At 44.5% G+C, this 72,089-nt stretch overlaps 1 protein-coding gene across 1 annotated transcript; it reads right to left on the bottom strand.

Annotated features, from left to right (window-relative positions):
- Positions 1–51,298: 51,298 nt before the first annotated feature.
- Positions 51,299–70,212, bottom strand: LOC149859891 (lysosomal acid lipase/cholesteryl ester hydrolase-like). The gene is made up of 8 exons (XM_090058053.1): positions 69,979–70,212; positions 68,397–68,511; positions 67,124–67,322; positions 63,883–63,992; positions 62,861–62,997; positions 58,454–58,525; positions 55,828–55,899; positions 51,299–53,726 (listed from the first exon to the last, which is right to left on the bottom strand). The coding sequence occupies exons 1-8, from the start codon at positions 70,162–70,164 to the stop codon at positions 53,493–53,495; spliced, it is 1,125 nt and encodes a 374-aa protein (XP_089914179.1). The 5' UTR covers positions 70,165–70,212; the 3' UTR covers positions 51,299–53,492.
- Positions 70,213–72,089: the final 1,877 nt, after the last annotated feature.

Below are 72,089 nucleotides of genomic sequence, written 5' to 3'. Positions count from 1 at the left end.
GTTTCGTTTGTTTGTAGCCCTGTTTAATGAGCCGTTGACCAGCCCTGGGACTAGCCAGCGGGCAGCTGCCCCTATCCCTAGCGGGTAGATAGCAAGGGCTCACTGGTGAACCTCATGGGCCAACAGACCCCTTTTGTTGTTTGTCTGTTTATTTGTTCTGTAACATACTGTAACTGAAGAAATCATCTGGGCCTCTGCTGCCAAGCATGAGTAAATAAATCATCCTTGTTTCAACTTTTACATGTGTCCCGTGCAGCTCAAACTCCACCGCCACTAATCCTGCCTGTTCGTTCCAATTGCCACCACCCGGCCGCACCACCGTGACCAATATCATGAGCGTGGCTCGCCAGCTCCGGTACTTTGACAGTTCTGTGTGTGCGTGTGTGTGCACGCGTGCACACGTGTGTTTGGTTTTCTGTGTGTGTGTATCGGGTTCTCTCTCTGCTCTCCTTTTTTTCCCTTCCTTTCTCTCTTTCTCTCCTCTTTCTGTTATTTCTCTCTTTTTTCTTTCTCTCTCTCACTGCAACATGCTTATCAAAAAAGAAATACATAACAACAAAGGCAACATTTATGATTATTAAATATACTAATATGCTGTGCATCCTGCTATGTACCGCCCCACCACCTTCATTTTGTTTTTCTGGCATACCAGCACTCTGGCACCTTCCAAGGTTAGACATTGTGTTTTTTTCAGCATTCCAGCCAAAAGATGTTGCTTACCCCTGCTTTAGAACAAGATCTCACTTGGTGGTTAAGATGTTTGCCTGAGATGTGATGGGGCATGTGTATATGAAACAGGGGCCCTAAATTGAAGCAGTGGGTTTTAAGAAACATGGCTTCAATTTAGGGCTGATTAAACCCCTGTGTTGTGCACACACCCTGCTGACTTACCTGCCTGTCTGGCAGGGAGGGGAGGGCAAACTGCTGGCAGGGAGTGGGGGTGGGGACTGGTGTTTCCCTCCACCGCAGTGACAGCCACCCTGTCAGGTGGCACCTGCCTGCAGGCACCCAGCTTGGGTGGTCCTGGGGGGACCTCAGCTGTGGAGAGAAGCACTGGGTCCCAGAGCAGCTCAGGCAGGCAAGCAGGCAGGCTCCAAGGGGGAAAGAAAAAAATAAAAGACCAGAGGCTCACCACTTTTCTTGGGTGGAGCTGCTTTCCTGGGCTGCTGTCAGGCAAGGCTTCCTGCACAGCCATGGAGCTGCATGGAGCCTTGTGTTTCCCTCCAGGGCTGTAGGGGCAGCGAACTAAAACTCCTCAAAGATATTTTAGTTTGATGCACTCCAAGTCATTTAAGGTGCATTACACTGCTAATTTTCCTACAGTGGCTAGAATTAATGCACAATATATCGCTGAGACATGCAAACACTGACACAATGAAAATAGTGCAAAAGCATTTAGCCCGCTTTAAAGTGTCGTGCACACATGCCTCTCATTTCATCTACACATGGCCATGCAAGTTACTGTGAAACGTGTTGGATTTAGTGAGGGAATTGAAATAAACTAATATTAATTTTTTCCTGATTTTCTACACTGGAGTTCTGTATTATTTGTACTTTTGTACCTTAGATGCTTTTAAGGGTGCCCCACAACACGGTTAGATATGCAATCACCTGCACACAATTCACAAGATAATAAAAATATGTACTTTCAGAACATCACAGAAGAAGACACCATGTATAGTTATTAGTGATCAAAGAAGAGTCCAGTGCACACACGCACACACGCAACACAGATGGAATAACACAGAGAGAATAAAACATACACAGTCACACTCCACATTCAGAATTCATAAGAGGTAAACACATCCCAGCAGAGAAGAAGATGACAGACAGCACACATTTTTACATAGACCTTCATACTTTGAGAACCAAATGTCGAAGTTCCAGGGGATCAGTGTTGCTGGCTGGGGCAGGCCGCTGTCACCAGACATGCAGGCACTGGTGAGGCAGCTGAGGAAGGGCATCAGGAGATGGCTGGATCCTTTGTGGTCCAGGATGGTCCACAAGATGGCGGGCACATGCGACCTGAGAATGAAGGGGAGAAAGTTCACCGGCAGCACCAAAACCCTTGATCACCAGATGCAGGTGCTGGTCAACAAAGTCAGGGAGGCTGAAGTGCAGAGGCGAGGGGATGTGGAAGAGCAGGATCCACTTTCCCATGCCAGAACTTGCAGCACCAGCACTGGCACCAGAACCACCACCAGCCACTGCCAATTTGGGCCATGGGCATGGCTTAAATGCTGGGGTCCAAGTGCACCAGGCCCCAGCTTCAGGCAGGTAGCACCAAGGGTTCAGTGGCTTCCTATCTCACTGAGGATGTGGAGCCACTGGTCTGAGAACCCTTGGCCTACCAGGCAAGCCTGGCCACAGTTGCCCGGCAACACCTGTCCTATCCACCAACCAGTGTTCCAAGCAAGAGGGGATGTTTCAGCATTGCTAGGGATGTTGTGACCCTGCACTATACCTGCTTGGGTCCCAGTTTGGTGGAGCAGTTGGTGTTTTTGAAGGTGAACCTCCCACTGCTGGGGTTCCCCAAGCTCCACCTGCAGATGGACTGAGTGCCACCCTCCTCACTTTGTCTGTACCTATTTCCTTTTTTGATTTTTTTAAAAGCCAGGTAATGCCCCGCTATCAGCTAGAGAGGGCACTAACTGCATCACCGGCCAGCAGGGGAAGAACATGTCCCTGCTGAACTCATTCCCTTGCCAGGTTGAACTTGGAGGTATGGGATTGAGGCTATGGGGAAAGAGGAGGTCCCAGGTCCTGGGAATGACCACTAAAACTGCACCCTGCCAGGGTCGGGAGGCCTGATGGGACTTCTGGCACCATGGCAGCCCCGTAAATGCCAGGGCCAATGATCCCTTGGTGAAAGGTGGGTAGGAGGTGCCATAACATCCAGTTAACACATGCATGCGCATAGCCCTGGCTGGGGAATGCCTAGACCTATCACATCTTTGACAGGCCTGACGCTTGCTGGGTGCAGTGCAGTTGTGAGGCTCCCAGTGTGCTCAGCTTAGCTGCCCAGTATGCTAGCTTTTGCGTTGAAAAACCCTTTGTCAAGCTGAGGAAGTACCTGCAGTTGGTCCTGGATGGAAGGCATAGTAAAGAAGCCAGAGGCTGGCCTGGCTTGCAATGCAGGCAAGAAAGCCAGTCAGTAAAAATGGAAATGGAGGTGTCAGGGTGTGAGGGACAGGCTGGGGTGGGAGGTGGGGGGTGGCAAAGGAGGATATAGCAATGAAGTTAAAAGTGCAGAGGTACCTGGCAAGTCAGATGTCCAGCAGGTTGCAGTGTGTCGGAATTCCACTGTCTAATCTATATTGAGTTCATGAGTTTCTGTACCCAGGAGGCTGATGAAATGAAGTTCATAGGCCCGGCTCTGAAAAGTGTTTTGCGTTGTAATTTGTTCTCTCTCAGGATCAGGCCTGAGAGACTGGAGACAGAGTGGGGTTTTTGTGAGAAATGTGCCCCCACAGGTAGTTGGGTATTATTGTCTTTGATAGATTCTGGTGTGCAGTTTGTGGGGGTACTGGAGATAGTTGGCAGGTTTTGTGTTTTGAGCTGTAGGAAGTTGGCTTCAGTTTTGGTGATGAGGTTAGGTTGCTTGTTTGAATGTTTGTTGTGCAGGTGTGCTAACTCCCTGGAACCCCTGTCATAGTACCTTTTTTGTTTGAGTTTGAATTTTTAAAATGTTTTCACATTTTGCTTTTCGTTCTGATGAGCATCATCCCTAAGATTTGGCAGCCAGGTTTTGAGTTTCCTGTTAAACAGCATTTCTTCTATGACAATCCATGTTTCATGGGTGTTGCCCTGTAATTTATGAGTGACAGGTAAACATTGGTGTGTGAATCTGTACTTCATTTCAACAATTGCTTTGGGCTAGGTATATGTTTTCCAGGCCAACCAGCACAAATAGCTATTATCAGTTTTTGCAACATGGTGTCCTGAGCAGTAGCTTCTGCAATGAGTGCCCACATTTTATCTGTGGCAGGAATCATGTTTTTAAGTAGATTAACATGTACTACATCTGAGTCTGGAATTCTGTCTTTTTTTTCTCATTGTATCATATGCTCTGTATGACATATCTGTAATAAGTAGACGTTTTCCTGGCATTTACTATATGGCTAGGTCATGTATTTGCAGTTGAAAGAAAAATCTCTGTAATCTGGGTAGCATGTCTGATAAACTTTTATTTGCTACAGTTACCAAAGGTTTATGGGGAGTTTTAGCTATCACAGGCATCCTGTAGAGGAATATATGACATTTCTTACAGCCATATACCAGAGCTAAATTTTATTTCTCAATTTGTGCATATAAACACTCTGACTTAGAGAGTGCCTTAGATGTGTATACTACTGGTCTCCAGCTAGCCCCATATTTTTTTAAGTGAAGCTGCTCCAATCCCTTCTTTAGAAGCATCTGTTGAAAATATAATGGGTCTTTTAGTGTCATAGGATTTTAGTATTAGCACTTTTATTATATTTTCTAAGAAAGTTTTTAAATTCAGCTTCATGTTCTCATATCCACTGAGAATTCTCTTGTAGGAGTGATCTAAGGTGTTTGGTCTGATCTGCTAAGTTAGGTAGATATTTCTCTACAAAATTGATCATTCCCAGTAAACTTTACACTCTTTCCTTATCTGTAGGGGTTGGCATGTTTGTAATGGCTTTAACTCTTGCAGAATCAATGTATGGACTACTGGTGCCTCAAGAGTCTGTGGGGCACCAGAGGCCATTGCCAAAAGGGGGTGGGTGTCCCCCACTGGCCAATCGCTGACTGGGGCAAGGTCTTCTTTCCATGCCACCGGTGCTTCTCAGTGCTGGCCGGTGCCAATCTCAGGAGGGCACCAGCTGGCGCTTCAGTCAGCGCCCCCACTCCCTGGCCAGGGGGGCAGATTTCCCCCATGCTGCCCCAACGCCTCACCTAAGGATCAATGTGTACCCCTTTCTCAGAGAGCTTTTCTTCCAGATGTTATATCTTTAACCCTGAGTTTGCATTTACATTTGTTTAGTTTCAAACCTGCTCTGTGAGCTCTTTCTAGTGCCTTTCTAAGCCTCATATCATGTTTTGCATAGTATTTCCCCAACTAATACATCATCAATATAACCATAGTTCCATGAAGACTATGGAAGAAATCAAATTTCGTGTTTTGATTGAATCAGAACTGACAGAGCCAGCTTTTCTTTATTTAGGGCTATACTGTGATCACAGGGAGAAGAGGAATCACCCTCTTGTCCATTTCAAAGGAATCCTCAAAGTCTATAAGTTTACAAGCATATTTTTACTTAAGACAGAGAAAGAGAAAAAAAATACAACCTTGGAGAAACAAAACAATAGTAAATCACACACATACAGGCAGTTTACTTAAAGAAAACATCCGTGCACAGGGTAATATATCAAGAGAAAACAAGGTATGCAGGATTCCTTATCTCAGAAGATGTAACTGAAATAAGCAGTATCAGCACTTCTGGTCTCTGTCTGTTTTCCTAGTCAAGCAGGCCAGAAGCCCGACCAAATCCACTACCACAAGACCTTCAAAAATTTGTTGTACCTTTCTGTGAAATATTTCAGATGCAAAACACAGTCTAAAAGGGAGCCTACAAAGGCAATAGTTTCTGAAGGGCATATTGAAAGTACATAATCTGGTGCTATTCTTTTCTAGGGGAATTTACCAAAACCCAGAAGAGACATCCAAAGTAGACAAGCATTTAGCTTCTGCCACATTGCTAAAATCCTCTTCCCTGGTGGGAATGGGAAAATGCTCCTGTAACAGGACGGCATCCTAGGGGTTGCAGGGATCACCCCGATGCCCCTTACCATGCCCAGTCAGCCTACAAAGCACCCCCAATTCTCGCCTGACACATCTTTGATGTCAAATACATATATAATAGGGAGGCTGCCTCTTCGTCTCCCTGGACACAGTTTTCCTCCTGTACACTGGCCCCATTTCTGTAATGGGTGTTTCTGTACACTCCAGCCTTATGGGCTATGTGTGGCTTCAACCACCCCTTTACCACGCTCCAAGCCTCGCTGATGTAATGGATATTCTTCAGTCTCGCCCTGCACCTCGCAGGTGCTCGGGCTTTCTGCAGCCCTTGTCTTGCCCTGCACCTCGCAGGCACCCGTCAATTGCTGCCCCCTCTCCGGGGCTTCTCGCTGCCCTCTCTCCAGGGCTTCTTGCTGCCCCCTCTCTGGGGCTCGGGGTCAGCGCACCTCTATGCTGTGTCCTCTCTGGTGCTCAGGTCGGCACGCCCTCAATGCAAAGCCTTCTCTCTGATGTTGAGGGTTGGGTCACCCCTAATACTACACCTTCTTTGACACTCAGAATGACATTCCCCCAGTGCAGCAACTTCTTGGACATTCGGGGTTGACGCACCCCCAGTACTGCATCCTCTCTGGCTCCCAGATCCGCATGCTGGCTTGGACCCCCTATGAGGACTCCTCCATCCCCTTATAGCTTCACCCAAGCCACCAGTTACAAAAGCAAACAAAACACAAGCCCCTGGGCTATAACATAAATCTTGGCCATCCGGCTAAAATATCACTCGAGCCACCCCAAGGGTGCTCCATCTCTCACCCATATCGAGCTGCTTGTGCATTCAGGCCTCTTCCCTTTACTTGCTCAGGCAGACCTCCTTCCCCCTTGGCTACCAGCAGGGAACTACATCCCTTACCTCAGCCCTGGGGTTGAAATGGGAGCCAGGCCCTGCCCCTTCCAGTCAGTTGACCGCTAGCAGGTGTGGGTCACTGGCTCCCTCTGGTTGCCATGGTAACCCACAGCTGGGCTCCTTCCTTACTGCTCCAAAAGTAGCATGCACCTTAGTGTCCTGCTACAGATCCCTTTTGATGTACCTGTTCATTTGCCTAGCATCCAGGCAAAATCTCAAGGATCCATCTTTTTTTAAATTATGACCTGTGAATAAACCCAAGCAGTTGGTTGCTCTACTTTTTCTATTATGTCCATGTTAACTAATCTATCTAATTCCTTTTTCAGTTTCTCCCTTAGTACAAGGGGAACATTTCTTGGAGCATGTATGGTGGGAGTATTTGGTTCTCTTATTTGATCTTGTACTTAGTTGACGTGCCTTGAAACACATCATAAAACTCTTCTCCTATGTTCTTGCTTCCTAGTCCCTCAATGGCATCCATTCTCTTAATCAAACCTAGAGTTTTACATGTTTGAAATCCAGTAATTGGCACTAACTTTTCTGGGACTGTTACAAACTGAATTTTTTACTATATTACCCTTGTGTCTAACATGCAATGCACAAACACCCTTGGTTGCAATCATGTTCCCATTATGTGCTTTAAATCTCATTTTCTTATTCTCATAGTACATAGGTTTAGTTTTCTTTTTTGAATAATGTATTCTGATATTACATTGACCTGTGTCCCTGTATCTAATTTAAAAGTTACCATTAGTCCATTGGTATCCAGGGTGATTGTCCAATCCTTAGAAGAATGAATTTCTTGCATTGTGTCAATGAGGAATTCTTCCTTCTTCTTGTTGCGTAGAGCATGCACCTGCTGTTTTTTGTGTGTTGATTCCTGTTTCTTTCTACAAAGTCTTGCAAAGTGACTGAATCATTTACATTCATTCTAGTGCTTACCAAAATCCATTGCATGGGTTTGTGGCATTGCATGGGTTTGTGGAAACCCCCACAACATCTGCAGCCGACCATTGGTTCTTCAAGCAATACTTTTTGGCCTTTGCTTGCCTGCTTCACAGTGAGGTCCTCCTTTCTGTATTGTTTATGCATTTCCTTAGGTTTTTGCAGTCTTGTAATCCTGTCTAGTTTATCATGTTCTCGTTTTTACTCCAGCTTTTGCAGCCTGACATTTGTTATCTCAGCTGTTTGGCACATTCTAACTGCCTTTTATAAATTAAGCTCAGGGTCCACTAGCAGTCTTTTCCTGAGGCTTGTATCCCTTATAGCCAATACTATTTGGTCTCTGATCATGGACTTTTTTAGGTCTCTAAAGTTGCATGTCTGGCTCAGCTGTCTGAGGTCCTTGACAAAGTCCTCTGTCGTCTCACATTCTTTCTGGTGTCTCATGTGGAAATTATACCATTCAAAAGCTTAATTTTGTTTAGCTATAAAATATTCCTCAAACTTTTTTATTACTGTGCCATAGCCTTTCTGTTCTGCTTCTGACAGTTGTAGGCTATCATAAAAACACTGAGCTTCTGGCCTGCTATAGTTAAAAAAAAAAATAGCTACCTTGAGTAGCTACCTTCTCTGTAGCTCTACTGGCCATTATACATATGGTGAAGCACTGCTTAAATTTCTTCCAGTTTTCTGCTGCACTGCTTTAACTCCTCTGGAATTCTGAGATGTGCCATTTTCTTTGTCTTTCTTTGCACTCCACTCCTGGTACCATGTGTTGTTCTCAAAGGACAAAGGAATTAAGCTAAAGAAGCATAAAGCTTATTTAGAGAGTTGTACCTTGCCTACAATTCTGTTGTTGCATCCTGCAATCTCTGGGAAATGTAACAATTTCTCTATAACACTCTTAAAGGTATCCACACATGGGGTGAAGTTGTGCTATGGATACACAATGAGGTCTCTGAACCCTTGGCTGGTCAGCACAGGCTCCTGCTGGAGTTCTGTCAGTACAGGCTGAGTCCATCAGTGGGTTGGCTTGTGCTCTTGCTGGAGCCACTGTTTTCCTCTGGCTCTGGACCCCAGGCAAGGGGTTGCGGGGGAAAGTGGAGCACTGGCACACCCCGGTCAAAATCCCCATCCTTGGCAGCAGCCAACACCCAATACCACTGAAGGAAGCTCAAAAAACCCTGACACATGACACACGTAGCAGCAGGTGAGCAAACTTACCTCCATGCACCATGCAGCAACCAGCAAAGCCTTAAAGCATGGGAAACACCCATAGCAGAACACAGGAATAGCTACATAGCTGGCAGAAGGGGGCCAGCTAATGGGGCTCAGCCCCTCCAAACACTGGGCAGCAGCAGGCATTATCTTAGGGCAATCCAGCTGCAGGGTCCTGCAGCATGGGGGGAGGGGCAGGCACACTGAGATACCCTGTGCACTTGCAACCAGGATCACAGCAGGCCTAGCTGCAGGCAGTTAAGTTTCTTTTAATCTGTTTTTTTAATATCCATGGACCTGGGGGGAGGGCAGATCAAGATCCCCACAGTGCAGGAGAGAGTAGGGTAGGGGAAAGGCAAATCATTCACCCTTGCCCCAGGTCCACTCCCTCCTGCACTGTGGGGATTGTCCCATGATGCGGCCCGGCTAGGACATGGAACAATCAGAGCCCAGTGGCTCCTCCAGAGGCATGGCACTGGACAGTCAAGGTGTGGAGGGCATGTGGCCCCACAATCTTTGCACAGGCAAAGGTGGGCCACAGTTGTACACCTGGGCTCAGCCACTGCTCTGTGTTCCCATGCCTCACTGCCACCTCTTTGAAAGTGGCAGGCTCTGCCATGTGCCTCACTGCTTGGCCCGCTCAGTGGCGAGACACACATGATGGTGCCTGCTGCTTCTGAAGCGACAGTGGTGAGGTGCAGAGACAAGGAGCAGAGGTTGATCCCAGCTTGCAGCTGTGGCCAGCCCTCACCCATGTAAAATTGGAGGGCCGTGTGCCCTCACTGACTTTAGCTGCCTAGCGCTGTGCCTCTGGAGGAGCTGCTGGATCCTTCCTGGGTATAATGTGGGGTGAGACAGGGCAGGTGTGGCCAAGAGGCAGCTGTGGCCAGGACTGGGGGCAGCTGTGGCTGGTGCAGCATCCAGGCCTGGTGTGCTCAGAGTCGGGAAGCAGCTGGAGCTGGGACTGGGAGATGAACAGGGTGATGCAGCATGGCCTCAGGCAATGCCACTCCCCCCGGTCCTTTCCCCACCCCATACTTCCCATGGTGGGAGGGTGTGTATGCATGCGTGTGTATACACTGATCCCCTCCAGTTTTTTTCTTCTTCTGTCTTTGAATAGCTATGTTCACTTAATCCAGAACCAGTGGCTTTTGAACATTTTCTTGAACACCTTCAGTGATTGAGAGTCCACCTTTTTTTAAAAAGGCCCTTTTATATCCACTCTATTTTACTAATGTTTTTATAATATAACTTTAAGAGCTTCTAGCTAGATATTTGTAGTGCACAATGAAACAGTAGAACTGTTAAATGGAAGTTGCATTTCCTTTCATTCATGTCATGCAACATTTTTAAGGATAAGAGCATTTTTCAGACTATGATCAATTAGGTGGATGAGGTCAAAAGTGAGGACTAGAAATACACAAAAAGGTCCCAGGAAAGCCTAGTTTAGAGATCTGATGCAGGCTCAGAAATCAGTCCAAAATCATTAACTAAAACTGAAAGATGTGGAATATGTAGCTACACATACAAAAAAAAGACAGATGATGCTATTAAAAAAGCCACCCAATCAAAACTTTCTTACTTCAGCCAAACAAAACTTATTTCTGGTCCCACTGTCTTTCTCATCAGGAATTCTGTTAACACTCAGGATACATCCATCTTGGGTCACAACTTCATGCTCCTCACTGGGGTATCCATGATACCTGATAATTTTACTCTGCAGGAAGCCAAATGAAGGTTTCTTGTTGACATCTTCTAGAATGTCCTTGTTGATAAGCAGGCATCCCTGTGGAGTCAATATTGTCCCAGTCCACAGGTCCAAGCCACAACTGTTCAGTGAAAAAGGTGAGGAGATTTAGGAACAAGGAGAAAGTCTGGCCTTTTTGTGTTTGTCTGTTTCCCAAGGATGTTGGTGCTGGTTCAGCTACCTGGTGCTGTACCTTACACTGACTGACAATGGCCTTATAGTGATCACTGCAGCTCAGAAATGCCTTGACTACTCACCCTTCCCTCTTTGGTACATATTATACCTCTTTCTAAAAAAATCAGTACCGTCATCTACCACAGGTGATTTAGGAAACAAATCAGATAATAGATTTCACTGTTCCCTCAGGTATGCAAAAGCTATTCACTGCTCTCTTGAGCAAACAGTCAAAGAATAACTCCTCTGAAAAGCACAAACAGGATACAGTTATAATTCCTTTAAGTGTGTTGGAGTTTTGAGAGGAGCATTGAAGCTGTTGCCTTAAAACTGTTGCATAACAATAATTTTGCAAGAAATGCATGAATCAAGATAGCAAAGGGTGGATCATTTAACATGGCAAATTACATTGTGAAACATACACAATGGGCTAGATTTAGTCCATCTATTTGGCAAGTATGGGAATTTAATCATCTGAGTGTTGCTGTATTCCAACCTGCTGAGAAGCTGTTCATGCAGAAGGTGGGTGGGTCCTCCTCCTGCTCCATGTTTCCTGGCTTACTCTTGAGATGATGTTGTGTTAAAAAAGTACAGTAATGGATTCATAGGTACATGGATGGGGAGGCTAGAATCACACTTAGTTACTGAAGTCCACTTATGAATGGACCTAACGAAACTCCAATGCTGCAGAAGCTGACAGCTTCCACTGAAGGGAGGCTGGAGAAGTATCCCTACAGACTGAGATAATTTATTCTCTGCTGGGAATGCGATAGGTGCAGCCTAAAACTAGGCAAAGTTTACACTAGAACAGGGAGTAAAATCCTCCACAAATGGCTTGAGAACCATGGCCCTGAGTCCTGACAAACAAGCATTTTGGACTCTGGGGAGAAGGCTGCTAGTGGGGGGAGGGCAGCGGTGGCTGCTGAAAGGTTTTCTGGGAGAGTGGGAACCCAAGCAAATACATGAGCAGAGCAGGGAAGAAACTCAGGGGAAACCCATGAAATACTGATGGTTCTACTGAAGATGGTACAAAATTAGGGCAACAGGAATAAGGTCCTCCTGCTGTTGAATGCAGAGAACAGTACCACCACTCAGTTGAAACCAGTCACTGGATGTGTCCACGTGGTCCAGGGTGATGATGATGAAAACCCCCAGTTTTTCTTTGTAGAAATACATTCCATTCCCTTCGCCAACCATTTCTGACTTTCTCTTTGCCTCTCTATTCCTTAGAAGTAGTTATGATAAGACATAGTGAAGCTAAGACATAGGATAAGCTCTTGTATTAGTGCAAAATGTCCTGTATGTTCCCATAGTCACTGTTTTGTATTTCAGTGTTTTGTATAGATTGCAGTTATTTTTTTTATGAATTTGTACTGTTTTGTGCCAGTTTTGCATACCTCAGCTCTGTTTTTTATTATTACTATGGTTAACCAAAGTAATGTCAAGCCCCATTTTGTAATGTCAAGCTTCCATTTTGTTATGTTGTAACCCGCTTCTCCAAGTAACCCGCACCGGCCATCCACCAGGGGATCAGCTGGCAACCCCCTCTGGGCCCCAACCTTGGAATGACATTGGCTGGCTGTCAATCATCAAGCCACTGCACCTGGATAGGGATCAACCCACAGTTACCTTTGTGTGTGTGTCTGGGGGGTAGGGGGGATGGGAAGCGAAGAATCAACAGTTTCTTGTACCTATTTTTAGGGGAGGGAGGTTGTATTTGTTTTATTCTTCTGTGTTTGTGTAGTTGCACCCCTGTCTAATAAACCAATATTGCTTGCGAAGTCAATACCCCAGTACATTATGAATACAATCTGGTCCAGATCAGCCTGTATCCAGGATTAAAAAGTAAACTTATTCCTTTAGAGGGCTTTATTATTAGTTTGTGAAAGGTTTCCATGAGGGCTCTTCTCAGTGAAAGAATGTGTAAGATATACAAACCAAAGAGAGTTATTTGGACAGTGTCTGATAATAACAAATTTGGCCAGATTGAGAATAATAGGTAACCATTCAGGGTAGGCCTATGATTTTGATAAAAGACTCTGAGTAGTACATTGATGCAATTAACACTGGCCCGAGGGCAGCGTCGCTGTTTTGAGGAAAGGATAACAAGACACCTCCCATTAACTTCAGGAGCGAAACAGCAGATTGCTCAGTGGCAAAATGGGAGTGTTTTCACATGAGGGGACTTATTAAGAAGTCCAAAAGATGCCTGATCAATCACAAGGTTGACTTCAGACCATTGGCCATCACCCTCTAGTTGGCAGGTTTTGGATTGCTGATTTGGGGCATAGTGCCCCCAAATTTTGGGATGGGAGTTTTCCATGTCAAAGAGTAGGGGAGTGTAATCTGGACTGAATATGTGATTCTTTGAGATGGGAAAATCTCTTCTATTAAGAGCTGGCAAGACATGAAGTGAGGCAGGTGGAGCTGGGTTGCCTTGGGAGAAGGAATTGGCCACTCTGGTACATTTCAGCTTGTTTTCAGTGGTGAAGTAGCAGAGAGAGGTGTGCAGCTAAAGGATCAACTCAACTTTAATAACACGGAACAATATATGGCCCTTGTCTTTAACTTGGAAGTAATTTGAGTCAATGCAGAAAGCAGGGTTATGGGTTCAGGTTGCTATCTAGTTCCTTTTTTGGAAGGATATCTTTAATACTTCTCACACGCCGGTGATTGCTTCTCAAACATCAACCCATCTAAGCTTCCTTACCTCCTACAAAAAAAGCTTATCTCTGGGCTTGCTGTACCCTTTACTTGCTACAAGTGGATTTATTGGCCTGGCAGGTAAGATCCTTTTAAAAAAAGTCTCCAGGTCTCCAGCCTGAAATATCCTACCTTTCTGGTGTAACTAGGATTTTTCCCCAAAACATGAAATTCCTTTCCAGCACCTTCAGTGTCCCAAAATGCTAGGCTATGTCAAAAGAAGCCAACTCTACCAGACTAGACCACTCCTATATTTTCAGAGACTGGACCAAGGCTGATTAGAATCAGATTTATTCCACATGCATCTGAATGGTAGGCCAGAATCTGGTCCTTAGTCAAACTAACCTGTTTGGAAACACAGTGAAAAATGTTAGAATGGGGGATATTTTTAGCCATTTTCCTTGAGCATGTTAATGGAGAGCATTATCAATGATATCAAACTACCAGTTGTGCCAACCATTTTTAAAGAAAAGACAAAAATAACTTAGGACATTCATGAAGCTTTCAGGATTCACAGTCTTCTTTGTTAAGATTTGTTCAAAATCCATAGTAGATGGTTTTCTAAATTCTCCTGAAAATGTAATGGCTTGGAATCAAGCAAACACCATAAGCCACCTCATCTTGGGCCTGTACAAAACAACACGTCTCTGTTAACAGGAATACAGTGAACATTCTGTATATTTTTACCATCATTTTGCAGCAAGAAAGGAAATAAAAATGGAGCTCCTGGACTCAGCCCCTTAGGTCTGAAAGCAAAGTTTTACCCAAGAAATCTGCAAAATTACTTCTTTACTGTGTTACACAACTGCAAAGCACAAAACATGAAAAATGCCCAGAAGCAAAAAATGAAGGAGAAGAGGGCGCTTCTAGTACCCTGCTGTAGCAACAACAGGGAAAAGTCCTTCTGCTCTGGTGTTGTCTATAAATAAAGAAATAAATAGAAGACCTGCATGGGGAACTGCTACCTCAAGCTCAGGACACCTCAAGAATTGCAGAAAGTATTTTGGAAAAGTGTCAGTAACTCTGCCTGTGCCTTCTGCAGAGACCACCTGCAATTAAATTGACAGAGGAATGAGCAGTGGGACTCCTACTGAAACACTCGTAGGAACTCACGTAGGAAAAATGAGCATGAACTTTCCTATTGCTACAAGGCAATACTCATTGTATCCACAGCAATCCAAGCCTTTGTCATGTAGAGGCTAGATTACACCACATGCTCTTCTTGTGGTCAACAGAAGATCACAGAAACGTTTTTCTGTGTATAACTCCGATGAATAAGATCATAGCACCAACGGCCAGATCCAGTTCCATCCAATTTTAATTTGGGTCGCTAAGTGTCTATGTAGTGGTCCCTGCCTGGATTCCTGAAACAAAAAAAACACACTATAAGACTCTGACTCATTATTCACTGCACATACAACAAAAGATTCACTTTAAAGCCTGAATCTCCTCTGTTGGTCTGCCATTCAAATGGGACAGAAATGGAAACATAGGCCAAGAGATCCCACACATGAAATTACAGGATAGATACCCTTGATAATAACATTCAGAGGGAGTCCAAGTGTTGATTATTAGGTACATAGTCCCTAGAAGCATGTGCACACTGTTTCCCTGGCACTCCCACTCAGCCACTCCTGCTTGCATAGACCAAGAGTGAGGCGGTGAAGCAGTGCTTTTGAGATCTCTACATCAGATAAACTTGAGAGACAAGGCAGGTGTGTCCTAAAGCAGCATCACAGGCTGTGCGTAGACAAAACGAGAGGCATGTGTGTACAACACTTTAAAACAAGGCTAAATGCTTTTGCACTGTTTTAATGGTCTCAGTGTTTGCACGCCTTGGTGGCATATTGCACGTTAATTAGAGCTGGTGCAGGAAATCGGGAGATGTAATGTACCTTAAATGACTTGAGGGGCAGCAAACTAAAACTCCAATAAGGAATTTTAATTTGCTGCCCCTACAGCCACGGAGCGAAGCACCGGGATCTGTGCAACTCTGCAGCTCTGCAGGAAGCCCTGCAGCTAGCCTGGCAGCAGCTCGGGAAACCAGCTCTACCCAAGAAAATCAGTGAGTCTGACCGTTTTTCCCACCCCCGGCCTGGGGCATACCTGCCTGCCTGCCTGAGCTGGATACCTGCAGGTGGGTGCCACCTGAGTGGGGGGCACTACAGCCACGGAGGGGAGCACCAGCCCCCCTGCAGCCCAGGGTCTGCTCCACCTGCTGTCAGCTTGCCCTCCCCTCCCCTCCCCACCAGGAAGGCAGGTAAGTCAGAAGGGTGTATGCACAATACGGGGACTTAATCAGCCCTAAATTGAAGGGTTTTTTTTTAAAACCCACCACTTCAATATAGGGCCCCTGTTTTGTCTATACATGTCCAGTGTCATTCTCTAGTTTGACATGTGTGAGTGATATAGGGATGACAAGGCATGCTCCAGAGCAATGTCGGCAGGAGTTCTGGGTATGTAGTGCAGATGTACACTTGATCATTTTTCCAGTTTCCCCACACAAAAGGGAAGTTCCCAAATGGACCACTAGTATTTCTCTTACCTGAATGAGGAATCTCAGAAATGAGTTTTAACAGTGAGGGTGAGAAGCAGCAGCACTTTTGCTTCTAATGCTTCTGACAGATGATGCCTTTAGTAACTACCATATCAGATTGGTTACACCTCAGAAACAAAAATACTGGCAAACTTCATGTCCAGACAAGTATTATAATAATTATGCATCATCATTAGACACTGCTGGTTTAAACTCATCTCATCAAAGCTTATTGTTCTTCCAGGTTGTTCAGGCCTCTTCACTCCTTCCCAGAACACCCACAAGACAAGACGACAGCATCTTTTAGACTTTTCAAATTGTCTGGAAATTGCTTGTCAAAACAGAAATTCTGATCCATGTGATTTTTTTTTTTTTTTGTGCCTCAGTCCCTGCCCAGGGAGCTCTGAGGATAAGTTAGGGGAGCAATTGGACGAATCAAGGTGGAGCACATTCTTTGCCCCCAGTGCACTCACCTGGCTCAGCTAGCTTTGGCAGAGGTGGAGCAGGGCTAAAGCCTTAACACTGCATTTTTAAAAGATTCTGCTCCATAGGGCACAAGGACTCCTATAGAAAAATGCCCTTGCACAACTGAATGAAGGGAGTTTTTGTTCACCCATTTGCATCAGTACAAAGTCAAGTGTCTCACATTTTGCCTTACCAACCATCAATCTCACTCATTTAGAAATCACATCTCATCTTCTGAATTGAGTGACTGGCTTAAAAATAATGAGATAAAAATATTGCTTTCTATTCATCTCAGACCCCTAAGCCCTTCACAGTTTTTACTGTATTTCCCAACCATGTTGACAGCTTTACTTGAATATTGAAACCTGAATGTTTTCATGATCTCTCTTTCTTTATTCAAGAACCTGGAGCTCCATGAAAAGGCCCAAAAAATCACAATGCCTACTTGGAGCAGATAACCATACTGAGGTTGCCTGCACAGACAATATTCAGGGAACAATGTAGGACAATATTCCTAGCAAGCCACCAGGTGAATGGGGAGTTCTCTCACACAAATCCTCCACCTCCAGACTTCATTTGTAATCAAGATGACTCTAGGCTCATTTAATTATTACACATTCCAGTGTAATGGAATGTGCAAACTACTCTATAGCTGAAATGCAAATAAGCTGGATCATTTCCCCTTGCTCACCAACAGTTGCTGAAAGACAGCTCCCGGCCTTCAATGCCTTTGTCCATCTGGTGTTCTCAAGCAGTCTGGGCTGCTCTTCACTGACAGATGTCAGTACCCTAGTATTTCAGTTATTAGTTCCTACAAATGCAATAACAGGTGTTCACCTGGGAGCACCCTGTGGGGCATAAGAGAACAAAAGCCATCATCTCCCATCATCCTTGTCATAAGTTAATAGGGTGAAGTGGACAACAAGAATTGCTGTTCATGAAAAAGGTTGAGGTTTGGGAGACTATTTCCATTCCTCACTCAAACAAAAATGAGGCCTTTAAGCAAAAAGATGACAAACCATAAGCAAAACAGAAAAGGGCAATATCAACAGCCTGAGATAGATAGTAACTTGGTGATTAGGGTATTCGGTTCATTCAGCTGGGATGTAGAAGACCCTGGTTCAAGGAGTGTTGCCTCAAAGAAACTACCAGAAATTATTCAGTTTGGGACAATGAGGTATTTTTACCTAACAGCAGTGATAGGGATATATCAGATACTATACAGTGAAATAATGGAGTCATATTTTAAACACCTCTAGTTCTTTTGTTTTGACTCCTTCCACTTAGGTGGTAGATCCTTTCCACCAGGATGTATTGTGAATTGTCACCTGGTAGCAAAACTGGAGGGGTTCTTCTGATGTCCTGCTCATTTCTCCCTTACAGGACCTGGAGAGATAGGGAGAAGAGGAACTCTCCTAAGATGTGTTAAGGAAACTCTGACTACAGCTGCATAGCTTGTTTGATAGGCTATAATTCCTCAAGGCAATTTTAGTTGGGGGCTTTTTAAAAAGTCTAGAGTAGACTACCCTGGGACCTTAAAAAAGGCTATCTCTGTATTTAAATTCAGGTTATCCCTTTATTTAGAGACAATCCTTTAGTTTATTACTAGCAGCAAGAAAATGTAATACCATATAGCACCATAGCAGACAGTTACTGCAGAGATTCATGTTGTTAACAGATCATTACTCTTTAGTTCTGACTATGTTTCCGGAGGTGGTGAGTTCTTTCCTTGTTGGAGTAGAGTATCACCTGGCAGCAGTAACTCCTAGGGTCATGTTTCTGTGCAATCTTAAATAAAATAAACATTTGGCCATGACTAAAAGAGCTCTCCTAGCTCATTTTAGTTGATGGGAAAGTTCACTTGTGGTGACTTACACTATATAGGGAAAGGAAACTTATAAGCCAGCTGCTCTAATTATGTTTGCCAAGGGAATCTTAAAGTAACTCTGCAAGCACGAGAACAACATCTCAGTGAGGGTAGCTGTAAGAAGCATGATAGTGTTTGCACACACTAAAGACAATCTCAGAGTAGCCAATAGTTCAGCTATGAAGTGGGAAGGAGCTATAGATATGAGTTCAATTAGGCATAAGGATGTGCGGCATTGGAAAGTACCTGTCAACCTGTGGGGTGGGGAGGTTATGCGGGAGGAAAATTACTTTTGTAAAATGCAAATCACTTGACTTAAAGAATCGTTCAGGCTCAGTTTCACACCCAAGTGTAACTTTAATACTCAGCTATGTAACTCTTGTCGCAGGAAACTGTTTGGCAGATCATTTTCATTCTGCATCTAAATAAAAATGAAGCTTGTAAGGGATAAACCAAGCAGTCAATACCACCTAGCAACACAGCAGATTCCTATAGTCGGGGTTTATGTTGCCAACCCTCCTTTATTGCTTTCTTTTGACAATCACTGTTGAGAGGGTAAGACACAGCCCATCCTGGCTACATAGAGCTTTTTCAGTAACAGCCATGAACATTTACAAAAGCAGCCTGAAGAAGGCATCTTTAAATGGTTTCTACCATTTTCATCCATCCTGTGATCTATGGGTGGGCTGAGCTCCCAACACCCAACAGGGTAGCCACCATCAAGACTTACCTTGCTGATCCTGTGTTCAGTACAGCTTCCACCATTGTTCTCACCAGTTCAGGTGCGCCTCTGTTAATTTTTGTCCTGTTCAAGTCAGTATAGTTGCACCCTTGTGGAGCAAGGACCTGAACTCTCTAATACTTAAGTTCAAGTATTCAAAGGAAGATGAAAATATTCATTCTCTTTTACCCATGTCAAGCAGACAAACATCTATTCATGAATAAACCCATCTCTTCTAGCACTGACTTTACAGATGAGAAATATGAGTTTCATAACCCCACAAGGAAGCCTCCTGAAAGAAGAAGTGGAATCTACATTCACTCTTACTCCTCTCTAGACTCCAGGGTAAAGAAATTGTGAACTTGCACCTACCCAGCAACATAACCTCACTTCTGTTGTCTCAGTCTTCCCTTCTGTCTACAGTTCTCAGGCTGACTCCTCAGCTGACTGAATCACTGACAAAAACCATATAAATCTGTACATATAAGAAGGAAGCAAGTACTTCTGAATGACAGTGACAAATTTGATTCTTTGCCAGCATAACAGATAGTAACTCAGAAACTATAGGCTAGAAACTCAATTATGAGTTTCTCTTTTTCTTTTTTTTTTTCTTTTTCAGAAGCCACAGAAAATGAAATATACAAAAAATAAAACCTGAATCAACTCCTTTGGTGTTTTGTGTGGTCTCTATAATTTTAAAAACTTATTCTCTGGTTATTTCTTATGATAGGCAAGATTTCTTAGAGTGATGTATTTTATTGAACCAACTGCACAACTGGGATAAGTCGGACAAGCTTTTGACTGCAATGCATTCTTCATTAGGCTGACCAGTACAAGCCAGGCACAGAACAATAAAATCCAGTTGTTGGAGGGAGAGGAGAGATATTGTCAAGGATCAGACAATTAGATAAAGAAATGAAGCTGATTACTGGGAGATCAAGGCCTATGAAAAGGGAGGAGGGTGATTCTCACTTTTCATGAGTGGAAAGAATTATAAAGTGCAATAAAATCAGGTAAATTATAAAGTGCAATAAAATCAATATAAGTGTTAAAACCTTGTTCCTAGTGTCCAGGCAGCTTATGAATTTTTGTTCCCACGTCCACTTTCCACGTCCACTTTTTAAAGGTGGTAGGTAGATTTCCCTTGAGTATGAGGATAGTGAGGTCAGAGACAGAGTGGTTGGTCTGTGGTAAATGTGACCCTATAAGCGTCTCTCCTTCATGTGCTTTTCTGTGACAGTTCAACCTGGTGCATAGTTGCTGTTTAGTTTCACTCAAATATTTGCCAGGAGGACATCTGGTGCATTGGGTCAGATATTTCACATTCTGGGAAGGCACATGCAGAGTCCATGGATTCTGATGGTTTTGTTATGGGTGGGTTGATTGTAGAGGCAGTGGAGGTACATTGACCAGTCAAGCTTTTTCTGCCAAGGCAAGGCTGCATCCTACTGGATAACTGTTGGTCAGAGGGGAGTTTGCTTCTGATGTTGAGATGAAGGTTAGAGGGTTGTTTGGAAGCCAGAAGCAGAAAGGGACAGATTTTTCCGGGGGAAGTTTCACTTGATGTGGAGGACAAAACTGTATTTGCCCTGCTGCCCTCCTTGGGAAAGAACCAGATAAGTGCCTAAACTTCTTATGATGGGCACCCTGGAACATTGATCAATATATATACTGCTCACACAATGCTTTTTTTAAAGCATTGGCCAGAGTAGTTCCCAACCAATGCATGAATTCTTTACAGAAACAAAACTTGGCAGAAGAAGGGAGGGGGAGATGGCTGCACAAGATGTAGGATAGTCCAGTACTAGGATGATAGGGCTGGAACAGGAACACCCAGAGAAGAAAGTTGAACAAGCACATGGTACAGGACAGCTTAAGATATTTAAAATTCAGGAGGAATATAATATGTCAGTTGTTTTGACCACCATATAAAGAGAATTAGAAATCATGGGAACTTGGTATTGGCCATGGGGAGTCCATGTGGTGTTGTGCCAATACCTTGCCATGGGCATACATTGTTTACACCTTGCCTTTTGTATCAGACATGTGTTAAGGCCACGCATTATAGACAGTAAACCTGGCAAAGCCCTTCCCACTGAACCAAATCTATGGTCATTATTTAAGACAAGACAAGACATCAGTGGGGATCCCCTGGATGCAACTTTTTGCCAGCACTGAAGTCTGGAAGACTTTAACACCCACAATGCACCAATAACACCCAATGAGGACAGCAGTGATGGCAGTTTATAACTTCTTCTGGTCAGCTCCAAATTCTACCTTTGGCAAAGGAACCATAGCAAATCCTAAAACAATGAAAGATGTTTGTGGCTGTACAGAATTCTTCCATATCCCTCCCTCTCCTGATGTACCCCATCTATCTGTAGGGCAGGCATGGCGGATAGACTGGCTTTAAAGTAGGATGAACTATAATAAGGCTTTCCTTCTGAAGGAGGGGTTTTGATGTATTATAGCCCTTTATTACTCTTGAGCAATGCTGACAAAGTGAAACTACAAGCAAAGCCTTTTTGAAAAGAAGGCATTATCTTATGCCATTGAAGCCAATGTCAAAACTCGCAATGGCTTGCAGTGTGACCAAGGATAGACCAGAAAGATCATTCTGTCATTATAGCCCTAAATTGCTAATGGTAATAAAGTATGAGAAATACAAGCAAAGTATTGTTTAGAACATACATCAAAAGTCATTAAATTAAGAACCCACATGATCTTAACCCCACAACATTTTTCAGACTGGCGGCCTGTAGAGGACCAGATTTGGTTCTGTGGGCTAAGTATAGACAGTCAAAAAGCCCAATGCTGAATCAATTCAGTCTTTGCATTACTTTAAACTGCACAGATTAAATTGAAACAGAAGTGACAGACATTTACCTTTGATTCAGAAATTGCAGCCACATGCCTACAGTGGATCAGGTCAGAAGCCAGGGGGTGCTAGAGCATGGCTCTCTGGCTGTGTGTTCACTCCCTCTTCTTGCTGCTCCTGAGGTCTCTGGGATTTGCAGTCCATTATTACAGCAGCACAACTCTGCAGGGTTTCTCATCACTTCCTCTTTTGGCTCCCAGGTGCATCTGGGGTTTGTAGTCCACAGTTGCAGCCAGCAGTACGTTTGAGTGGGGGACATGTTGTGTAACCCCTCTCCCTGGCCTGAGACCCCAGCTGGGGTTTGCCTGTGGGGGAAGTCCTCCATCTGCAGGCTGGGCTGCATCCTCAGGCAGGCTTGTGCACCTTCACCTCCTTGTTAGCCAGCCCTCACTCTTCCAGCTAGGGGCCAGCAGACAGCATAGCCTTTGGAGCAGACAACACAGCCCAGTCCAGGGCCACAAAGCATGCTGGGATGTTAGGAGACTCTGATTTAACTTGAACCAGGAAAGGGTCTGGGACAGAAGTTTCATAAACTGTTTTGACCCAAACCAGTTAATTCTGAGACTGCATTCAACCAGATTTATCTTAAACCAATTCCAGCCATTTTGAAACTGGTTTATGTGCACTGAGCTTCTGTTCTGTTACAGGTTTAAACTAGTTTCTGATCACTTAAACTGGTGTGTGTGTAACTTCTTTCCCTAGCCTTAGTGTCATAAACCCTCAGAAAGAACTGTCAAGGTAAAAAAAAAACCAAAGTAAATTAATCCATTATAGGAAAAGTCAGAGTCAAGTACATCACCTGTTAGCACCAAAGAGTGGAGCTTGCATGTAACAATGTTACTGATTAAAGGAATATACTTGGAGTTGTGTTTTAGGCCTCAGTATTGAACTAATGTCTAGTTAGTGCCTCCTACTCAGTATTTTCACATCACAGGTGCTTGTAAAAGTAAGGTATCTGAACATTTAGAATGTCCCCTGTAACAATGCAGACTGTATATGAATGCAGTAAATAGATGGAAATCCACAAGACACCTGTTTTGCAAATAGAAAATGTGAGGATGATAGGCTGAGTGAGGGCTTTGGTACACCTCACAATGTAGGTGCACAAATATTGATTGGCTTAGTGCTAACTTGGAATTTGGAGCAGTCACACCTTCAATTTCAGCAGCACCTGGCCACCCCTTAATAGAACAGGAGGTGGGTTGTGCAGATCAAAAAATAATCCTGCCCTGGAGTAGCATAACTTTGAGGTATATAACAAAGTGTTTTAAACCGGTTTATGGTATTAATGTGCTGATGATCCAGGGTTTAAGAGCTCTAGGAGCTTCTCAAAATTACTGTGTAACAAGGCCCTGAGTTCCTTGAGGCCACAAAGGAAATCATATTCAAGTGCCAGGATTAATTCCTTAGCTTCTTAACCCTGGCAGGCTCTTTAAGAGTTGGTTACAAAATTATGCTCTTAAATAGCAAAGTATTAAAAGTAATGCTACTGGCTAGATTGAGAAAAATGCTATTAATCACCCAGTAACTAACTGAACAGTAGCAATTAACCCTTTCTCAATTAAGTGATCCTTTACAGCATTATATGGATTAGGAATGTTCCAAAATCAAGGAGGCAGGTGAGCAATTTTGTGGGCTGATTGCAGTGCCTGCCCCCATTTTCATAGTTTTTTGCAGTGAGGCCCCCTCATACTACTGACTGGCCAAAGGGCCCTGCCCCTCACTGGTGATTGGCCAAGAAGGCTGCTGTTCATGAATTTCTGCCCCTCACCACTGACTGGCAGAGATGGGTGGGGTCACATGATGTTCTCTCAGCCAATCAGTAGCGGAGGGAGAAGCTGCCATCTTTGGTCCCTTTCTGTGGACTGGCATCTGTAAGAACTGCTGGCTCCCACTGGGGACCCAGCATTTTATTTTCAGTAAGAATTTTTTTCAGAGAGTCTATCAAACTTGTGGGGAATGTTGCTGTTCACAGCAACCACATCGCATTGCAGTTTCTGCAAAAAAAGCAAAGTCCCAATTTGAGTAGATCTCTATGGATAATGCATGCAACTGTTTTTATGGCTTTGCAAGGGATTGCTACATAAAGCATCTCTCATAAGGAGAACCTTTGTAACCTAAATACTCTAGCCAGATAGTCACACAGGCATGAAAAACAGAAACCAATCACAGGAATTTTTATTTTTGATTTTTTTTTTTAAGAAAAGAAAAAAATTAAAAAAAAATCATTCCTATTGTTGACAAAAAAGAGAGGACCCAGTAGATCCTTTTTTTTTTTTTAACTTCAGGTACTGATGTGGTGTTAGGGATACTTTTTCATCATCATAATGATTTTTACAAACAGGCGCTTTGCTACATTGTGACCCAGATGAAATCTAGGTGTTCCCATTCAGGAAACTGCTCACTAAAGAGATTATTTAAGAGATCTCATGAGGTCCCTTCCAGCCCTAAACTTCTGTGAATCATGGAGTAACATGGTAATCTTTTGGGTCTGCCAACACATCATGTCCAGCATTCCAGGCAGTGAATGGAACTTCCATGTTTTCTGTTTTCTATGTGGGTGAAAAGTCTGGAGAAGCAGAACAGACTAAAAATGAAAACCACAGCAACTTCTAACGAATACATTTATGAAGTGATGGAGGTCTCTGTAACAGGGCACTGGGGTATGCCTGTTCCTTTAAGAGGAGACACTGCCTGAGAGGCAGCTTACAGGCAGGAGAAGCATCTGCACCTTCCCAGGGGGGAGCTGAGGTGGGCTAGACAGAAAATTGGGGGGGGCTGTGCTATAAATTGTGGGGTGGGGAGTGGGAGTGCCACATCTCTGCAAGCGGCGGGCAGGAGCAGGGCAGGTTCAGCTGTGTGGGATGGGTGGTGGTGGCCCTGTGTGAAGGGGTGGCACTGGGAGGGGTGGCTATGGGGGGGCTAAGGCAAATTTGGGGGTAGCTATAGCCCCCCCACAAGTCCCCCCAGTGCTGCCCCTGCTTACATATGTTTGTGTGTGTGTGGCAGGGAGCTGATTAAGGACTCACTTGACTGGAAGGGGGCTAAGCTTAAGCCATATAAGCCCAGAGCCTGAGTCAGTCAGGCAGTCCAACCCTGAGAGACATGGAAGTAGGAGGTCCTGGCAGCAGAGCAGGAGGGCTCCTGTACTGACAGTAGAACTGGTTAAACAACTCTGCAGGCCTGGAAACATGGGAAGTTACCTGGGGCAGAGAGAGGCTTGTTTATGCAGGCAGGTGACCTTTATTTTATGTTAAACCCAGAGAGGGTTTGGGTGTCTGCCAGAGGCCTGAGATACTTTGTATTATGTTGCACCAGTGATTTAGCATTGAGCCCTGCTGAGGACAGGCTCAAGGCATACTCAGAGGGAACAGAAGTATCACCCCAAGGGGGCAGAGTCAGGGAGCCTGGAGGCCTCAACTGGCCTGAGGGAAGGACCAGGGGCCAGAAGGGGCCAAAGGTCAAGGAAAGACCATGACCGGAGACAGAGCCCAAGGGGGGCAAGTCAGGCCAGGGAGCACAGGAGGGGCTAAAGGTCCAGAAGGAACCACATCCAGAGACTGCCAGAGCTACTCAGCCTGGAGATCTACACTGGCTCTGGCACAGGGCAAGAGTCCAGGAGGGGCCAAGGGTCCCGAAGGGGCCACTGCCAGAGACTGACAGGAACTGGAACTGCAGTTAGGGAGGCAGGAATCTAGAAACCAGGTCCAGTACCATGGGCCTGGGCTAAAAGGCCCAGTGACAGCAGAAGGGGAGAAGGCAGGTAAGGCCAAGAACCTACACAGTGGCAGGTTAAGATTTAGTGGGGTCCTGGGCAAACAGAAAGTTGGAGGCCCCCTACACCCCATTATAAACAATACATTCATGAATGTATCATACCACTCCTCCCCTACAGCTGGTCTCCCCTCAAAACCCCATTATAAACATGAGTGTATAGACTCCAGTTGTGGAGGGGGCCCCTTTCCTCCTTGTGCTGCCACTGTCAAGGGCAGAGTGGGCTTCTGCATCCAGGGGTAGAGGCTGAATGGACTTGGCTGGGCTAGAGGTGGGGTGTCACATGCCCACCTCTTCTCTCTGCTCTATGACCCTTCTCCCCCCTGCCGTGGCTGGGGTGGATGCAGGTTGCCCGCTGTGGGCTTGGGACTCTCTGCCTTGCTGCCTTTCCCTTGGGAGCCTGCACCAGCTGTGCACCTCCTGCCTGCCTGGCAGTGGGAGGCACAACTCACTACCCTCATTGCTGCCAAGTGGGCAGGGAGTGCACAGCCAGTGCAAGGCTCCCAAGGGAAAGACATCAGGGTGGGGAGCCCTGAGCCCACAGCAAGTAGCCCACATGTGCCCCACACAAATCTTGGGGGACATATGCCCCCTTATACCTTGCCCAAGTGGTGCGTGCAATGGTAGAGAGCTGTCCTTCCCACTACACTTCGTGGATGAGCCACCTGTGGCTCTGTCCCGCTCCTGCCCTGGGTCCCACACACCATCCTGGCTGGGCAGTATCCCCAGCTCCTACCCTTACCTCCCTCTTCCTCCCTAACTCTGGGGGCCTTGATCTGCCCCCCCCATGCCCCTTCCCTCCCCAGTGTCTCTTCCCCTCCATAGACTTACCTGCAGGGAGCTGCTGTCCATGCTGCCCACCTGTGTTCCTGGCCATGCGTGGCTGCATACATGCATGCAATGCACCCTGCATCTTGCTCCCAGTAGCCCCAAGCAGAACCTCTTGCAGGCTTGATTGATGTCCACCTACAAAGGGAAACCCACCATTTCCCAAAGGAACCCATGCATCCAGGGGGCCCCTGATTAGCACGGGTCCCTGGCCCATGCATTAATCAGTCTCTGACCCTACAAGATGAGTGATAGTACAGTAACACCCACAAGGCATGGGGCATGGTGTAGGGAAGGATGGAACCATGTAATGAGCCCTTAAGGCTCGGAGGCACTGACAGGTTGAGAGGGCCTATTGAACTTGAGAGCTGAACTGAGACTAGTAGGTTCCAGGAGAGACCCAGTGGTTATTTCTATAGATTAAGACTCATTATAAAGCCCATGGGCAACCTCCCTTCAGAACAAGGCATGGCAGATGAGCAATAAAGGACAGCTATGTTAGAGACTGATCTGGGCCGGAGTTACACGGCCACCTGTGATTGTGGGGCTTAAACCTGCCACAATCTATTTTCTCCTCTCCTCTTCTCAATCCACTCAAATAAAACATTAAGAATACCCCCTGACCTTTTAATCCTTTTTATGCTTCCTCACAATATCTGGCAACATTTCTTCCTATTTCTTAATATTTGCATGGCAAAGAAGTTATTAACAAGGGAGATGTTAAATCTTCCCTTCTTTGTCCCTGATTGTTTATACTGGAAGGCCCAGCAGAATCACACAAGAATCTTTTGGCAATAAATATCCATCAATTTGCAGTATCTGATAATACCTCTTAATACCCTTTTGTAATTAGAGACATCCAGATTAAATTAGCTCTTGCACCACAGATTTACCAAGAATTATCTCCTTCTGGTCTCTTATTATGCAATTTCATCTCTCTTTTAAAAAGTGTCTTTGAAATATTGTCTTAATGTATGTATGTCTTATCTTATTGCAGAGTTTCTCACCAACAATTTTAAGTTTTCTGTTCAGTCATTTTCCAAGACCACAGCATTTTCCAACAAAAAGCATGTTATCCTACCTGATTCTATCTCTCCATGTTCTGCAAGTGTCCAGAAGCACAATGCAGTGTAGAATGGATTAAACATCCTGGAACATGTGAAGAGTATACCTGGATAATCAGGTATTATTTTGAACCAGTTATCCGTGAACTGGTTTTGTGTTATGTGCAGTCAGCAAGCCTTCTATGATTAGTGTTTGGTCAGTCCTCCAGGCTTCCCACATGACACTATTCCTCCCCTGGTCCTGCTCCTCACCCCCACTTCTGCTCCTGCACAGCAAGTGGCTGCTCTGGCACTCCTCACTGTTCAAGAGGTGCTCCTGCTTCTGGATGAAAACCAAACAAGCAAGGGGCCAATTTACATTGACTAACAGGGCTGTGCAAAATGGCATGGTTTCATTTCAACTTCTGTTTCCACCTTTCAGTGGGACAGTGTTTCATTTTGAGTTTTGTTTAGTTTCAAAGTGCTGTTCTGTTTCATCAAAACATTTCGCTGTTTTGACACTGTTTCAATGTTTCACCCATAGGCTATAATGGGGAAACACAAAACTGCTTATAACTTTGTCATTTCTTGGCATATTTGGATGATGGTTGGGATGTTAGCCCCTTTTGAGAGCATGAAGCCTGCCAATTTTCAAGGAGATAGGTGCAGAGATTTCTGGGAAACTGCACCTCAAAATCTTGAAAGCAAAACTCATGTCACTTGTGTGAAGGCACAGGGGGGTGAAAAATGCAGGGATGGTAGCCCCTTCTGAGGCCACAAAGCCTGCCAAGTTTCAAGGAGACAGCTTGTGAGGTTTCTGGGAAACTGCACCTCAAGCTGCTGACAAGCAGAATTCATGACGTGCAACTGTGTGTGTGTAAAGGCACAGCAGGGTGAAAACTGCAGGGATTGTAGCCCCTTATGGGGCCATGAAGCCTGCCAGGTTTCAAAGAGGAAGCTACCAGGTCAGGCTCAGATGCTGAAGGAGGTACACATGTGCGACAGTGCACGTGAGCCCTCGGCTCCCCCTGACTTGGGCCCCAGGGGAAGCACACCTGGGCCAAGGGTTAGTGAGGAAGTAGTTAGGGAGCTTCTGGAGCGGCTGAACGTATTCAAGTTAGCCAGTCTGGACCATCTCCACCCTAGAGTTCTAAAGGAATTGGCCGAGGTCATTGCAGGACCCCTGGCACGGCTTTACGAGCACTTGTGGTGCTCTGGTGTGGTGCCAGAGGACTGGAAGAGGGCCAATGTGGTTCCCATCTTCAAAAAGGGGAAGTAGGAGGACCCAGGAAACTATAGGTCAGTTAGTCTTACCTCGATCCTAGGCAAGCTGTTTGAGAAAATTATTCTGGCGCACAACCATGAGGGGCCAGCAGGGGACTGCATGCTTAGGGGCAACCAACATGGGTTCATCAGTGGCAGGTCCTGTCACACTAACTTGGTGGCCTTTTATGATCAGATCACCAAATCATTAGATGCAGGGGTGGCAGTGGACATAGTCTTCCTGGACTTCCGAAAGGCTTTCGACACTGTCTCTCACCCCATTTTCATTAAGAAACTGGGGGACTGTGGTGTCGACACCCACACAGTCAAATGGGTCACCAACTGGCTGGAGGGCTGCACCCAGAGGGTGGTGGTGGATGGGTCCTTCTCAACCTGGAAGGACATGGGCAGTGGGGTTCCACAGGGCTCAGTCCTCGGGCCCGTACTGTTCAACATCTTCATCAGTGACTTGGATGAGGGGGTAAAAAGCACCCTGTTCAAATTTGCTGATGACACTAAGATGTGGGGGGATGTGGGCACACTAGAAGGAAGCAACAGACTACAATCGGACCTGGACAGGTTACAAGCATGGGCGGATAGGATGGGATTCAACACAGACAAGTGCAAAGTGATGCACCTGGGGAGGAACAACCAGCACCATACCTACATGTTGGGGAACTCCCCTCTTGTCAGCACAGAGGCGGAAAAGGATCTCGGAGTCATCATTGACTCCAAGATGAACATGGGCCAACAGTGTGGGGAGGCAGTCAGGAAGGCCAACCGTACCTTGTCATGCATCCACAGATGCATCTCAAGCAGGTCCAAAGAGGTGATGCTCCCCCTCTATGCGGCACTGGTCAGGCCGCAGTTGGAGTACTGCGTCCAGTTCTGGGCGCCACGCTTCAAGAGGGATGTGGACAGCATGGAGAGGGTCCACTCACATGATCAAGGGACAGCAGGGCAGAGAAAGAGGCTACGGGACCTGAACCTGTTCAGCCTCCAAAAGAGAAGGCTGAGGAGGGATCTAGTGGCCTGTTATAAACTAGTCAGGGGGGATCAGCAGGCATTGGGGGAGTCCCTGTTCCCCCAAGCACCGCCAGGAGTGACCAGGAATAACAGTCACAAGCTGGCAGAAGGTAGATTTGGGTTAGATATCAGGAGGCGCTACTTCACGGTCAGGGCGGCTAGGATCTGGAACCAACTTCCAAGAGAAGTGGTGCAGGCTTCTACCCTGGGGGTTTTTAAGAGGAGGTTAGATGAACACCTTGCTGGGGTTGTTTGACCCCAGTACTCTTTTCTGCCATGGCGGGGGGTTGGACTAGATGATGTACTCAGGTCCCTTCCAACCCTAAAAACTATGAAACTCTGACTCCACCGAGCAGAGCAGCAAGACCGGCAGGCAAGGAGGCAGGAGGAGCCAGCAACAGAAATAAGGTAAACAGGGCAGAGGGGGAAGAGGGAGGAAGAGCCAGGCCAGCTGGGCCAGCTGTAGGGAATTGGGAAGTGGTTTTTCTCCCCCTCCCATCCCTATTTAGCCGCGCTGGGCAGGAGTGACACTCCTGAGCCACACAAACAGGCCCCACTAACAGGCATGCTGTTCAGGGGTGCACTGGAGTTTGTGCAGGAGTGGGTATGAGTGAGGGGTAGTCAGGGAGGGCAACTGACCCCTAAGGGGAGGTGGGCTACTCACTGGGGTTTCCAGGTTGAAGGAGAATCCCAAGGCAAAGTTTCCTTGGAGGAGGGGCTGCTGGCAGACTCCCCTCGCCTGTCATACATGTGCCCTGCTTGAGGCCCTGGAGGGGTAGGTGAGGGGCCTTCAGGTAGAGGTGATCAGGCTGCAGGGGATTAGGACCACAGAGGATGAGATTGATGATTACTTTCATTCTCTGCAGGACAAGGTGGAGAAACAGCAAGGGAATGCCCCAAAGCAGATGCAGGTGAATAGAGGATGGTCACCTCCTGGGCCAGACCTTTTGCTGCAGAGACAGCTCCTCTAGTGCAGTTGGGGAACAAATATGAGGCCCTGGCTACATTGGAGGAGTGTGTGATGAAGGAAAGTGCATTGGGGGATCCCACAACTCTCACTGAGTGAGCTGAGGGCCAGTCAGGTAACCAGAAGAAGAGACGCTATATCATTGTAGTGGATGACTCCCTGCTGAGAGGAACAGAGGGAACTATCTGTCGCCCGGATCCCATGGTGTGAGAGGTTTGATGCCTGCCTGGAGCCAGGATCAGGAATGTCGCAGCATGGACTCCTGACCTCATCTGGCCTATCCAATGGTCCTCATCCATGTGGGAACAAATGATGCTGCCAGGAGTAGTCCAGACCATATCATGAGTGACTACAGGGCTCTGGGGGCCAGACTTAGGAAGATGGGGGCACAGATGGTCTTCTCATTGATACTGCTGGTCAGCAGTTGAAGTAGGCATCACATCACCTGTGTCAGAGATGTCAAACCCCGGATCAGGAGTTGGTGCCACCATGTGGGTTTTGGCTTCCTGGACCATGATCCTCACTTCCGTGCAGGAGACTTCTTGGGATGCAATGGGCTTCATCTCTCTGCAAAAGGTAAGAGTCTCTTTTCTTACAGGTTGGCTGATCTCCTACATGGGGCTTTAAACTAGATTTGATGGGGGTCAGGAAGGCAGAAGATGGAGAGAATCTAAGACCTACGATCTATGAGACATGCAACAGAACATCCCATGTAAGTACTAAGAGGACCATTGGGCATCAGAATGAAGGGGCACCAAAGGCATCATTCAGAGGGCTCAAGTGCCTCTATACTAATGCTAGGAGCATGGGGAACAAGCAGGAAGAACTTGCACTCCTGCTTGCAGATAATAAATTTGATTTAATGGGCTAATGGAAACCTGGTGGGACCCTACCCAAGACTGGGCAGTACACATTGAGGGCTAAAGGTTGTACAGACAGGAGAGAGGAGGGAGGAAAGGTGGGTGGGGCAGGGTTGCTTTCTATATTAGGGAGTGTTATACATCTACCCTAATCAAAATGGGGTCAGAGGAGGACAAAGTTGGGGTATTGTGGTTTAGGATACATGGAGGTTGGGAGGAAAGGGATTTGGTGGTGGGGACCTGCTACAGAACACCACATCAAGAGGAAGAGCTGGATTTGGAATTCTTGAGGTGGCTGTCAGAGGCCGTATGGTCTAGGAACATGGTTGTCATGGGGAATGAAGGAGGATACGAATAATTATAGGCCAGTCAGTCTCACCTCCATCCTTGGAAAAGTCTTTGAAAAGATTATTAAGGATTATAGTTGTGTGAGTCCAGTGGGAAAAATAATGCAGCAGGGCAACCAGCATGGATTCATTGTAGGTAGATCATGCCTGACTAATGTGTTTTCTTTTTATAACCAAGTCACAAAATACATAGACCCAGGAGTAGAGGTGGATGTCATTTACTTGGATTTTAGGAAGGCCTTCAATACAGTATCTCATCCATTCTCATAAATAAATTAAGAGGCTGTGACTTAGGTGATTACATAGTCTGGTGGGTGGAAAACTTAGAGGGTCACACCCAGAGAGTGGTAGTGGATGGGCTGGTATTGAGCTGCAAGGATGTGGGCAGTGGGGTCCTGCAGGACTCAGTCCTTGGTCCTGTACTCTTCAATGTCTTTATCAGTGACTTGGATGTGGGTGAGAAGTGTACTCTGTCCAAGTTTGCGGATGACACTAAATTGAGGGGTGAAGTGAACATACCAGAGAGTAGGGAATGATTGCAGGCAGACCTGGACAGATTGGAAAAGTGGTCAGAGCACAATAGGATGCAGTTCAACAGGGACAAATGCTGAGTTCTGCACCTGGGGCATAAAAATATCCAGCACACCTACTGGCTGGGAAATGACCCTCTCAGCAGCACAGAAGCAGAAAGGGATGATGGAGTTGTAGTGGACTCCCAAGATGAACATGAGTTGTCAGTGTGACTAAATCATCAGCAAAGCTAACTGCACTTTATCATGCATCAGCAGATGCATGACGAATAGATCCAAGGAGGTGATGCTTCCCCTCTGTGCTGCACTTGTCAGACGGCAGTTGGAGGACTGTTTCCAGTTTTGGACGCCTTACTTTAAGAATGATGTGGATAACCACAAGAGGGTACAGAGGAGGGCCACTTGTATGGCTAAGGATTTGCAGGCCAAGCCATATGAGGAGAGACTAAGGGACCAGCACCTCTTCAACCTCAACAAGAGAAGGCTAAAAGATGATCTTGTGGCCGCCTACAAATTCATTAGGGGGGCGCAGCAAGGAATCAGAGGTGCTCTGTTCACCAGGGTGCCTCTTGGGGTAACAAGGAACAATGATCACAAAGTGACAGAGAGCAAATTTAGGCTAAACATCAGGAAGAACTTCTTCATGGTAAGGGTGGCCAGAATTTGGAATGGGCTTCTAAGGGAGGAGGTGCTCTCCCCCGCCTTGGTGGTCTTTAAGAGAAGGCTGGATAGGCATCTGGCTGGGATCATCTGACCCCACCACTTTTTCCTGCCCAGGCAGGGGATGAGACTCGATGATCTGTTGAGGTATCTTCCAACCCTAGCATCTATGAATCTATGAGATAGGTGCGGGGTTTTCTGGGAAACTGCACCTGAAACTGCTGACAAGAAAAACTCATGTCACGTGTAACTTTGTGTGCGTGTTAAGGCATAGAGAGATGAAAACTGAGGCCATGAAGGCTGCTCCTGGTTTCAAGGAGACAGGCGAAGCGGTTTCTGGGAAATTGCACCTCAAGCTGCTGACAAGCAAAATTCATGACATGTTTGACTGTGTGTCTGTTAAGGCACAGCTGTTTTTCCGTCCCTCCTCCAGAGCACTGGGATTGGAAGGAAACTCAGGGAAGGATCACAGTCACTGGCCAGCTACACATGTCAATATCAGAGCAGTCCTTCCCTCTCCCTCCATCTTCTTAGTTTTGGTTTCCCCTCAAGCAAGCCTAGCTTTGAAACTCAAAATGTTTTGAAACTTTTCAACTTTTCTTGTTTTATTTTGAAGCTGTTTCAAAGCCTTTCATTTCAATTTCACTGTTTTGAGAAGTGACAGCTTTTCTGTGGTATTAAGTGCAGTCCCTGAATTACCCAGCCATGTGGGAATGCCGAAGCAGGGGTCTGGGCATACTCCTCCTCACTGCCTGTCATCATTACTAGTGGAGGTGATGTGGAGGAATGCCCGTGGGTGCACGTGCACTCCCTGAGTGTGGCGGTGCACCCCCTGCAAAAAGGCACCACTGGCGGCATCTGCAGGCAATCCAGGATTCCCTTGGTTGGCACTTGCCATGCCCTCCTCTCCCCTGCCCCCAACAGTGCTGGTGGCATCTGTGGGAGCTCCCCTGCTTACCGCTGCCACACTCGTGCCACCGCCGTGCCCCTCCAGCCACTGGGGACACATGCTGTTCGTGATTACTGGCAATCTATTGGTTCATTGATGGACCTTGAGATGACTTGAGAGTCCAATCTTTGAGCCACAACTCTGGCTCCCAGCTCCAGCCCCTGGCCCCCAGCCCCCAGCTCCAGCCCCTGGCCCCAGCCCCCAGCCTCTCAGCTCTGGCTCTAGTCCCAGCCCCCAGCCTCCAGCCCCCAGCTCCAGCCTCCGGCCACAGCCTTTCAGCTTAGCTCTCAGCTCCAGCCTCTGGCCCCCAGCCCCAGGCCTGCAGGCCCCAGCCTCTGGCCCCCAGTCCTCAGCCCCCTTCAGTAAGTATCCCACCCCAGACCGAGGCAGAGCACTCACAGACCACTACTCCTTAGAGGGAACATTGCCCCCAACATGAGCCAGTTGAAGTCTTTCTCTCTCACTAGGTAAATATTGGGAAAAGTTTGATCACTTAACACTGCAAGGTATGCTCAGCTGAGTATACAAGGCATGCCCAAGATGTGTGTTTCCCAATTCAGTTCTGTCTGAGGGGATTCATGCACATCTTTCTTGCCTCAGTAACTGTCTGAACTAGCAGCCCTCAGGGCAGTGATGGAGAGCACATGCCACTTCTCCTATTGATGTTGTGCCACATGATAGAAAATAATTCAAGTTTCAGGGCACTCACTTCGGTGAGGCTTCCTAGTTTCAAGTCCCTGCACCCTAGTATTTCTGTATTTTATCCTATACCTGCTTAAGCAAAATATAGAAAAAAATCTTGAGAATAGAGGCTGAGACTCAGACATCTCTTTTCTAGGGCAGTACCACAGCTACTAGGCTAGAGTTGTGATCCTGCTGATACCCACTCTCTCACCCAATGTAGCTCAAATACTTTTTTGGAAAATGAAACAGCTCTAACAGGGGGGATGTAGAGTGCTCTCACCCGGAGTATTCCATCAACTGGTGTAAAAGCAATCTCCTAAGAACTGGGAAAAGTGAAATAGACCTTCTTAGCCAAAGGAAAGAATTGAATATAGCTCTTTCCCATTCCTGAAGCATTCTTGACTGTGTAAAGGCGGAGGTAACTCCTTGCACACAGTGTTTTTGAAGAAAAGAGAAATCCCTAACTGCCCCTTGAAGAAAAAGGAATAGGAGAGGGTTATGAGCTGTGGATATGGAAAAGGCAGAGGTGGTTCCTTGCCGTTTGTTTCAAGAGATTGTGTTGGGAACACACAGGTGGACCTAACAAGGAGGATTACTCCGTGCTGGTCCGGTCCTGCAGGGACCAAACCAGGAAAGCCAAGGCTGCAACTGAACTCCAACTAGCTTCAGGCATCAAGGACAACAAAAAGTCCTTTTTCAGATATGTGGGGAGCCGGAGGAAAAGCAAGGGCAATGTCGGACCCCTGCTAAACCAGATGGGGCAACTGACAACTGACGCCCAGGAAAAAGCCAACCTATTAAATAGGTACTTTGCGTCAGTCTTTCATCAGTCACACGGGATGCCCATGCCTGCTATGGGGCAGGGAAATCTGGGTGAGGGGGATCCCCTACCCTCCATCAATGCTGACCTCATGAAGAAACACCTTGAGAAGCTGGATACCTTCAAGTCAGCTGGCCCTGACAATCTGCACCCCAGGGTACTCAAGGAGCTGGCGAGCATCATAGCCCAGCCCCTGGCATGGATCTTTGAAAACTCCTGGCGCTCTGGTGTAGTGCCCGAAGACTGGAAGAAGGCCAGTGTGGTGCCGATCTTCAAGAAAGGGAGGAGAGTGGATCCGACTAACTACAGGCCCATTAGCCTGACTTCTATCCTGGGGAAGATCCTAGAAAAGTTTATTAAGGAGGCCATCCTTGAGGGACTGGCCCAGGCTAACTTTCTAAGGGACAGCCAGCATGGGTTTGTTGCGGATAGGTCTTGTTTGACCAATCTCATTTCCTTCTATGACCAGGTGACCTATCACCTGGACAAGGGAGAAGAGATTGATGTCATATATCTTGAATTCAAAAAAGCTTTTGATCTGGTATCCCATGATCACCTCTTGGCCAAACTGGCCAGTTGTGGCTTTGGCTCCACCACGATCCGCTGGCTGGGAAATTGGCTTCGTAGTCGGACCCAGAGGGTTGTGATTGATGGCAGTCACTCATCATGGTGCCCTGTGACCAGTGGGGTCCCTCAAGGCTCTGTCCTGGGACCCATACTGTTCAACATCTTCATTAACGATGTGGACATTGGAGTCAGGAGTGGACTGGCCAAGTTCGCCGATGACACCAAACTTTGGGGCATAGCATCCACGCCAGAAGATAGGCGGGTGATCCAGGCTGACCTGGACAAGCTCAGGAAATGGGCAGACGACAACCTGATGGTGTTTAACACCGAAAAATGCAAGGTTCTCCACCTTGGGAGGAAAAACTTGCAGCATCCTTATAGGCTCGGCAGTGCTACATTGGTTAGCACTACAGAAGAAAAAGACTTGGGGGTCATCATTGACCACAAGATGAACATGAGCCTCCAGTGTGATGCTGCGGCTAGTAAAGCGACCAAAATGCTGGCTTGCATCCATAGATGCTTCTTGAGCAAATCCCAGGACGTCATTCTCCCCTTGTACTCGGCCTTGGTGAGGCTGCAGCTGGAGTACTGCGTCCAGTTTTGGGCTCCACAATTCAAAAAGGATGTGGAGAAGCTTGAGAGAGTCCAGAGGAGAGCCACATGCATGATCAGAGGTCAGGAAAACAGATCTTACGATGACAGGCTGAGAGCCATGGGACTCTTCAGCCTGGAAAAGCATAGGCTCAGGGGTGATCTGATGGCCACCTATAAGTTTATCAAGGGTGACCACCAGGATCTGGGGGAACGTCTGTTCACCAGAGTGCCCCAAGGGATGATGAGGTCGAACGGTCACAAACTCCTGCAAGACCGTTTCAGGCTGGACATAAGGAAGAATTTCTTTACTGTCCAAGCCCCCAAGGTCTGGAACAGTCTGCCAGCGGAGGTGGTTCAAGCACCTACATTGAACACCTTCAAGAGTAAATTGGATGTTTATCTTGCTGGGATCCTATGACCCCAGCTGACTTCCTGCCCTTTGGGCAGGGGGCTGGACTCGATGATCTCCTGAGGTCCCTTCCAGCTCTAATGTCTATGAAATTTCCTATTGTCTGAGTAGACAAAACACTAAGGCTCTTGTGGACTCCATTCTGAAGCAACTAAATCTCCCTGCTGTTGTACAGTGAACTGAAGTGATTAACACAAAGTTTCAGAATCCACTTGAGAGCATTTTTGCCAAAACAGCCGCAGGTGAGCAGGAGGCTACCTAGGCCTAGCAGTAGGAAATACTGAAGAAAGTATCAGATTTGGACTACACTGCTCAAAATGTGCTTTAGCTGTTTAACCTTGGGCTAATCAGAGGCACAAAGCTTCTTTTGCAACTGGGTACCTGGAACCAGGTCAGTTTGTCCTTACATAAACACTAGCATAGCAGGTTGTGGTTAGGTTGTGGCAGTAGGCTAGTTGTTAGAGCACTCACCTGGGATGTGGGAAATTCAAACTCAGTTCCCTTCTCTTCCAGTTCCAGAGCAGAGTTTTGTATCAAAATATCCTACTGCCCAAGAGTCACCTACTACTGGGCTACTGGGTGGAAGGGCACCATCCCTTCCTGTTCCTGGATGCATTTTATGTAAGGCGTAGCTTATACTGAAGATAGATGGCCATAAGACTGGGATAGAAGGGCATAAGACTGGGATCCACAGGCAGTGTGGGTCATTTTTTAATGTCATGGGAAATTGGATTCTGAGCATTTCAGGGGTATCTGGATGTCCATGCCCAGCAGAAGAAGTAGAAAAGCCTAGAGAATTCAACTACTAGAAACTTAAAGAACTACGCAGTTTTGGTATTTCAAGACTTAAGTGGAGTTTGACAGGAGTTTTAAGACCCCACATTTTGGACTTAGGCACCTAAACTTCCTTGAAAACCTGACTCTTAGGAGCTCAACACCATAAGTCCCACTGGGTGCTTTTGAAAGTTTGATAGAGACCTGCTTACTAGGTCTCAATCTCCTACTAACATTACTAACATTACTAGTTTCATAGTTTGTAGGATCAGAAGGAACCTGAGCAGATCATCAAGTCTGACCCCCTGCCTTGGCAGGAAAAAGTACTGGAGTCAAATGACCCCAGCAAGGTATTCGTCTAGCCTTGTCTTAAAGAACCCCAGGGAAGAAGCCAGCACCACTTCGCTTGGAAGTTGGTTCCAGATCCTAGCCAGCCTGACAGTGAAGTAGTGCCTCCTGATGTCTAGTCTGAATCTACCCTCTGCCAGCTTGTGACCGTTATTTCTGGTCACTCCTGGTAGTGCTTGGGGGAACAGGGACTCCCCCAGTGCCTGCTGGTCCCCTCTGACTAGTTTGTAACAGGCCACTAGATCCCCCCTCACCCTTCCCTTGTGGAGGCTGAACAGGTTCAGGTCCCGTAGCCTCTCCTCATAAGGCCTGCCCTGCTTCCCCCGATCATGCCAGTGGCCCTCCTCTGGACCCTCTCCATGTTGTCCACATCCCTCTTGAAGTGCGGCGCCCAGAACTGGACACAGTACTCCAACTGCGACCTGACCAGTGCCGCATAGAGGGGGAGGATCACCTCCTTGGACCTGCTTGAGATGTATCTGTGGATGCATGACAAGGTACGGTTGGCCTTCCTGACTGCATCCCCACACTGCCGGCCCATGTCCATCTTGGCATCAATAGTGATTCCAAGATCCTTTTCTGCCTCTGCACTGACGAGAAGGGAGTTCCCCAGCCTGTAGGTATGGTGCTGGTTCTTCCTCCCCAGGTGTATCACCTTGCACTTGTCAGTGTTGAAACCCATACTGTTCTCATCCACCCACCCCTGTAACCTGTCTAGATCCGATTGCAGCCTATTCCTCCCTTCTAGCGTGCCCACATCCCCCCACATCTTGGTGACATCAGCAAATTTGAACAGGGTGCTTTTTACCCCTTCGTCCAAGTCACTGATGAAGATGTTGAACAGTGTGGGCCTAGTAGCAGTACATCTCTGTATAGTAGTAAGAAGAAGACCTGCTAGCAGTCAAATATTAAAAAAGTTCAAATAATACTATAATTTACCACTCAAGCAGGTGCAAGCTAAAGCAAAATGCGACAAACTACCCTAACATGTCTTTCTTTGGTAAATGTATGTATTAGTATGTGATACAAGACAAAGAAAAAGTTTTGAACAAATTCTTTAATTAATGTCTTTGGACATTTCAGTAGTTCATTAGTACCTGCTGCCAATGTAATTTATCTTGCACAAATATTCTTGGAGCAAAACACTGCATACACATTGTGGTTGAGCACCTTGAGGGCTTTCACAGGCTTTGAGGGGATCCCACTTTGGAGGAGGAGCAGGGAAAACCTCTCCCAGGAATGATTTTAAGGAGAGAGATTTGTGGTAGGGCACTGTTGGTGCCTGCCACTTTAAGAGCAGAGCCAAGCAGCCAGGAGGTGCTTGATTGCGATAGCCATTTTAGATCTCTGGCCGCCTATATAAACAGGGCAGTTCACTGCTGGCAGGCCAGGAAATAACATTGCCTGGCTGTGAGGCTTCATGCAACATCCTGGAGGTAAAGGCAGGAGCTGTAGGGGATGGTTTGGAGGTTCCTGGTCCTGGGCATAACCTAAAACTGTACCCTGCCAGGAGTGGGTGGCTTGGTGGGCCTCTCAGTGGTGTGGGAGCCCCCAGGAAATGCCAGGCCAGTTATCACCTTGGTGAAAGGTGGGTAGGGGCACCTTAACCCTAGCCCTCACCTTCGGGTGGGTTATGTAACATCAGTGGTAGTGGGGCTAGGAATGGCTGCAGCCACCTGAGCCTTGTGGGATACAAGACCCCAAGGAATGAGAGTCAGGGACAGGCATGGCTGTGGCCACCTGAGCCCTGTGGGGTGGAGGACCCTGAGGAAAGTTAGTTGGGGCCAGGCATGGCTAAGTCCATCTGAGCCCACTGGGGAAGCCCTGTGATCCCAGTGAGGGGGTGGAAATGAGGACCCTAGTGAGGGGACAGCCCCAGTGAAGGGGCAGAGATGTGGAGCCCCAGTGAAAGGGGGGAGTGGGAGATGTAGAGCCCCAGTGAGAGGGTGGTGTGGAGCCCTGGTGGGCGGGGGTAACTAGAGGGCTGGGAGCCCAGTATGTTGGAATGTATAGAGTTGCCCCTGGAAGGGGCCAGGGCAAGCTTAGATCTGGTCAGGTAATTGGCTGGCCACTACCCTGGTGAGGGTCAGAGGAGAAGCCCAAAAGATGGCATGTCTGCCACCCAAGGCATGAACTAGGTAAAGCCTATGGCCTAAGGGGACTGATCCAAGAGGGAGCAAGGCAGTATGAGTCTTCGATGCATGAAAACTCCTGTGAGAGGGGGTGGAGTGTGTGAGACCCTAGTGAGAGGAAGGTGGTACGCATGTGTATGTGACTGAGGCCTGACAATGAGGCCAAAGTTTGGTTCAGCTGTAGGCTGGGAACATTGTCATCTGGATGCCATCTGCAATGCTTGGACTGTGGTGTAGGGGAGGATCATCATTAGTATACGGATGTCAGAGGATACATCCCTGACTATTCTGTTTGATATGTTAGATCTGTCATCTGTGAATTTGCCTAACCCAATAGTGCTCAACCCGTGGCTTATGGGCTTAAATTAACACTGTAAGAGCACCTGATGTTTGGCGTTTGGGATTAAACTTTCAATTCTTTCCTATCAAAGCATGGCAGGAGAGTTCCTGAATGAGGCGGGGGAAGGACTCCAACCATGGTGGGTAAAAAAGTACTCTTTTTTTTTTTTTGAAAACCTGCATTCTGCTAATTTCAGTGGGTTGCCCGTAGTACTCGTATTCTGGGACTTGGTAAAAATAGTCCCCTCTTCACTTTGTCCAAACTCTTTATTATTTTGTAGACGTCTATCAAATTCCCATGCAGCTTTCTCTTCAGACTGAAGAGTCCTAACCTTTTTAGTCTCTCCTCATATGGCACCTACTGATCAACATAGTTGCCATTTTGGGAATCTTTTCCACTGCATCCTTTCTGATACCAGAACGGTGCCATGAGTGCACCATGGATTTGTCTAGTGACATGATCATACTTCGTATTTTGTTTTTAATTCTCTTCTTAATTAAGGGATAAAGCCCAGCATGTTTTTAGAGAAGTATCTCTAGTGACTCCAAGGTCTCTTTCTTTAGTCTTCCCCTTGAGTAGGAAGAGACTATAAGGCACATGGTAATCTCGTACTACCCATGGGTTCCTCTCTGTTGGAGGGATGCTTTGAATTTTTTTAGCCAACTCTGGATTAGTTGAAAATGCTATGAAACCTAAGAAAATAGAATAAATGCCCTGGGTTGGGAAAGCACAATTCCATAAATAGAGCTATGAGACAGAAATATAAATATGAAATAAGTAAGCAGCTGTTGGACAATTTATTAAAAATCGTTGACCATCTTAAAACCCCATTTTCTAAATGTAATCTAAATCCATGTTGTGTCTACACTTTTTATTTAGATACAGGGAGCCATTGTAATTTACAGAGCATGCTTTCAACTCAGATTTTGCAGAATCGAAATTTCTATTAATTGTACTGAAATTGCTTCTCCAATAAATTTTCCAAGTTCCATATGAAAAGTAGGGATTTTTTTGCTACTAAGTATCCAAAGGCCATCCAGCTCATCTGGTAGCAACAGTCCTTTTGTACAACCTTCCCAGTACCCTTGAGTTTTACGTGTGGGAACAGAATATTTTCTTAAATGTTAATTTTGCAGATGACAGAAATGCTTCTTTCATATGACAAAAACATTGTTCATGTCTTTATCTTTATGTGCTTTGGTGTTTTTGTTGATTCAGGAGCTTTTGGCTGACCAAGACATTACCAGGAATCACTACGTGGGAAGAGGCTCTCGTCGATCCCCACAGGACTGCTTGCAGGTTGTCATAAAAACAGTGACTTAAATTCACTTTGAGCAAAGGAATGAGCAACTCTCCCCCCCCCCCCAATTTTTATAATTCAGACTCATTAAAGAGTGAATTTTTATAATTCAGTGCATTAAAGAGTGATTAAAGCAGCTTCAGCATTGCCTATAATTAGGAAACTATATGCTATATTTTATGAGATAAAGCCAGGATCTAATGGGACAGAGCAGCCAAACCAAATCATGCCTTTGGAAGTGTATGATTTATCATTTGAGTCTTTAGATCCTAAAAAAGGGCCAGATGCAGGAGAAAGTGAAGGAATGACCGGTCCCAACACACCCTAGCTTTATACCTGTGCCGGAAAAATCCCTGTTGTGGACACAGATTTGCCAAAAGAAGACAGTTTTTTCTCAGCCTAGTACAATATATGCCAACCAAGGGCATTTTTGTATCTCTGGTATTGGGGTTTCCTGACACAGTTAAACTGGCAGAACTATCAGGAGGTCTGGTGACGTAGTGAGGTCCTGATTCCATGTAAAGTATCAGTAACAGGACCCTTGCTCCTAAGCAACATTTTTCCTCTTTTTTCCATTATTTTCATTTTGTCAAGTATGAACAGCACAGCATAGAACACAAACTAATGCCCACCATTCCTTTGCGAGCAACAAATCATGTATAAACTAGAGTGGTCAGGAATGAGTCAAGGACTCATAAATGAGTTGCCTAGACTGCTGGTTCCTGCTGCTGAGTTTTACTGGCTGAGGATCTCCTCAGGCAATCCTTGCAAATAAACCACAGTCTTTAAGCAGCAACCAAATAAGCAAACAAACCCAAACCATGCTGCCTTGTCCTGGGCACTTGGAAGGAAGCCTTTTGACCCTGGTACCAGCTCAACAGCCTGGCCTCTCCCAGTGGCAAACTTGTTTTGCTCACAATTTTCCTCCTGCTTGCAAACTGTAATTTATCAAGATTACATAAAAAAAATCTGACTAAAAAGCCCATCCATGAGTTCTGTAAAAAAGTTGTTCCAGCCATAAAGACATGAAGGAAAAACAGCTGATGGAACTTCTATGGTTGGGAAAGAAACTGGGCACAGCACTGAAGCCCAGAAAGCGCACAGCAGCAGCACCTGGTGTCCAAGTAGAAGAGTTGCACTCTGAAGAGAGCTCTTCTCAGAGCTTTGTGGCTCGCGGGGGTGCAGGCAGAAGTGTGGCTCCCAGCTGTAATCAGAACAATTTCTGCAAAGTGTTCTGAGTGATGCTATCCCAGACCAAACAGAAGTTCACTGTTGGTTCCTCTAGCTGCCTGCTGGAAGTGTGCAGCCAGGTTCCCATAGCAAGGGCCAGGGTCTCTGCCAGTGCTCACTGTTTTCAGAATGGGACAGGGAAGGCAGCTGAGGGAGCTCATCCTTGGGGTTCCCCAGCTGGTGCTGAAGGATTGGAGCCGTGCCCTACTCCAGGATGTATTTGTATTGAAGCCCCTCCAATTCACCCACCCCACCCTCTGGCCTGAAAAACCAGACTGAACTCCCTCTGCTCCCTTTAGCTCTCCAATTCTGAAAACAGCAACAGGCTGGGAGCTCACAGACACAAGTTACAAAAGATCCTACATTTTGAAACATCTTTATCTGACGTCTCATGTCATATGTTCACCAGATCAGCCACTTTTTAAGCTGTCTGAAGCTGTGTACTTGTATAAACTGCTTTCTGTGGCCAGATCAAGCAAAAATTGTCACTTTTGTCTGCACCCCCTCATGTGCTGCCTCCTGTCTGCCTATAACACAGCGAGGTGGCAGGTAGACAGACTGTGGTCCTTCTTAGGGAGGTCCATATTGGGATGGGGGAGTGGGGCTAGTGAGGGTAAGTCTCAGAGGTGGGCAGGGGGGGCAGCATGGCACAGGGTGTTTAACTTAACTTTAGCTTCTAAAAGAACAATGGAGCTTGGCTTGTTTAACTTATCAGAACAAAGACTGAGAGGATATATATGTACTATTTATCAAAACATTCATTCAGCCAGACTTCAATAACTTGGGAAATTAGTGAAACAAGTTATAAGAAAAACAAATTGTAAGTACTCAGTGGAGAAAAGGTTGATCCCTCATAACTAGCATGGATTTGTTAAGAACAAATCATTTCAAATTCCCCGATTAATTTTGCAAGAAGTCTGTGAATTGAGGCAGCAAATGACAATCATTTAACATGATAAATTACATGGTCAAACTTACCCAGAGAGCTCCAGCCAAGAATCTATTCCATCTATTTGGTGTATTATGCAGATTTGGTAACCAGAGTGCAGTTGTACTCCAGCTACTCTGAGTCCCTGAAAAACTCTTAATACAAAAGATGGGTGGGTCCTCCTCCTCCTCTCCCTCCTGGTTTCTCTTTTTTGTGGCTCACTCCTAAGGGTCAGATGATGGTGTATTAAAAAGTACAGCAATAGATCGTCAAGTACTTGAGCTGGGTGGAATAGGATTGCACTAGATATTGAAATCCACTTATGTATGGACTTAAGTGAGACTGAGATTGCTGAGCATGTCTCACTCATGTGTTTTATGCTCCTGGACCTGTCCTACTCTCTGCTCTAGCCCTCTGGTTTTCCAGTCCAACACAAGACTACTATCTATCTCTGAAACAGCCTTCTGGGTCCCTGACCTTGGTATAGCTGCTCTCCCTTTGCTAATGTTTCTGGGTTCTGGCCACTTTCAGAGCTCTACGTGGGGTGTGTTCAGGCATCTCTGTGGTCTCCAAACCACCCCATAGCTACCATCCGGTCCTCCATTTTAAAATTAAACAAAGAACAAGTAGAAGCAATCTGCTTCAAACTAAAATTCACACCCCCCCTCTGGGACATTGCCCAACCACAAGCCGTACTTCCTCCTTAGCACTCTCCTTCCAGCTCTCTATGGTAGCTTGGGTGCCTGTGGGCCTGTTTCCTGCAGCCTGTCTCTCCAGGAGCTCTTCTTCCTGCAGCATGCAGGACCAAACTACCTGCTTTGGCTCTGACATGGGTTTATATGCCCCAAAGCATGCCCCCTTCCAGTCATGTGACTTTCCAGTCACCCACAGGCGGTTTCCCTTTTCTTAATAGCCAGCCTGTCCTGCTTGCAACCTTTACCCCGGCTGCCTGGAATCCTGTCTCTTAGCTGTTGATTGTAGTGCATCTAGCTTCAGAATAGTGACTTCCCAATAGTAGCTGTATCCTTGCTGTTTCTGTTCTGCTTGCCTTCTACCCGCTGGACTTTGCCCAGCTGCCTTCCCACATAGCAAGCCTGGCTTGCTATACATTCTCCCCTTGAAAGAACAGAAGCCTTTGGAGGGAGTAAGACTCATCCCATCCTATCTATCTGAATATTTTCCAGTGTTGGCCATGAACATCCACAGAGGAAGCCTGAAGAACACATCTTTTTAGGATTGCTACCATTTTCATCCATCCTGTGATCTCCCCATGGGCTGATGTCTTCCAAGCACTAGAATACAAAACCCAATAGCATACTGTCACATCCAAAAACCTGGATGAACGGGTAGGCCACTCCAGCATGCCCATGCACCACATGCATAGCACGTGGCAGCTTCTGAGTCAGCTAGCGCCCCTGGGGAGCCAAGGGGTGAAAAGCAGGCATTCGCGGGCATGTGCGGAAACAGGGAGAAGCACACATGCGACCATATAAGGAGCGAATGCAGTGTCAGGATGTGATTGGCCAGGGCATAGTATAAAACACCAACACGGGAAAAGCCGTGTTGGAAAGAGAGAACACGGAACACGAGTAACAAGTGCAGCAGCGGCAGTCGGCCTGATCACCGGAGCAGCCGCTCTCCCCTTCTCCTGCAGAAGACTTCCTTAAGGCCTTCGCGTAAAATCCATCAGAAATGTTGATTGTGTGGTTTTGTCTGGTAACGTATTAAGTTTGTAGTTAGTTTAAGCTTTGTAATTTCTGTATTAATTGTTATCAAGAGCGTTATATCTGTCATATTGACGTTAAATGTATCAATCCCAAAGATGAGCCGCTGACCAGGTCTGGGACTAAGGTTCAACTCAGCCGCCCCAAGACTACTACCAAGTAGTTTTGAAAGCAAGGGAGTTAACCTGAACCTCGTGACCCAGCGGACACTGTGTGTGTTAAAGCAATTGCAATACTCTCTTTTTCTCTCTTTCCCTTTTCAAACTGTTACTGTATGAACAAGTTTAGCATTTGTGCTTATGTCTAGTTATTGCCTAAATAATAATAATAATAATAAGAAAGACCCTGAGAACTCATGACTGGTTCTTTTGCCTGGGCCGAGTGTTATAAGAACCCAGGAGCCATTTTAGCGGCTCTTCCACACATACCTCCCTACCAGCAAAATTTACCATGCTGATCCTCTGTCTATGACAGCTTCCACCTTTGTTCTCACCAGTTCAGATGCAATCTCTGTTCAATTTTGGCCTGTTCATGTCAACATATTTACAACTTGTGGAGCAGGGTCTTGCACATTCTAATACTTAGGTTAAAAATGTGGAGGAAGATAAAAGCCTTCATTCTCTCTTTTACCTACTTCAAGCAGGCAATCAGCTATTCATAAATATACAGCCATTCTTCTTCTTCTATAAGATACTGGAGCAAAGAAATTATGAACTCACACATACTTAGCAATCTGACTTTGTTTCAGTCATCTTAGTCTTCCCTTCTGTCTGTAGTTCTCATGCTGACTCCTTAGCTACTGACTCTGAGAAAAACTGTAAAAACCTGTAAAAGTAATAAGAAATAAGCAATGAGTTATGAACAAGGGGATAAATTTGATTCTTTGCCAGTGTAGGAGACAGTAGCTCAGAAACTCAGTTATGAGGAAATGTCTTCTTTTTCAGAAGTCACAAAAATAAAAAATACAGGAGATAAACACTAGGGCTTTGCAAAGCTTTGGTCCCTGACTCGATTCAGCACAGATTCAGCCCAATTTGGTAGCTGAATCTCCAAATCTGAACTGAAGCAGGTAACCCTTTAATCTCTCCAAATCAGAACCCTCTGAATCAATTCGGAGAGATTCGGAAAGATTTGGTGATTCAGACATAGACACAACTTCAAATGTTTTTTCTGCATACCTCAAGGTACCAGGTGGCTCATGAATGCTGCGATGCTGGGGCTCATGGAGTGTTCCACAGAAGGGGTGGGGGGGGTGGGGAGGGCCCCCCAGCGCACTTGGCAGCAAACCTGGAAGTGGACCAGAAGCACTTTTGGTCCATTGCTGGGTCCTCCAGGGAGTATGCTGGGGGCCCCCACCATGCCCACCTGGTTTGGTGACTGGTGCCTCCTCAGTTTGTGGGGGCACCTGGGGTCCCCACACAGCCAATCACCTTGCCAGGAGGATGTGGGGTGGGGGATGTGGGTGGGCCCTGCGTGCTCCATGGCAGACCCAGAATTGGACCGGAAGTACTTCTGGTCCACTTCTGGGCTCACCACTGAGCATGTGGAGGCACCCCTCCCTCTCCCTCACACTCCTGTGGGATGCTCCATCTGCCCCAGCATTACAGCATTCATGAGCCACACCGGTACTCTGAGGTATGTAGTAAAACCATTTAAAGCTATGTCTGTGTCCAAATTGCTGATTCTCGGAATCAACATTGAATCTTCAGATTCAGATTCAGCTGAATCAAATTGGGGACAGTGATCTGAATCAATGAATCGAATCACTGTCCCTGATTTGGTCCAAATCCAAATATGAATTGAATAGGGCCTGCTTTGCATATCCCTAATAAACACAGCATCAACTTTTTTGAGGCTTCATATTATCTCTTTTTAAAAAGTTATAGTTTCTATCTGTTCCCATTTGTTAAATTCATGGCAAGAAATTCATGGCAAGGTGTTCACAGCTGTTACGACTTCATGCACAAAGTGTCAGTTTGATTTCTAAATGCTTCCTATCCAATATAGTTTTACAATCTGATGAGCAAAAACTGAGTGGAGAATTCTCAAACTTGAGCCAAAAAGAAGAAAAAACACCCAAACAAGCAGAGATTTGCTTGTATATGGATTGTACAAACTAATCTATTCCTAGAATTTATTCCCTTCTTAGATATATTCTCTTCTGTGTCTTATATAATCATCTCCTTAACAACAAATTGTGACTTACAGAAGCCTATGGCTTCCAATCAAGACTAAATAAGATGCACATACAAACCCTTAAAGATAAGGACAATGGAAGGATCTGTTAGAAGAAAAATCTGGAAAGAAGAAACACAAAGTCATGTCCCATCTTTGGACTGATAGGATTAGCTTGTAAAAGAATGCTTTCTATGAGTCATTAACAGGTTTGTGAATGTATTCACATTTTATGTGACTATGATGACTCTCTTGGCTGGGGCCTATTTGCTCTAGCTGCTACCATCAGCCCCAGGCCCACTTAATCTGGCCTTGGCTCTTTGGTGGCAGCAGCACAGCTAGGAACTAGGCTTCACACTCAGGGCTCTGTGTTCCCTTTTGTTCCCCAGCCTTGAATGGCTTAAATCCCCTCCCTTTCCTGCTCTCAGTACATAACCCCCTTGTCAACAAGGGGTCAATTTCACCAGGTGGTTTAGGGCATCTGCAATGGGAAACAGAAATGGAAACAAAAAATGTAAGCCACCACTCCAAACTAAGAATACTGCCCCTCCTGGCGCTCGCAAACCAATCCACTGGAAACTGAAATCCTTTATCCCTTCTGGGTCCTGAGGCTGGAGAAAAGGAGGAAGCAAAATAAAAAACGCCCTTTTGGTCCTTATTCCCCAGGGACTCCCTTGTTGCTTCAGGGCACCACTGTGGCCTGCCTAGGAGTCCTGCTTCTTTCCCAGGCAGGGCTAGAATGCCCCTGCAGCCTTGGGGCAAGCCTATCTACTCCTCTGAGCCCTTCCTCTTCTGTTCAGCCTTGCCTATTGCCTGGCCCAAGCATGGGGGTTTTTTATTAGCCTCAGTCCTGCCAGTTGCCTGCCCTTTGGCTGCATCCACTCCCCAGGGCAGAGCAAGTGGCTGTTGCAGCAGCCTTTGCCTCCCGCCACAAAGGCCATGCTTTTAAAAGGCCCTTCCCAGTCCTACTGGTCCCATAGCCTTCCCACAGTAACAGGGCAAGGGTTCCCTGTTACAGTGCCCTACTGAATTTAACATTCTGAGTGATTTCAGTTGGGTAGGATCTATAATATTTATAGCACAATGTGGCTAATTTCCATATCTCTTCTATATAGGTAGATGAAGATAATAAGGAAGACTTCCATGTAAAGTAACTGGTCATTTATCAATAGGACTATTCACAGAATAGAATATAAATGAACATGAGTAGAGGTGTCAGAATCTGACTCATCTAAACTAATAAAGCCTATCTTTATGGAGTGATGATATTGTCAACACTCTTGAAACCACCAAAGGTAATTTAAGACATGGTTAGTGGTGTTCTATCAGTTCCTTGCCTCTTAAAACCACAGAACTTTTTTGAGGCTTCATATTATCTCTCTTTTTTAAACTTACTGTTTTTAAACTTATATTTTATTAAAAAAACCTTTTTCTTAATACCTATGAGGGACAAGACTTCTTAGAGCAATGTATTTTGTTGAACCAACTGCATAATTGGAACAGAGGCAGGCAAACTTTTGAATGAAAGACATTCTTTATCAGGTCTGACCAGCATAAGGGAAGCACAGAATAGTAAAAACCAGTTGTAGGAGGGAAAGGCCAGAAATTGCCAGGGGTAGCAGACAAACATTTAGCAAAAGAAAAGCTGTTATCAAGACCTATAAGAAGGGAGAAGAGTCATTTTCACTTTCCATGTGTGGAAAGTATTCAGGAGTCAGGTACATTTGAGGTGCCATGAAATCAATACTAATGTTAAGTCCTTGATTCTTAGTGTCCAGCCAGCATATGAAGTTTATTTCCCAAGATCACTTTTAAAGGAGTTAGGTAGATTTCCCGTGAGTACAAGGATAGTGAGGGAGTGGTTATTTTATGATAAATGTGATTCTAATAGTCTGTGTTTTAATAATGTCTTTGTCTTTCATGTATTTTTCTGTGATAGTTTATTCTGGTGTGTATTTGCTGTTTAGTTTCACCCGTGTAGTTGCCAGAAGGACATTTGGTGCGTGGGATCAGGTATTTCACATTTTGGGAAAGGCATGCTGAGGCACCATGGATTCTGCTGGTTTTGTTATGGGGGTGTTAACTGTAGTGGCAGTGGAGCTACATTGTCCTGTTAAGCATTACTTGCTAATGCAAGGCTGCATTCCACTTCATGTCTGTTGTGCAGTGGAGAGTTCACTTCTGATGTTGAGTTGGGGAAGGTTAGGGGGTTGTTTGAAAGCCAGGCGTGGACAGGGAAAGATTTTCCAAGTACAGGTCTACTTGCTGTGAAGGACAAAGACGTATTTGCCCCACTACCTTCCCTAGGAGACAACACCTTAAGCTTCCAACTGAGCATTGTTCTCCTTGGACTTATGATAGACTCTCATTGTTGTTCCTTTGGTTCTTTTTTCAGTAGAGGGGAATATAGGCAAGCTAATCCTTCCAACCTAATTATAAAAGGAAACACCTTTTTTCCTGTGTTCTGCTGGTACAGGTGGGAGACTCATGGATTTTAGCTGGGTAGAAGTTATAGAGCTGCTTATAGCTGCTTCTGGTCAGCTCCAAAGTTCATTATTGGCAAAAGGTCCACAGCAGATCTTACACTGAATGAAGATTGCTGTGACAGAATGGAATTCTTCAGTATCCTTTCCTCTACTGACATACACCATTTATTTGTATGGCAGGCATGGAAGATGGATCAAAAATAAGACTTTCCACCTGAAAGAGGGATTTTGGATGTATTATGGCTCATTATAACTACTAAGCAATGCAGAGAAGTGTGGCAGAATGCCAGGCTTGTGATTCCAGCACCGCTTGGGGAGCCATGGGCTTTGCGGAGCGGACGAGCATGCGGCTCGTGGGGCGGGATTGGAGGTAGCTTTATAGCCGCCCTCGATGTTCGCCGAGCTGGCACAAGTAGACGACTTAGAGTAAGTTGTTAGTTTCTTTGTAATAAGTCTATAGGATGTCCGTTGGCTCACGAGGTTCTGGAGCCAGCCCTTGCGTTCCAACTCTGGAACCAGTCCAATGCTAGGTGCGGCTGCCGGCTCCTTAAGTTTCAGAACTGGTCAACGGCTCATTGAGATGGGATGTTAGTAGTAGAAGTTATTACAGAGCAGATATAAGGTAAAACAAAGGTTTTATTCACTCACCTGGCCTCATCCTCTTACGAATAAGAGGGGAGGCCGGCTGGAATGAAGTTGCAGTAAATATAAGTATAGAGAGCGTAGATATGCTGTCTAAGCTACAATGAGAGGCAGTCGAGAAGTGGAGTCTCCGATGTTTCTTCAGTTACAGTATGCCGGATACAAAGGGGGTCTGTTGGTTCATGGGGTTCCAGAGCAAGCCCTTGCATTCTAACACTGGGACCAGTCCAATGCTAGGTGCGACTGCCTGCTCCTTAAGTCCCAGAACTGGTCAACAGCTCATAAATGGGATGTTGAATACAAAACTGTAACACGGTGAGTCGTTGTCGATTGTCGGGTTTTCGAGGCCTTGGTTTTTGCTGGGATACGCCCAGGCAGGGAGGCTGAGAACTGAGGTCTGCAGGGTGATCAGGCCTACAGAATTCTACAGTTGTCGTCTCTGCTGTTTCCTGGTTCTTTGCCTCTTTATAGATGTTGGTTGGACTGCCTCTGTGACACTAACTATGATATAAGCTAAGCATACAGGGATAGGATAGTTTCTTTTACACAATAATTGCTAGGCAAACTTTCTACATAAGTTTCGTTTCTGCAGAAATAACACTTCTAGATAAGAAATGAAATTTACAGAATGCGCATGTGTAGCTTAATGCCAGCAGAGAAAAGTACAAAGCGCTCATTTTGATTAACAGTCAAGACTTCAAGGTTACATAAATGTGAGAGTGCCGCACGGCAGTTATACAGAGAAAAAAAAATAAAACAGTTACAAGAAGGTAGAACTGAAAATTGACATAATGCTATACCATTAAAGCCAATGATAAAACTCCGACTGGTTTTCAGTGTGATTGAAGATCAGACCAGAAACATCTTTACTATGACTTTGGTCTCTTCAATGTTTGCTTTAGAGAAATTCTGGAAAATGAGGTAAGAATGGAAAAAGATAACAGGAACCAAAGCTACTGTTCTAAGAGGGTGGAATGGAAGATTTGACACGAGACCAGAACTAGGGAATATACAATAGAAAAATGTAGCCATTCTGATATTAGGCTGACAGCATATCCAAGACGCCAACAGACCATTCCATCATGATATATTTGTTAGTCCTCAATTGCTAATGGTAATAAAGTATGGGAAATACAAGCCAAGTATTATTGAGACTATATACCCAGAATTCATGACATTAAAAACCCACATGAACCCCACATGATTTTAATCACAAAACATTTTTCAGAGAGGAGGCCTGTAGAAGGCCAGAGGAAATTCTGCAGTATCATAAACATTCTGAAAAAACCATCAAGATAAGAAAAAAAAAAAAGGATACTAACCCAGTATAGGAAAAGTACTATACTTGTAAGCACCAAAGAGTGTAGCAGTGTTTCTGATTACAAGAATAGATGTTGGTTGGTTCTTAGGCCTCAGTATTTAACTATTGCTAATTTGGTGCCTGTTGCTGAGTATTTTTACACCAGAGGTGCTTGTGACAATAAGGCATCTGAATGTTTAGTATGTCTCCTATAACAATGCAATTTAGATGTGAAATATAATAAATACATGGAAACCCAAAAGACATCTTTCAAGATGAATTAGCTTCACAAATATTAGCTGTATTTCCATGATATAGGTATTATTATTCCAATTTTGCAAATAGGAAAGCTGAGGATAATAGGTTGACAGAATTCCCTGAGGCCATAAAGAGAGCCATTTTCAAGCATCACTGCTAATTACCTAGGCTTTCAGCCCTGGCAGTCTCGTTACAAGTTTGTTCAACTTTTCAAAAGCAAAGCAGTAAAAGTAATGCTACTGGCTAGATTGAACGCAATGCTATTAAAATGCTATTAATTATCCAGTGACAAATATAACTGTAGAAATTAATACATTCTGAATTAAGTGATCCTGCACAACATTATATGGATAATGCATGTAGCTGTTTTTATGGCATTACAAGTGATTGCTACAGACATCACCTTACAAGGAGATGCCCTAATAACTTAAATGCACCAGAAAGATGGTGACACACAGGCATGAAAAATAGAAACTAATCACAGGAATTCCAGTTACTGATCTTAAAAAGAAAGAAAGAAAGAAAAGAAAAAATACTACAATGTTATCCCTATTACCAACAGAAAACATACTGGACCCAGTAGATCAAATCTTTTCCTTCAGATCTTGTCATGTGGCTTTAGGGATACTTCTTCATCAGGTCAATGATTTTTGTGTACATACGCTTGGCTGCATCAAGACCCCAAATGAAATCTAGATGTTCCCACTCAGGGAAATACTCATAAAAAACTAGATTAGTAAATCGAGGGAGTATTATGTCTATATCCTTTGGATCTGCCAACAAGTCATGTCCACCACTCCAAACGGCAGTTGGCATTTTCAATTTTTCTATTTCATATGCAGGAGGAGTTGTCTGGAAAAGAGGGGAACAGATTAAAATAGGGAAATCTGGAAAGCCATTGCAATTTTTTAACAAATAAATTGTGAAGTGAAAAAATATTTTCCTCTTCCAAAGCCACTAAAATAAAATAGTAAAAAAAGTAACAATAAAACTTGTCCTCCATCCTCTTTTCATCCTTCCCCGGTACCAGTAATTGGAGGTAATGCCCTTAAGTAAAAACGTATCAATGTCAAAAGATTAGAAGTGTTCACAATACTAGAGTTGTAGATTCTTGGTTCATGTTAAAAATTTTGAATGGAAGCACACTTGTATCACTTCCATGTGCTTTAGAATAATAATCAGATTGTATACGGCTGGGATGCATTGGGTAAAAGACAATCCATTAAATTCTTGTGATCCATGTGCCAATACGTCAGACCCACTCAACAGTTATTGGTATTAAAAATTATGTCTTTTTAGACTCCAGAATTTCTTTTGGGTAGATTTCTAGCTGGTACACATTACCATAGCAAGTCAAAAACTTTCATGACTTCACCTATACAACAGTCTTTTAAGAAAGTAACCTCACAATTATTTCTGATTTATTAGAAATAGGCACAGAAACAGACAAAATGAATGATTGTTTCACAGCACACAAGAACTCCATGACAGCTCCAGAAACAGCACTTTGGCTTCCAGAGTTCAGGGTAAAAACCTGAAACCCAAGACCATTGTCCTACTCTGTGTTTGGAAATTACGTTGAACACAACTCTTGAACTGAATGACTAATGCCTTTATTTTCCCAAAATCTTAGTGGTCAGTTAGTCTCATTACCATGGGAGCCTCAGAATGAAATGGAGACAATTACAAAATGAAATTTTCACTTCCCATTCAGGGAAGCATCATTCCAGGAGCTCACCTGCAGGTATTCCTGTTTGGCTATTGACAAGTTAATACTATGCGTAAACCTCTTAGGATATATTTAAACTGAAAGATGACTTTAACTTCCTCAGCAGCTAACATGAGGAAACATATCAAACTTGTCAACGCTGACTGAACTGTCATGTAAAATTGTTATCTTTTATTGAATAAATGGAAGCCAAATGTCTCAGTATCTGTTTTTCCTTTTTCTGGTTGGCTTTGTACCTACTTGATTCAGGCACTTCTCTACATTCAGAGCCTCTCCCCATTTCATTTGGAACTATCCTCTACATTTTCCTTTTCCAACAAAACCCACCAAAAGTCTACCAGCAACTAACAGATGAGATGTTAAGTCTTCTTTTCTTTGTGATTGCTAGGAGGCCCCAGCAGGCTTACCCAAGAATCATTTGGCAGTAAATATCCACTCACTTGTAACAGTCAATTATGCATCTTAATAACCTTCTACAACTGGACACATCCACGTTAAATGACCCCTTTCACCACAGGGTTCTCAAGAATGACTTCCTCTCAGCCTCTTGATATATGATTTAACTTTTCTATTGTAAAGCAGTGGTGTCCCACCATTTGGGCAGGTGTGCCACAAGTTAGCGCCCTCCCCCTTCCACTTGATCTCCAAGTACCACTCTGATTCATCCCACGCCCCACAGATGTACACGATGGGGTGCAAGAATGGAGGTTAAAGGGCTCCATTTTTTGGCTACAGCTCAGCAGAGCAAAACAGGGACAGGAGGGGACAGGTTAACTATTTCCTGGCCACACAACTGCCATAGTTTTGCATGGCCAGGGAGAAGGCAAAGCTTTGGAATTGGTGGTGACTGAAAGGTCAGAAATGTTTTAAACTGTAACTGCAGGGCTAGGGAAGGATTACATTGTCTCTTGGCAGTGACAGCTGACATCTCTTCTCTCAGGAATGTTTTCTCTAGCTCTGCTCCACCGAGTGCTCTACCCCATGCCTGTCCTTGGGTGTCTCTTTTGACCCAAGGTCACACAACAGCTGCCCGTCCCCTCACAGCATGTGTGCTGTGAGCTGGCCACCCCTATTGTAAAGTACCCTAAAACATTGTCTTGGAGGATGCTTCCTTTATCTTAATATAAATTTAGGTCTCTGGTCCTTTGTTTTTATGTTTCCTTGTTTTATTTTTTTTTTTTACAAAGACCTCAGCATTTTCCAACAAAAAGCGTATCATCCTACCTGATTGTATTTCTCCATGTTCTTTATGTTAGATGCATAGTCATAAGCTTGGAATTGTCTTGCAAAGAATACCTGTTAATTACAACCATTAGTAATTAGACTCAAAAGCAAAAGCTGGATATACTAGGAGATAGAAAGCAGAATGCAGTATCTTTCACCTGTCAAGTCCACTGCACAAAATATTCCTCTAAGCACACCTAAAGTTCCTATTGTTTTGCTGGCAACTATGTATGTTTAGGGCAGGGAGAATATTTGTCTTCTGACTATATTCTGGACTTGGCTGACAGCAGATGGAAATAGCTTCCCATCAGACGCACATTAGGTGCTCTAAAGATGTGGTAATGGTTTCTATTAGTTGCTTATGCACACTCAAGAATCCCTTCTCAATCATCTAAGCCAAGACGATAGAGTGAATAAGCTCCAATGCATCCTGTGTTTAATTGGAGTCAAGCAGCATGTTTTCTTCTACTCATTTTTTTTTTGAATTTGTAACTTCTTATAAAATTAAAATTAGAAAAATATCATAACAACATATCATTTAAAAATAAATTATTCAAATTCATTTGCAGTTAAAACTATTCAACATATAATAATAAAGTATTTTGGCAAACTAAAAACTGTATTGATAACAGTGATTATCATTTAACAATTTAATTCCAGTAGTGCTGGGACCCAGTCCCAAAGAGATATGTGCATGTCAGATGCTGAGCATTACAACACATACCTTTCTGGGGCAGCTCTCACTAGGGGAAGTCCAGAAGTCGAGAAGTTGTGATTACTTATAAACACACTGTCTCAGTAATTAATATTTAAAATTATTATTATAAGTGGTATTTTCACCCAATCTCATTTCCAGCAGCAGAAGTTTAAGTGCCTAAAAGCCTTAATTTGCATTAATTCAGGTATCTAAGTTGTGTTAGAGCAGGGGTGGGCAATTATTTTGGGGGGAAGGCCACTTAATGAGGTTTGATGAGCTGTCGAGTGCCACCGGTAGTCCCACCCTGCCCCGCTCCCTGGCTGCCATCTTGGGACTGGAAGTCCCACCCCTAATCCCTGAACTTTGCCACCAGAAGTCCCTTCCCTTGCCCCTTGAAAAGATTCCTTTTTGGGGCGTGGTTGCGATCTTAGAACCAGAAAAAAACAAATCATAAACTAAAAGTCAAACACCTACTATAACGTATTTTAATTTTATTACAAAACATATTTTTGTCACAGTTTGTGTTTGTGTACTATATATAGAGTTGATTGCATAATAGCTCAAAAATAAATTCTTGGTCTTTTATATTGTGGGGGTGTGTAGTTGGGGGTGTGTGGTGAGAGGGGGTGTATGGTTTGGATGTATGGTGGGGTGTACGTGTATGTATGGTGCAGGGGTGTGTATGGTATGTGAGTGTAGGGTGGCTATCATAGAGGACAGTCCGGTTGTCCTCTGTCCTCTATTGATATGAAACTAGGCACCTTTATGTTCTCTATTTTTCTCTTGAAGAGAAACATAGAGGACATAAGGGTCTCAGGTTTCGTATCAACAGAGGACAGACTAACAGAAAACTGGGGATGTGTGTGTGTATGGCGAGGTGTGGGTTGGAGTATGTGGAGAATTTCTTCAGGTGACATCTTTTATTGGACCAAGTGCATAGTTATGATAGATCTAACTCTGTCCTAACTATATTGCCTCCAGCCTCAAGAAGCATGACATACAAGGAGCAGTTGGAAGAAATGAGTCTTCAGATACTAAAAAGGACAGTGATCAACTGTTCTCTGTGCCCATAAGGGGCAGGAAAAGAAATAATGGCCTAAAATTGCAAGAAGGCAGAGTTAAAGAATATAACAGGGAAAATAATTCTAGCTCTGAAAATAGATAAATGCTTGAACAGATCAGCTTGAGAGATTGTGGGAATCACGACCACTGGATGTTTATTTAAAAAAGTTAGACAAACATTTTTGTGGTATCATTTAGATAGGGGTGATCCTGTCTTGATTAGGGTGTTAAAGCAGATGACTTTCTGAGGTCTTTTACATGATTCTAGAAGATTTATGGATCTGTGTGCTGGATTTTATTACTTAAGTCCTATTGAAAATCTGTCTATAAGCCTCCCCAAGTGCAGAGGCCCTTTTTTGAAACTGGGAAATTGTTGTCTTAGTCCTATTTACTGATACATATTACTTTGTACTAATCTGTATTTCAGCAAAATGACAATCAGTTAAATCTTTTATATCAGTATAGGAAATAAAGGCTATGCCATTCCAAATCTGAAATGTAGTTTCTCAAGAGGTTTTTCAGCTTAAACTGCTCCCAAAGCCTTTTTGTCTATATCAGGACTTTCTTCAGTCTCTTCTAGTTTTTCACCAATTTTCCATTGACTGTCTAATATCTTAAACTTGTAGAGACTATGCTTTATTTCACCAATAGTTTCCAAATCATAATTATCTTAACAAAGGCTTTAACAAATATTGGTCTCTTCTTGGGATACATACATATTAAAATGTAAGATAAATTGGACCAAAGGGTTACACACACACACTCTTACACTCCAACGCTGACTAATTTTAGTATATTAGTTTTATCTACCCTGCATAAAATATGCAGCTGTTAAGGCACTCATCTATTTCAAGTGGTCATTAATACCTGACGCCAATGTAGCAGGTTTTGCACAGATGTTCCAGCAGGTGAATGTGCTACATACATGCTCATGCGACTCTAAAAGGAAAATAGTGATTATCATGAATGTGGAACTTCATTTAATAGTAAGGTTCAAATAAAAATATAGGGGACCTGGATTAAAAAGATAAGGATGCAGTTCTCTTAAAAACAGGGTACCTATGCATATATCACCAAAATAATAGGTTAGCCATTTTGGCCACCAGGGGACATCCAAGGACTTGCTGCTAAAATACATAGTTTCAGCATGTAGTATTTCAAAATTAATATAACAACTAGTGTTTTCAAACCAGCTGCTTGCCTTATCCCAAAACACAATCTCATGGACATGTAAACAATCCTATAAATATAAACATTTCACAAATTCAGATTTACTTTACTTTCCATTTTTTTCACTCCTCAAGGAAAAGAATTGTATTTGTACATATCTAGGAACAGCTATTTAGTGATTTGTGACAATAACTCAGATTCTCCTTACATCTGGCAAACTGAACTGAGAATCACATTTACTCAGTTAGCAAGTCACATTATGAAGTCAGCAAACATCTTACTGCTTGTCTTCACCCGTATAAAAGTCTTATAATGCATATTGCATCCTTCTAGAGATATTTTTCTTGGACCATTTCTATTATGGAATGTTTTAGCTACAAGACATAATACATCAAGGCTTATTTTGTAACTATTTTTTTGAGTAAAAGGAATATTCTGACATATATGTACCACTTGAAAAAAGAAACAGACAAGGTTTTTCAGAGGATAGTTTTCTTAGATCTAGATAAAATTTCAAAATAGCAAAAAGTCACTATAGCTTGCCTTATGATCCATGGCACAATATAGGCCAAGATTTTTAGACGAAAACAAGCTTTCCTTTGGCATATGCATAACATCTTTGAGTTAGATTCAGAGATGCACAAGGTTACCCAACCTGGATGTGGCTTTTCCATAACTTGTGGTTGGATATGGAGTACGCAGATTCTGAGCTTCATTCAACCACTTGTGAGGAAGGCTGGGAGTGATGTGGCAAACACAGGGGTCAAGGTGCAGGGGCAGGCACAGGCATGGAGGCCACAGGGACAGCAAAAGGGCACGTGGCAGGGGACAGGCAGCAATGGAAACAGGCACGGGGGACAAGGGATAGGGGAGAAAGGGGCGGGGACTGCCCCTCAAATCCTTTTTTCCTGCTTTCTCACCACAGCAGTTGGAGGGGCATATTTAGTATGATCTTAGGTTCTATACATGGAGAATTGTAACAATTTTATAACTTGCCATGTAAGTGTAATTACTGGAGGTGGGGAGTACAGGGGGGTTGTCTTCACTTCAAAGGCATTTGGCATTTGGGTAAATACGGGAGGTTTTGCTAGATGAGCTCAATGTGTGTTGTTGTGCATGTATGAGTTAGACTGAGAAAGAGAGCTGGTATAGCAGTAAGAAACATTACTGGCACAAATGTGAGGGACCAGAAAAACAGGGTAACACAATCTGAAAGAAAGTATTGGAATTGTGTTCTTGGCAAAAGTCTGCAGAGAAAACATCTAGAGACTCTATTCTGGAACTGCGAAGAAAGGAATCATGTTCCTTTTACTGTTTGATTTGCACTGTCTTCAAGAAACTAGATGTACTCTGTAAATAAGCAGAAATGTGATTCCAATATTAATGTTTCCTACTAATGGAATCAACCCCTATGAAAGAACAGATTTGGCTAACTGCTCAGGTCAGAAAGGGACAATTTTGCAAAACATTTGTACAGTATGGAGCCATACTAACCAAGGTTTGGGCCCAGAATATGGATGATCCTATCCTTAGTTATAATCTAATCTGATGTTTGTCAAAGCCAGCAGGAGGATCTTATTCCTTCAGAATACCGATGAACTGAACCAAACTTTACCTTATGTATTTCTGCAGACAAATGTATCTGTCTATAAATAATGGATGTAGACGTTGTGTATCTCAGAAATTCCTGTAGTGTTATTGCTTCAAAATACTCTGTTTCAGACTTACCATATTTAGATTTGGAACATTATGGCCAGCCACATAAGAGAGGACCGAGGTACAGAATTTACTCAGGAATGTACACAGGTTTGTAACAGGCTTCTTCAGAAGTTCATATTGTTGAAAAGCTCCCTTGTTACCAAGGAAGAACTGGAAAAAAATCCTCATTGTTTTATTTTTACAACAGTAGAGTACAATAATAAACTTATTTCATATAAGAAAATCACTAATGTGAGATTAAAAAATTCAAAGGTTCATAGATAAGTTTGCTATTCTTTTATTCTTTAGTTGTAGTATTTCCACAAACTCACAGCTATACTATCTTTTTTACATTACCAAGTGGCAGAAACCATCTTCCTGTTTTCCTGGCAATAAAATATTTCAGTGGGTTCTGGCTGTATTTAGAGAATACACGCAATCTCTTCCATTGACACTAAGACTTGTCATACTTTGAGTAATACCTTGAAACATCTTCTCTAAGTTAACAAAAGAAGTCAGTCAAAGAGCAACAGACTGGCATACTTTGGCCATACTTCAGTATTGTCATAAGTTAGCAATTTTTCTAGAAAACAAGATGCCCTACTCTACCCTAACGATGCAGTTAATTCCTATATAGAATTTCCAGGATAAACTTATATTAAACATCAGTAGAAGATAGACATTCATAGCTTTGGGCAACAAAGTTGTAGGGATACTGCAGTGATCCAATGATACCAAGGCTCAGGGGAAACTCAGCTTTTGTTAAGGTGGGGAAATGTATAACTAGAACACCAACTTTGTCTTGTTCTGCCACCGTGGGGTAGGCACAAGTAATGCTCAATAGTGATCACAATCTCACATTAAAACTAATTCTGAAAAGTATGTTTTAAAGCCTTAGAGTGTGCTGAAGCCACTCAGCATTCATAACATTTGTGCCTGGTAAATTATTGAATCCCTTTAACTGTTTTCTATATTACAGTGTATTACCACAAGTTACCAATTGCTACACAAATATTGTATTTATTAAAGTAGTATTTTAAAATATTTTTCCTCAGAAATAGATTTATGTGTAAATTATCAGAGAATATATTTTGTACTTAAAGACTAAGCACAGCATGCTGAGGAGAATATCGTATAATCTTCATTAGGAGTGTGTGAAATGGACCGTATTTGATTTGGATTTGGCCTGAATCAGGGGCAGTGATTCAATCCGTTGATTTGGATCACTGTCCCCGATTCAATTAATCTGAATCTGAAGATTTGATGCTGATTCAGTGAATCAGCAATTCAGACACAGACACAGCTTTAAAAGTTCTTTCTACGTACCTTGAGGTAGCAGTGCAGCTTGTGATCATTGCAATGCTGGGGCGGCTGGAGCATCCCACAGCAGTGCGGGGGGCTCTCCAGCATGCTCGGCAGCAAACCCAGAAGTGGACCGGAAGAACCCAGACCCAGGAGGCACCAATCGCTGAGCCGGGGGAACCCGGGAGGGCCCCCAGCATGCTCCCAGGAGGATCCGGAAGTGCTTCTGGTCCACTTCCGGGTCTGCTGCCAAACATGCTGGTGAGCCCCCTGTGCTTCTGTGGGATGCTGCATCTGCCAGTGTTCATCGCAGTGTTCAAAGCCCCTGCTACCTAGAGGTATGTAAAAAAAAAACCCATAAAAAGCTGTATCTACCTCTGAATCACTGAATCTGTCTGAATCTCTCCAAATTGATTCAGAGAGATTAAAGGGTCCTCTGATTCAATTCAGATTCAGAGATTCAGCCACCTAATTCAGCCAAATCTCCACCGAATTGTATCAGGGACCAAAGCTTCTCACAGCCCTAATTTTCATATGTAACACCTAATTGCACAAAACTCAGCTAACCTATGGAACCAGAGAGGACACTTCCAGGAAATTCCAAAGAGCACCATGAGGATGCCTCTGAAATCCCTTTCAGTATAAGTGTTTTAGTTCTGGCACTGTCTCTTGACAACTCTAAAAGGAGTGTTTGCTAAATGATGGCTGTCTTGAGCTGTTCTTTTCCTTCCTTCCTGCTTTCCAGACAGACCCTTCTGAAGTTAAACCAGTGCAGAAACAGAAAGCCAAAAAGTCCTGTAGCCTGGCCTACCTACATCATTCAAATTGTTATAGCGAGGCTCCAAATTGAAAAGAAATATTTGAATAATAAAATATCTGAGGGATACATTATTAACTGTTTTGAGTTTTTCTCAGAGTCATTAGCTATTGACAGTCCACCCCATGCTTGGCCAACCTCCAGACTAGGATAAGTACGAGAAGCATTCAATGGCCTTGAACTGCTCAAGGACTCCCCCATGTTAGACATAGCTGTAGCTGTCCGTTTAGGTAGAGGCAAAGCAGGTGCAGTCAGAACTGGGAGTCTGGAGTGAAGAAATAACATACCTTGATCAAGGATTCGGGAAGAGTCCCAAGCGTTATCATGGGGCCAGTCGCATAGGTAATTGTGGCTACTGGACCCAATGCAAAAAATACTTTGATTTTTTGAGCCAACTCTGGATTGGTTGAAAATGCTGTAAAACCTGAGAAGATACAAAAGATCTCTTAAGATAGCAAAGCTGAATCTGAAAGATCCCTGGTTTGTTCAAATGCTACACATAATATGAAAATCAAATGTTCATTCAAAATCCCAATTCAGATTACACTTGAAAAAAATTAAATTCCAGATGCTGTTCAGTTGGATTCTGATGGCCAAAAGTAAGCAAATTACTTTATATTTTCAAATCACTTGTTGAGACAGAGGAGTTGGAGTGAAGTTGTGGCTGTGATGGTCTAAGCAATATTGGATTATTATAAATTTAGGAATTAGTCCAATAAAAGACATCAACAAAACAGTCCTTACTTCTTGAATTCATTGGAAGTTTCTTTTAACTTAGATTTTTGGTGCCTTCTGGATTTTTCCCTTAGAGATTCCCAAATCCAGTGCACTACTTTGGGGGTTTTATGCTGCTTAGTTTCCAAAGACCAGTATAGCTTTACAGTCATGTAAAACAATAGTATATATATTTTTGAGGCTTGGACTGAAGAACAGAATATAATTTTCTTCTAGACTAATTCAGACCATATAATGCAACAAATGTTCACATACAAAACTAACAAAGCACTGAACCTAAACTCAAAAGGCATTCAAATATCAAGATAAAAATGAGTTAAGTTCCTTGATGACTTACGATATTCCCTCTATGGCGGTAAGAAGTTTGATAAGATTGATTTTAGTGGCTGTCAATTTATTTTAAAGTGGCAGCATTTTTCCCCATAAAAGCATCAAAATTATGTTCTTCAAACCTCTCAAAAATCAGAAGGCTGGCTTACAATCATAAGATTTTAAGAATAATAATAGGCAATGACAAAGGCCTCCATATATTACTAGAAGATAATGCGCTAGCCTAACATCCACCTTAGCATACCTATAGCTGTCCCTTCTGAATGGCCAACATAGTAGAGCTGCTTCTGTCCAGTTTTTTCCAGGATAAAGTATACTGCTGCTGGAAGATCATATTTACCCATTTCGTCAAAACTATAGGGAGAAAACCCAAAAAACTTATGTGAATAAATTCTAGTACAATTGGCCACAATAGCACACAGATTCCTTAGTTACGTGAAACAGAGACTGGTCGGTCATTATGTCAAGTCATGGGTTCTTTGTCTCCCTTCAAAGATCAAGCATCGCTAGTGTGTTTCAAATGTTTAGCATGTGTATGTGCTGCACCCAGTGGTATAGTGAGACACAAGATCTCTAGATAGATCTCCTAAAGGCTACTAGTTATAAATAGGGGTCTTCCCTATACTGAAGCATATTAGCAACATGACTGGTAGGGGTGGATCAGCCTTAATCTGCAGTTCTGTTTCTGGGCATATTCAGTATTTGGACTCTGCTGAGAGTGACAGAGTTTCAGCACAGCATCCTTCACTTGTCTCTGATAATTGAGCTCAGGGGAACTTTCTTCCTCATTTGCTGCACTGGCATGGACTGACCATCTCACTTCATTCTCTCCATCTCCTATTGCTGTAGCCTTTCAGTTTTTCAGCCTCACCATCCCTGTCCATTGTGCTTTTTACTGCCTTTCACACCTCCATTACCTCTCTCTGCCATACCCCTTCCATTTATCCATAACCCTCCTTTCCTCCTGTAGCCATGCATAGGCCTGTGCAGCATGAGCTATGGGTGACAAACAGCACTATAACTTGAATCAAACATATGCTATCTAAAGCATAACCAAACTGCAGAGAAATCCAAAGCATAACCAAACTGCAGGAAAAATTAACCATCTATAAATAAACAATCTATAAATAGTGGGCTTGGAGCAAGCAACAAATTAGACCTTTCTCAAAGCTCAGAAAAAACCCCAACTCAGCAAGAATCCCCAGGAAAGCAGAGATGGCTGGCCAGCAGACCTGTTCTTCCTGAATCCCAGGCTGCATAACCATTGTCTTTATTAGTACCAATAAATCTTTGCTATTATGTATCCTAATAAATTTGTGACTGGTATGGTCTTACTGATCAATTAATCTTACCCTGGGCTAGGGACAGAAGTTGCATATAAACCAGTTTAAATGATCAGAAACTGGTTTAAATCTGTAACAGAACAGATGTTCAGTGCATTTAAACTGCTTTCAAAATGGCTGAAACTGGTTTAAGATAAACCTGATTGGATGTGGTATCAGATTTAACTGATTTAGGTCAAAGCAGTTTCTGGACCTTCTGTCCCAGATGCCCTCCGGGTTTGAGTTAACTCATAGTCCCTCAGCATCCCAAGATGATTTGCAGTCCTGGGCTGTGCTATCTCCTCCAGTGAGCAGGGTTTGTCCTATCTTTGTGCTCCACACCTGGAATACTGCCATTCCTCCAGGTGGCTGATAAGGCGGTGGAGGGGACAAACCCACCCCTGTGGCCCAGCAGCAGACCCCCAACTGGGTTCTGCTGGGCAGAGGGTGGGGGAGGAAGGAACAAGACTCTCCAGCTGGATGCTGCTGTCCTGGGGAGGTGGAGCTTAGAGCCAGGAGCTGAGAGCCACACCCCCTACTCAGCCTCTGGGCTGGCTGAGGGTGAGGGGCAGGGAGAGAGAAGCCCACACCTGAGCTTGCCTCTGCCCCCAGAGCCAGGAGCCACACCCTCTTCTCAGCCTCCAGTTGGCTGTGGGGGGAGGAGAAGACTGCATTAGGGCTTGGCCTTGCCCCAGAGCTACGAGCCAGGAGCCACACCCCCTTCTCGGACATCCAGCTGGCTGGGAGGAGGGAGAAGCTTGCACTGGAGCTTGGCTCTGTCCTCCCAGAGCCCTGAGCTGGGATGAAGACCCCAGCTACACCCTTTTCTCTGCCTCCAGGTCTACCAAGCAGGGGGCATGCTTCCTGGCTCCGGAGCCAGAGCCTCTGCTGTGGGCTTCTCCATCCCCCTCCTCTCAGCTGGCTTGAAGGTTGAGAAGGGGTATGGCTCCTCGCTCTGGGGGCAGAGCCAAGCCCCTTTGTGGGCTTCTTCCCCCCTGCCTCGCTCACCCAGCCCCCTGTGTAGGGGGCCTGGCTCCTGGCTCCCAGCTCTTGGGGGAGAGAGACAAGCTTTACCACCCTGCCTTCATGGCCCCTCTCCCCTCAGTCGACCTGAAGGCTGTGAAGGGGGCATGGCTAGGGGACTCTAGCCCCGCACCCAGTTCTGTGGGGAGGAGCCGAGCGCTATTGTAAGTTCCCCCCCATCCAGCCTGAAGGCTGATGAGTGGGCATGGTTCCTGGCTCCCAACTCTGGGGGAGGAGCCAAGCCCTTGTAAGAGCTTTCTTCCCCCTCACCCAACCAGCTGGAGGCTGAGAAGGGGGTGCGGCTGGGGGACTCCAGCCCTGCTCTCAGCTTTGGAACAGGAGCTAAGTCCCCTGCTGTGGCTTCCCTTTGCCCCCTTCTCTCAGCCTGCCCTAGGCTGAGAAGGGTGCATGACTCCTGGCTCAGGGGTCGGAGCCAAGCCCAAGTGCAGGCTTCCCTCCTCTGCTGGGAATATGAGAAGGGGGCATGGCTAGGAGACTCTAGCTCTACTCCCAGGTGGGGTGGGTCAGAGTAAACCCCCCAATTCTGCCTTCCCCTTCCTTACTTCCCAGGCTGCTCCTGGCTGGGGGTCTGGTGCTGAGCTGGCAGGATGGGTTCTTTCCTCCCACCCTTTGGTCAGCTGGCCAGGAAGCTGAAGAAGGGGAATGGCTTGGGGAATCAGAGGGCTCCCAGTTCTCCACAGTGGCCAGCAGGCTGGGAAGCATGCTCCAGCACCCCACAGCTATTGTTATGGGCCACTGCCAGGGTCTGGCTGCCTTTTATGTTGAAAAGTGAACATTAGTTTACTTGCTTATCGGTTCAATCTATGCAGATGAAAGAAACCTGCAAAGATGGAATCTGTTCAGCCTTGGGCTTTTCACTGTCTGTATTTAGCGCTAATCACAAGTCCATTCAAAATGTAACACTCCCATAATCCCTTACCAGATTCCAGCCCCAGTGAGTAAGGGGCTTTCCACTTAGGCTTTCATCTCCCTATTTCTGTAGGCCACTTTCATCCTTCAGTCAATACCAGTCTAGGTAGCAGTGAACTAGAAAACTGAAGGTGAAAGGTTCCCCCATCCTGCTATTATTATAAATCTCTCAGAAATGGTCATTTTCAAAATTTCAGTCATTCAGTGTACCTGAACCTCCAGAACTCTTGCTGGCTGGGTTTAAGAGTCTTGTGGTTTGAAGACCAGGTGTTCCCTCTGCTGTTTCCTAACCAAACGTCATAGCCAGCATCTGCTAGGATGAAGCCCAGGCTGTTATTAGGCAGGTTAGAAATCCAGTGGGTTGCATCTCCTAGGAGAGGGTGCTGCAAAAACACCACCGGCCTTTTTCCTGGAAAGGAAGAAGGTTTTATTGGCATTGAGCAATGACTACAGTATAGCTTCAGTCTTCATTCCCAGGTTTGTCCTTCTAGTGCTGAGATTTCCTGCCTTTGTTGCTTCTCCTTCACACCCTGCCTTGTTCTGCCTGCTGGGGTTTTTAATTTTGAGCAAGCCCTGCCCTTAGCTGCAGCCTATCACTCTAGGTAGCTGCTTTCTTTTATGGGAGTTGGCCACCCTGCTACATACATCCCCCATCAAACATGAAGTCTTACTCTTCTGAATTTAACACTCTTCCCTGTTGCCCTTCATAGAAAAAGTCTGCTTTCATATGTGCAGCCCAAGTCCATGGCAGCTGACCTGACCTGATGAAGGATGTCTTGCATTTGAAAGCTTGTGTACTCTATCCCAACTATACAGGTGGTCCAATAAAAGATATCATCCTAAGAAATCCTTCCCTCTTGCATGTGATGCAACATTTTTAAGAAGTGAAGACTTCAATTGATGGCAAGTCACGTAGCTTACATCAAAGCAAGAATTAGAAATGCAAAAAATGATTCCAGGGAACTATGGAACCAGGCCAACCTTACCTGTTTTTAGGATTCAGTAAGGAATCAAAATTCAGGTGTGAATGCAAGTATGTGATATATGTAGGCATCTACCTAAATTTCATGGTGACTTACCAATTTTTGTGGGTTGATCACAACATAAAATTCTCATTCTGTGGTCATACTGATGAAGCCCACCCCTTGGCACTGACTGATGGAGAGTCCCTGGTGGAGGTGAGGGGAAGAGGGGGGGATGAGGGCCCAGCCACCATCTAGACTGTTGGCTGCTCTTCATGCTGCCTTGCAAGCAAGCGCCTTTCCCTCCCAGCAGCAAGGTCTGCTAGCTCCCAGCGTTTTTCTTTTTGTTCTTTTTTTTTTTAATTTCATGGATTTTATAGACAATCCCAGATTTCGTGATTTCCACGGAATCCAGGAAGCTGCAAATGAAGTAGATCCCTAGATATCTGAAGCTGTGCATACATAAGTGCAAGCCCAAATTCATCCCATCAAAGCTTTCTTCCTTCAGACAAAAATCTCACCTTTGTTCCCACTGTTCTTTCCACCAGGAATTCTGTTAATACTAAGGATATAACCATCTTCCGTCACAACTTCATGCTCCTCACCAGGGTATCCATGATACCTAATAATTTCACTCTGCAGGAAGCCAAATGAAGGCCAGGTTAGATAAATCTAGTTTTCACATTGTCTGAATTGTTAGGCAAGGATCCTAGTCGACAGGTTTAGGCAAACTGCTCCTCAGTGTAAAATCTGAGGAAAGCCAGAAAGAAGAAGGCACTTTTGCACTCATCTGTTCTGTGAAGCTGCAGGCCTCTGATTCAAATGCTTGGTGTTCTAACTTACAGGTTCTGGAAACTATCACATAATAATCACTACAGCATATAGCCATGACTATGCCTCCTCCTCTTCAGCCAAGACCTGACAAATGTTATAACTCAGGGGTCAGGAAAGGAAGGGGCTGAAAAATTCCCTATTATCAGCATTTTTTCAATCTAATCTTAATCTCAAGTAATGCCATCATAGTTGCATGTATGGAGTATATGCTGATAAACTCTATCATCAAGGTAGTCAATAATACTATGAGATACTTAGTAGCCAGTTTCTTTTAAAAGATACACCTAAACTACTGTTAAAAAACTTCCTCTTCAATATAAAGATACCGTTTTAATCAGGTAGTAGGTGTGCAGAAGCTAATCATAGCCCTCTCCCTAACAAAAGAAGTAAGAACTATTTGCCCCAGATACTAGGAAGTGTATCTTTAAGTGACTATGATTGAGGAGGCTTCCTTAAAACAACTTCAAAACAACATGAGCTGAGACAACAGTTGATCATAAAACGACTGATTACTCAGCCTAACATATTTACAGAGCTCCTGCTTTCCCTAGGAAGAATTAAGAAACAATTCAGAGAGCAGCATAATAGGCAGAATAGCTGCATAGTAGGAAACCTCCTTTCTAGGAGAGAAGTCTCTGCTTAGCTGAGAAGCCATGTTGTTGGTACACAGGAAGAGTTTAAATAACTCTAGACTTGAAAATGCTGTCCAACAACTCTATTAGGAAAATATGTCTGTTTGGCAATTAAAATCTTTCTGGCAAAGTGTAAATGCCCTACTAAGCCAAGTGCAACAGGCAACTTAGGGTTCATTATTTAATCCCCTTCTCAATCCTTTGGCCTATGGCTTAAAATACTGTTTGCTGATAAGCATAGCAGAACTCCTATTGATTTCATACTTTAGGTGCTATGTCAATAGTCTCATAGAGCTGGGGATAGTATTCAGTAATCCCAGCTTCCAAAGCAACTTCCAAAGGCAAGATTCTAGGACTGTTTGACTAGCACCAAAAAAGTACTTTTTACATGGTGTACTATATGGAAGGCATAACTACTATCTGCACAATTGTAGCTGGTATTTGTTGTGATATAAACTCTAGTAAAGTTAATTTGGTGTGTCTGTTCAGAAACACAGAGTGAAAATGCAGGACCACGGGATTTATTAAAAGGTATCTCCCCTAAGCCATCCAGAGCTGTTCACTCTAAAAAAATATAGAACTATTAATAATTGGGAACATCCTGTAAAAAATAGAAGGAGAAAATTTCATCACTTACAACATTCATAAAACATTCTGGATCCAACCTGTTTCTTTTAAAAATGTCTTCTGAATTCATAGAGGTTGATTTTCGAAATTCTTCAGAAAATAAAATTCCTTGGAACCAAACTAACGTTGTGACTGTCCACATCCTGGGCCTGTGTGAAGCAAGGATTATCTCTGTAATTAAGAATGCTATGAGCATATATTGTGTAGTCCTGCTTTATACAAGTGCTGTTACTTCATTTTATAACAACAAAGGACAAGGAGTCCAGAGAAAGGAAACAAAGGAGTCCAGACATCTTTCTGCTTCCTTGACATCAGATAGAAATGAACAACGGCATGCAGAACCATAGCTTGAGCTGAGGCATGGTAAAAGGGATATGATGTTCAAGAAGTACAGAGTTCACTTTGGGAAAGTGGCAATACCTATGATTATATCCTTGCCTAGAGTACTTAGATTGTCAGGGTGATGAGCAGTGTGACTCCTGCTTACAGTCCTAGACACCAAAGTAGTAAAAAGGATTGCAAAGAATTTTTTTCATCTTGCTTTAAAGCACTGTCCCTTCCTCTGAGAATGGGCCCAACATACTCATAGTAATGCATGCCTTTGTCAAAGAAGTCTATGCAATATGTTGTGTGAACTGAATGTAATGCACTGTAATGCATGACAGCAGGGGGAGCAGCTCTGCTTGCTGGATTTGGACTTCAACTCTCAGGAGTCCCCAGGGGGAACAGACTTGCAGAACTGTGCTGACTGCATGTAGACTATAACCTCCAGAGACAGTAGGGGCAGGGAGATAAAGGGAGAGGAAGCAGGAACTGCAGCAGGGTGTGGGACTCAGCAGCAGAGCATGGAATGCAGCAGCAGAGTGAAACACGGCTAGACATCCTGGAGGAGTGACAGAGCTGGGACTGCAGACTGTAGCCGCAGGACTCAGAGGAAGAAGTGTGTGCTGATGGCAATTGAACACTCAGAATCAGAGGCTGGTCTGCAGTACCTCCAAGGTGTGGGAGGGTTTAAGGTTTCATGAGTGTATATGCCATAGCAGTAGTTCTTACCACCTGTTCTTGAGAGAATTCACCACAGTATTACTGCTTATTACCTGTTAATGTATATACCTTAACATTAATGTTTATTTACCTGTGGCTGTTCCTTTCTTCTTAGCACATTGCTTTGTGACACTAACTCCTAGCATTTTCTACATAAAAATGGGAGCTTTCCTTTTCAGCTTCCTGTGCCAGTTCCTGGGGTTTGATACAACAAAAGCAATTCTTTTCAAGCTTATTTCACTTGCAGATCCTTCAAAAAAATTGAATGGAGGTGCAGACACCATTGAATTGTAAGTGTGGGTACTAACATACTTTTGATTGATCATACTTATCTTTCAAGGACCCTTTAGACAAATCTGCAGATCCCCAGGTGTCCACAGACTACAGGATGAAAACCACTGAGCTTGACTATCCAATCATTCTTTCTTGGGCTGACAGATCACAGAGAAGCTTTCTTATGCATGAGTGATACTAATAAAAATGGTACATAAACACCAAGATGAAACAAACAACAGACTCACGTTGAAATCCATGAGTTACTTTTCAGAGAACCCACCGAGCAAGAACATCTCTATTATCAAGAACATCATCCTTTGCATGTCTCAGAAATGATCTTTAACAGTAAGGCTAAAACGTGGTTATAACTAAATTTATTCTTTCTGGCAGATATCAGATTGGAAGACCAGATTGGCAGAGTACACTATAGTAGTAAAATAAAAAACCCCCCAGGATTTGTCTCCTAAATCAGCAGCCTCAAGTGAAGACAATACATGTCATCATATACCACAATGACTTGTGAATTGTTGCTACTCCCAGCTTATTAATACAGATTGTTGCATCAGGGCTTATTATAGTTTGAGATTGTTAAAGTCCCTTCAATCTTTCCTAGAATACTCTTAAAGGATTAGCCTGTGACATTTACTATTTTTTGCATAATGGTTTGAAAATCATTTTCAAAACTGGAATTGTTGATCAATACAATTTTTTGGAGAAGATTTTCCTATTGGTCAAAAAGGCATTTTCCACTGATAAAAGAATAGAAGGAGAATGTTTGACCTGCTCTCACATCCAACAGTT

This window comes from Crocodylus siamensis, chromosome 7, assembly GCF_052110815.1.
Source record: "Crocodylus siamensis isolate JL-2025a chromosome 7, ASM5211081v1, whole genome shotgun sequence".
In the NCBI taxonomy this organism is placed as follows: domain Eukaryota; kingdom Metazoa; phylum Chordata; order Crocodylia; family Crocodylidae; genus Crocodylus; species Crocodylus siamensis.
Note: the sequence above shows the minus strand (reverse complement) of the source record. Positions and strands in the feature narration are given on the sequence as shown.

Bases quoted from the DNA above. Each gene is read 5' to 3' on its own strand.
- LOC149859891 (XM_090058053.1), bottom strand. From the start codon at position 70,164: ATGCTCATAGCATTCTTAATTACAGAGATAATCCTTGCTTCACACAGG. The intron at 68,512-69,978 runs GTAAGTGATGAA...GGCTTCCTGCAG, and splicing joins CAGAATGTTTTATGAATGTT to AGTGAAATTATTAGGTATCA. The intron at 63,993-67,123 runs GTACACTGAATG...TTCTCCCTATAG, and splicing joins CAAGAGTTCTGGAGGTTCAG to TTTTGACGAAATGGGTAAAT.